This window comes from Pongo abelii, chromosome 13 (assembly GCF_028885655.2).
Source record: "Pongo abelii isolate AG06213 chromosome 13, NHGRI_mPonAbe1-v2.0_pri, whole genome shotgun sequence".
Lineage (NCBI taxonomy): Eukaryota > Metazoa > Chordata > Mammalia > Primates > Hominidae > Pongo > Pongo abelii.
Window position 1 is genome coordinate 3,125,604 of NC_071998.2, and position 72,089 is coordinate 3,197,692.

The 72,089-nt window shown below is 36.9% G+C and overlaps 1 protein-coding gene and 1 pseudogene across 1 annotated transcript; one reads left to right on the plus strand and one right to left on the minus strand.

The window, feature by feature from the left end:
* Positions 1-21,515: 21,515 nt before the first annotated feature.
* Positions 21,516-44,218, plus strand: LOC100173310 (FSHD region gene 1). Its single transcript, NM_001132857.1, is given in 6 exon segments — positions 21,516-21,662; positions 22,431-22,613; positions 23,811-23,876; positions 32,781-32,906; positions 37,866-37,970; positions 41,156-44,218. Coding segments are annotated over 3 exon segments (285 nt in total). The 5' UTR covers positions 21,516-21,662; positions 22,431-22,613; positions 23,811-23,876; positions 32,781-32,840; the 3' UTR covers positions 41,270-44,218.
* A 26,604-nt stretch (positions 44,219-70,822) lies between these two features.
* The window catches only part of LOC129055011 (uncharacterized), a 2,672-nt pseudogene continuing 1,405 nt past the window's right edge, over positions 70,823-72,089 (minus strand).

The following is a 72,089-nucleotide window of genomic DNA, read 5'->3' on the forward strand; positions in this document are numbered from 1 at the left end:
CTTTTGTAATGGAAGGTGGGGCCTGTCTTCATATTTCGCTTGGGTTTCAAAACCTAGGAAGGGTGTTTTGTTGAAATGAAACCCAAAACTATAGCTATCCATTTATAGCACCTTATTTGTACAGGAAGAAGCCATGAGACAAAATGTACAAAAGTGCATGGGAGGTCTAAACATATGAGGGGGTTTCTGAGGAGAGAAAGATCATACTTGATTGGTGCTGTGGTTTCACTGTGCCTCCTCCGAGCTTCAGCGTTGACAATGTGATAGTGTTGAGGTGGAGCCTACAGTAAGTGATTAGGCCATCAGGACTCCTATCTCAGGAATGGGTTTAGGAGCCCTCATGAAACGGCTCCATGGAGGGAGTTCATCCCTCTTGCCCTCCCGCCTTCCACCATGTGAGGACACAGTGTTCCTTGTCTCTGGAAGATGCAGCATCAAGACACCATCTTGAACAGAGAGAACAGCCTTACCAGACATCAGGCCTGCCAATGCCTGGATCTTGGACTTCCTAGTCTCCAGAACTGTGACAGATAAATGTCTGGTTTTAATAAATTGCCTAGTCAGTGTTATTTTGTTGTAAGAGCATAAATTGACTAAGACAATTGGGGATTAGAAAAAGATTTTGAAGTGGCATTTGAGAAGGGCTTGATAGATAAGATCTCTACAAATAGAAATAGAGAGATGGTTTCAAATCACCCAGGTGAAAGGAATAGCATAGCCATGTTCAGTCTGAATGCAAAATGTAGATGGTAAAAAGTACATATTATTCCACCACCAGTGGGAGGACAGAATTGCAACGGGGCAGCAATCTGTAAATATAATATTTATCACCCATTCACATTTATTTAGAGTCCAATGTGTTCTAGGCTCTGAAATTAAGCAAAGAAAATCTAGATATGCATAAGTCCAAGACTTTGCTTTCGTGACAGTCAAAATAATGACACCATAAAGATGTTCTAGTCCCTGGAATCTGTAACCATATTACTTTACATGGGGCAAAAGGGACTTTGTGATGTGATTAACCGTTGAGTTAGGGGGATTATCCTTGATTATCTTGCGGGCCAATCTAATTGCATGTGTCTATAAAATCAGAGAATCTTTCCTAAGTACAGTCAGAAGGTGATATGACTACAGAACAATGGTCACAGACATCCCACATTACTGGCTTTGAAGATGGAGGGATGGTCCCATGATCCACGGAATAGGGACAGCATCTAAAAGTTGGAAAAGGAAATGGATTCTCTATAGAGCCTCCAGAAAGCAATACAGCCCCGACAACACCTTGACTTAGGCCCAGTAAGACCACGGTCAGAGGTTTGCCCTACAGAACTATAGGGTCGTAAGTCTTTGATTTAAGCCAGAAAGTTGTGGTAATTTGTTATGGCAGCAATAGAAAATTAATTTTAAGGATTTTATTATTTGGAATATAGGCAGACCAGAAAATCCCAATTATAATATAATTTGATTAAAACCTATGGAGATTTGGGCTAGGTGTTTTAGGAAAGAATTGAGTATTAACAAGACTAACAGAAGAAACGTTCTAAAATTTACACACTAAGTACATCACAATTTTCTAATGATCACGTTGCCCTATCAACATAGGGCAACTTAGAATCCTTGGTTTTAACAAACCAACAGGCTTATATACATATATATAAATATTATATATATATATATAATATATAATATATGGAATAGCCCCATGGACATGGGCAGCCCTGGGTCAAAGGGCGGCACTGTACTAGCAGCCCACACCCCAACTCACCCGCCTACCCTGAGCTGACTTGTCTGCTAAATGCTAAATAAACCTGTCAACCTGTCTGGTTTAACTTAGAAGGGCCAGGATGCAACAAGCCTGAGGACTGTGACTGGGGGAAGAGAGAGCACAGACGGAGCTCCTCCTCCTTCTGCCACTGCCCACCAACTGAAAACCACCAACTGAAGCTTGCTTAGATTCTCAGCCTACACCTTGTTCCCAACAAAACTCATGGAATACTTTGGCCCCCACTACAATCTCTGGAATAAAATATTCTACGGATATACTTTTTGAGATGCAACTTATCTTACTAAATTCCAGGAAACTTATGTAAGAGAAAACCATCAGATAATACAAGATTTTCAATGTGATCATCATTGCTACATTTAACTAGAAATTATACAGTAAATGTATTGTGAACTGCTTTGTGACTATGGTGATTTATTTAGCCTTTCTGATCCTTGCTTTGATTATCTCAAATATATGAGTATCATCAATTTTATAAAGTTGCTCTAAAAATTAAATGAAAGAAAAGTAATCCTCCTTCTCCATATATTGAACACTTACAAAATTATACACATTGTGTCCAGGTTTTTACGTACTTACCTGATAGAAGTCTCCTAACAACGCTCTCTTTTAAATTACAAGCACTTTGCCATGATTTTTACACATGTACGTTATAGAAGCCCGGTAACAATCACGTATTTTATAGAACAGCACACTGAGGCTCAGAGCAGTTAAAAACACATTCACCACCAAATCATAATGAGGGATGGAACTGGGATTCAAATCCGGTTCTCTCTGATGCCAAAAATGGTGCAATTTAAAGAGGACCAAGTTACACCCAGAACATGGAGGGATCAAAACATGTGGATTCCCTTTCCTGCCCCCTCATGTGGGAATTTCAATAGCTTTCGCTGCCTCAGAGCAATCCTAAACTCCCTCCCAGGTTGCCTTGCAACGGCCCCCTTATTCGTGGGGATGATTAGGAATCTGAATTTTTGGACCACAAGCATCTATAAAGAGTTGTGTTGATCAAGAAAGAAAATTTTCTAGGCCGTAGGTTAATATGAATTGTCTAGCTTCTCTGAAATAAATAAAGGGGCTATTCCATGTAAAAAAAATCACAGGATCCACTGAATCCGTGCAGAAAGACTTAGAACTATACTGCAGGAGCATCTTACTGACAGCTGTGCCTGAAGACCAGCCGAAACACACAAACGAAGAGCACCTCCAATGACAAGGTGTGGTGGCTCTTGCCTGTCATCCCAGCAGTGTGGGAGGCCAAGGTAGGTGAATCACTTGAGGCCAGGGGTTTGAGACCAGCTTGGGCAACACAGTGAGACCTTGTCCCTACAAAAAAATCATTTTTTATTATTAGAATCAAGAAAAGTATATCTAACCCCTTGCCGTTGCTTTAGGGTAGAGAGCTCTGGTCTAGAACTCAAGATATGAAATTGTGAGTCCCAGTGTAGCTACTTAAGTTTAAATACAAGAGCTGTCAGACATTTCCTCTACAGTAACGAAATCTGTAGCATCCATTTTGTACTTTGAAAACTTAGTTTTTGGCCAGCCTCTAGGAAGAAGAGGGTCCAGAACTGGGCATATGGGTAGGGAGGGGAAAAGAAACCGGCTGGATGCAACAGGGAAAGACGAAGGGATGGAGAAGCCAGGCAGAGCCAGTCCTCATGACTGGGGCCTGGGCCTAGGAAAGGAACTAGGTGAAGAAGGGAGGAGCCCCAGGCTGTGGATGTCTCTGGGGGAACCTTGGTTCAGCAACGGCCAGAGGAGCTCCTGAGGCCAAGCGGTATCTGTCGCCTCCCTACCTTTGGGCGTCTTCTGGTCGCCAATGTGCTGCAGGTCCTGGCTCCGGAATCAAATTGGGCTCAAATTGTGCGAGCTCCAACGCAGTGGAGCCTGGCGCTACTCCCACCTCCACCTCGTGGATCTGAGAGCTGCAGGATGGCTCTGCCCACCGCACCCTAAGCTGGCCCCGCTTGGGGCTGGCATTGGAGGACAGCATGTTCTGGTCGTCTCTGCTCCTCTCTGCTGGTGCCTGTGACTTTGCTGGCCACCCACTCATAGATATCAGAGCCACAGGACGGCCCTGCAGAACCCCTGCGCTGGCCCTGCCGGGGGCTGGCTTTGGTGCACATGCGACCGGTCATAGTTGTCTCCATTGGGCACCTCTCCTCTTCTCGAGGCAGCCTGGGCCTTCACTTGCCCCCACGTCCGCAGAGCTGAGCACCTGCCGCCTCTCCCCAGGAAAGGCAACCAAATGCCACCAACTTAAGGCACACACTGAAGGCTACCAACTGAAGGCGGGTTGCCCTGCCAACCAGATCGTGTCCTGCATAGAAAGAACCAATCAGGCCTTGAGTTCTCTCCACGCGCTGGCCTTCCATTTGTGACGTGGGAGTCCAGGCACTGGCTCACAAAGCCGCGCCCCCCAGTGACCCCGCCCCACCTTTCATTTATTGGTAGCTAGTAGCAACTTTCAGGTTTCCTCACTGTGAATTATGAATATGAATTATGATGAAATTACTGTATCCTAATGTACCTCATGCACTATCTGACAGCCAAAGTCCCCTCTTCCCCCATGGCCTCTGAGTTTTTTGGAAACTAGAAAGAAGATACATTTCTGCAGGTGCTTTCAGAAGAAAACATTGACACGACGTAAGGTTACTCTGTGATGTCAAGTCATATTTCATATGTCATACATATTCATATTTATATTCATAATTCAAAATGCACATATTCAATCAAATTAACAGGACCAAAAAGGAAATTTTCTAAAATTTATACACTAAGTACATTATATTTTTCTAATGATCACTTTGATAGAGCAAACTTAGAATCTATGGTTTCAACAAATGAAGAGGCTTATGCAAGAGAAAACCACCACCTAACACAAGATTTTCAATGTGATCATCATTGCTACTTTTCATTAGCAATTATCCAGTCAATAGATTGTGAACTGCTTTGTGACTATAGTGATTTGTTTGAAGTTACTGATCCTTTGATTATCTCAAAAATATGAATAACACCAATTTTATAAACTTGTTCTAAAAATTAAATGAGAGAAAAATAATCCTCCTTCTCTATATATTGAAAACCTACAAAATTAGTAACATTGTGTCCAGATTTTTACACACTTACCTTATTGAAGCCTCATCACAACCCCGTCTTTTAAATTACAGGGATTATTCCCAGATTTTTACACACTTACCTTATGCAAGTCTCATAACAATCCCACCTATTATAGATGAGCAAACTGAGGCTCAGACAAATTGAAAACACATTCACCATCAAATCATAATGACTGGTGGAACTGGGATCCAAATCCAGTTCTCTCTGACACCAAAGGTGGTGCAATGTAATGAATACCAAGTTATATCCAGCGCATGGAGGGATCAATACATGTGGATTCCCTTTCTCTACCCTTTCACATGTGAATCTCAATGGCTCTCACTGCCTCAGAACAATCCTAAACTCCCTCCCAGGTTGCCTTGCAGAGGTTCCCTTCTTTTTGGGGGTGATTAGGAATATGCAGTTTTGGACCACAGGCATGTATAAAGAGACGTGTTGATCAAGAAATAAAATTGTCTAGGCCATAAGTTACTGTGAATTGTCTAGCTTCTCTGCAAAAAGTAAATGGGCTATTCTCTTTATTTTTTATTATTCCACTATTCACAATAGCCTAGAATCAACCTAAGTGTTCAAGAAGACTTGGTTTAACCCTGAGGATTACTAACGTTTTCACTGTGGTCATTGTGGTAGATTATATTACCATTCTCCCATTATCTGGTCTTCCTACCACAGTGGCCCTTTCCTAGAAGATTATACACTTCTGTTCTATTGAAGGAAGGGTCAGATTTAGACATGTGACCTGCTTGGCCAGTGAAATGCAGCTAGAAGTGGCATGTGTAACTTGTAAGCAGAAAATTTCCTTTTTCAAGGATCTGGGAGCCATCCTTTCAAATGTAATCCTCCAGAAAGATAATACCTTATTTCCCAGTCTCCATGACAGAGTAAGAGCATAATCTTGCTCCAAGTTGTAAAAACTACCTTATATCATAAAGATAAAAGAAGTTTATTTTTCCTTTGAGAAAAGTCAGTTAGCAAAGACAGGTGGCCTATGATCGCCCCCTTACCCTCACTTTCAAAAACTCCACTGCCCTTTGTATCAGGGGAGCTGAGTTCAGACTAGGTCGGACCTCTCTCCCCTATTGCAATAGCTTGAATAATATCTTCCTTACTTATTTAACTTTTTCCAGTGCAATTTTTTCTTTGACTCTTTCCTCCTTCTCTAAAACTTACATTGAAATTTTAGTAGGATTCAAGGTAGCCAATCTCGACCCTTGAATATAAAAAAGAACCCTTCAGGATTAAAAAACCCATGTTCTCTTCCATAAGTTATTTCTTTGGACTATTGCCTTATTAAAAGTTTCTAGTTCTTTTTTTTGCATTGAAAAGGGGAATGATGATTTTTAAAAAAGTTCCTACTCACTTTTAATTTCTACTACCAAAGTTTTATTGCTTTTCATGGCAATAGATTCCTCTCATTCAACAAAAAGACCAGAGCAAGGAAGTACAGAAACAATATATCTCAAAAAGTTATTTAACATGGACAGTGTCATTTAATATCTTTAACATCCCTATCAAATGGATGCTATTATTATCCCCGTTTTATGGGATATTAAAACTTACATACTGTAAATAACCAGCTGAAAGTCATATAGCATGGAAAATACAATAAGCATATAAAGAAGCAATGGTATTAGAAGTGGAGGAGGGTGAAGGATTAAAAGGCTAAACTTAGTTTGGTTAAGAAAAAAGAAAACTAGGAGGTGGTAAACTCCTGTTGGAAAGGGGAAGGATTTGGGCAGAGCAAGGTAGTGGAGTAGATCTCTCCAGTAATCATACCCCTATGGACACATCTATATGAACAACTATCCACATATGAAATTAACTTTACAAGAGCTAATGAACCCTGAATACATGAGTGAGTCTATGAAGACCCTTTGGACTGCAAAGAGGAGTAAAACCATGCTTGGACAGTAAGGGAACCAGTACTCTGTGACTGTGATACTCCTCCCCCAGGCCATTATGGTATAATATGCAGAAAGTCCTCCTGAACTCACAGTTCTTACACTGAATAAAGTGAGCAGAAGTTGAATATTTTTTTCCTCCATACTGAGTGCCTTCACAGTAGACTTACTCCTGCATCAGCTCACAAGCAGCATCATGAGTGTCAACAGAGCTGAACCACCAGAGGCATGCTAGGGACATAGAGAAAGGATTGGGTTAGCAATACTTACTATATGAAACTTAGCAGTGGCTAGCCATTCCTACCAGAGGAAACATTATACCAGACAGGTTGTTTATGGGCACCACGCTGTGGGAAACATGATACACAGACTGTACATATTTGATGGCCTGACTTGTTCTCCCCCTACAGACAGCAGCCTTTCTGTGGATCACCCATGGGCCCATCCAGTTACATTGCATCAGTGGTGAAGCCCCATTGCAAGACTTATGTCTAACCTTTGCCTTGGGCACCTCCTAATGCTAAAATGGAATATAATGGAAATCCACACAGAATTTCTAAACAAGCCCACTGAGAAACAGTCAAAAACAAACCCAGACTGAGAAGATTGAAATATTTAATTCATCAATGTGTAGACAGAGATGTATATCTACAAAAAATAAGAATAGCCTAGGAAAAACTGCCTCCCCAAATGGAGAAAACAAGGTGTCAGCAACTGAACCTAAAGACATGCAAATGAATGATGTGGCAGACAAAAAAATTCAAATAGCTGCTTTTTAAAGAAAAAATCTGTGAGCTTCAACAGGGTACAGAGAAAAAATATGGAAATTTATGAGAAATTCAACAAAGAATTTAAAATAATGGAAAAAAATCAAATGGAAATCCTGGAGGTGAAAAGTTCAGTAAACACACTGAAAAATGCACTAGAGGGCATCAAGAGAATAACTGATCAAGTAGAAGAGAAAAAAACAGTGAGCTCAAAGACAGGCTCTTTGAAAATTCACTGTCAGAGTAGAAAAGAAACAAATGAGAAGAAACAAAGAAAACTTATGAGATCCTTGGGGCACCATCAAAAAAAAACAAATCTACATTGTTAAAGTGCAACTAAGAATGAAAAAGCGTTAGGAGCTTATTCAGAGAAATAACAGAAAACTTTTTAAACTTGGAGAAGGATTAAGATGTTTAGGATGGCCAAAGCTCACTAATCTGATTTAATGTGAATAAGACAACCACAAGACGTATTATAATTAAATTTCAAATGTCAAAAACAAAGAGTACGTCCTGAAAGCACTAAGAAAAGGGAAGCATATAACACATAGGAGAATTCCAATGTGCCTGGCAGCAGACTTCTCAGCAGAAACAATATGGGCCAGGAGAGAGTAGGATAATAGAATCAAGTGCTGAAGAACAAAACTGTCAACCATGAATACAGTATCCAGCACAGCTCTCATTTAGAAATGAAGGAGAGGTTAAAACATTCTAAGACAAACAAAAGATGAAGGAATTCATTGTAACCATACCTGCCTTAAAAGAAAGGTTAAAGAACAGTCTTCAAACTGAAAGAAAAGGGCACTAATATGTAATACAAAAAATTGGAAGGTATAAATCCGCAGGTAAAAATGAATATTCAGACAAATTCAGGATGCTCTAATACAGGAATAATTGAATGTAAACCACTTACATGTTTTTAGTAAGAAGGTAAAAATACAAAACAAAAATAATAACAACTACAATAATTTGTTAAGGGATAAGTGATATAAAAGATGTAAATTAAGACATCAAAAATGCAAAATGTGGGGGAGTGATTGAGTTAAATAGCAGAGTGATTGCTTTTCCCCATTTCTTATTATCAAAATTAAGTTGTTATCCATTCAAAATTACCTATTGAAACTATAAAATATTCTTCGCATGCCTCATAATAACCAAAAGGCAAACATCTTTATTAGATACACTAAAAATAAAAGAACAAGAAACAAAAACACAGAGAGAAAATCACTTAACTACAAAAGAAGACAATAAACGGACAAAAAGGTACAAAAATTATAAAAGACAACAAGTAAACAGTATATGGCAGTACAAATCCTTATCTATCAATAATTACCTTGAATGTAAATAGATTAAATCATCCAGTAAGAACACAGAGAACGGGTAAATGGATTATGGATTAAAAACAAGGCCTAACTATATTCTTTCTACAAGAGACTCCCATCACCTGTAAATACACACATAAATTGAAAGTGATCAAATGGAAAATATATTTTATGACAATGGAAATCAAAAGAATGCAGAAGTAGGTATATTTATATCAAATAAAATAGACTTCAAGTAAAAAAACTGTAAACACAGACAAACAAGACCATTATGTAATAATAAAGGGGTCAGTACAACAAGAGAATATAATAATTGTAAATATATAATGCATTCAACATTGGAGAACCTAAATATATAAAGCAAACATTAATAGATCTAAAAGGAGAGACAAAAAACTGTACAATAATAGTAAGAAACCTCGACATCCCATTTTCAGCAATGAACAGATGATTGCGAGAGAATCTCAACAAAGAAACATTTAAACTGCACTCTAGATCAAAAGAATTTAACGGTTATTTACATAACATTTCATCCAACAATTGCATAATTCACTGTGTTTTCACCTGCGTATGGAATATTGTCCATGATAGATATGTTAGACCACAAAACAAGTCTTAGCTAATCAAAAAATCAAATCATATCATGTGTTTTTTTGACCATATGGAATAAAGCTAGAAATAAACAACAGGAGGAACTTCAGAAATTGTGCAAATACATACAAATTAAATAACATATCCATAAACAACCAATGGGTCAATGAAAAAAAAATTAATATAAAACATGTCAAGACAAATAAAAATGAAATCAGAACATATGAAAACTTATGAAATACAGCAAACCAGTTCTTAGAGGGAAGCTTATAGCAATACATTTCTACATCAATAAAGAAGAAAGATAATGAATAAAACATCTAGCAATGTATTTCAAGGAACTATAAAATCAAGAACAAACTAAGACCCAAATTAGCAAAAGAATATAAAGATTAGAGCACAAATATACAAAACGAAGACAAAAAATACAAACGACTAATTAAATGAAGGAATCTTTTTTGAAAAGGTATAATTGACAAATGTTTTGTCAGACTAAGAAAAAAAGAGAAAATTCACATAAAATCAGAGATGAAAAAGGATATACTATGATAAACTCTAGAGAAATATAAGGAATCATGAGTAAGTACTACAAACAATTATACGCCAATAAATTGAAAAACTTGGAAGAAACACGTATACTCTGGACACATATAACCCATCAAAATTGAAGAAAGAAGAAATAGAAAATGTGAACACACCAATGACAAATAATGAGATTGAAGGAATGATTTAGGCTCTCAGTCAAGGAAAATCCAAAAGATTTCACACGGTAGCTCACACCTGTAATCTCACAGTTTAGGAGCCCAAGGCAGGAGAACCACTAGAGGCCAGGAGTTCAAGATTAGCCTGGGCAACACAACGAGACTCCATCTCTAAAAATAAAAATAAAAATTCCCCAGGTATAGTGATGTGTACTTGTACTCAGGAGGCTGAGGCAGGAGGATCACTTAAGACCAGGAGTTTGAGGCTGCAGTCAGCTATGACTGCACCACTGTATGCCAGCCTCAGTGATAGAGTGAGACCCTGTCTCTAAAATAATAGAGGAAGAAAGAAAAGTTCACGACTTGGTGGTTTTCGCTGACAAATTCTACAAAACATTTAAAACTTATACAAATTATTTATAAACTATTTCAAAAAATTGAAAAGGAGGGAACTCTTCCAAACTCATTCTATGAAGACAGCATTTTCTGATTCCAAAATGAGACAAGAACAGCAAATAAAAGAAAACTCTAGGCCAATATCATTGATAAACGTAGATGCAAACATTCAAAACCAGCAGTTCTAGCAATGATAATTCAAAAGCACATTAAAAATAGTATTCACCATAATCAAGTGGTATTTACCCGGGGAGGTAAGGATAGTCTAATACATGTAAATCAATAAAATGTGATACATCACATTAAAAAATGAAGGATAAAAAACCTATACTCGTTTCAATAGATGCAGAAAAAGCATTTGACAAAATTAGACATCCTTTTATGATCAAACCTTTTAACAAATTAGTTATAAAAGAACCTAATAAAATAAAGACCATATGTGATAACCCACAGGCAACATTATAGTGAATGGTGAAAACGTGAAAACTTTGCCTCTAGGATCTGGAATAAGACAAGGAGGTTCACTTTAATCACTTTTTTCAACATAGTACTGGAAGTCATAGTCAGAAAAATTAGGTAAGAGAAAGAAAAGGCATACAAATTGCAAAAAAAAAAGTCAAATTATCCCTCTTTGCAGATGACATGATCATATATGTAAAAAACCCTAAATATGCCACTGAGAATCAGAAATGGTAAATGAATACAATCAGGTTTCAGGATACAAAAGCAACATAAAAATCAGTAACATCTCTATACACCAATAGCAGAGTATCTGAAAAAGGAATCAAGAAAGTAATCCCATTTAAAATAGCAATTAAAAAAACAAAATAACTACAAGTAAATTAAGCCATGGAAAGATGAAAATTATTAAACATTGATAAAAGCAATTAAAAATTAAAATAAATAGAAAGATATCCCTTGTTCATGGACTAGAAGAATTAATATTGTTGAAATGACCATACTACCAAAATCAATCTATAAATCCAATATAATCTCTATCAAATTTCCAATTTCATTCTTCACAGATATTAAAAAAGATCTTAAAATACATGTGAAACTACAAAACACCCCAAATAGCCAAATAATTCTTACGCAAAAAGAGCAATGCTAGAGGTATTACACTATCTAATTTCAAAATATATTACAAAGCTATCCTAACTAAAACAGCATGATATTGGCATAAAAACAGGCATGTAGACCAGTGGAACAAAAATAGAGAACCCAGGCATAAATCCACACATTTACATGCAACTTATTTTTGACAAAGATGCAAACATTCAATGGGGAAAAGACAATCTTTTCAACAAATAGTGCTGGGAAAAGTGAATATCCACACACAAAAGAATGAAAGTAGACCCCTATCTCTCATCATATACAAAAGTCAACTCAAAATAAATTAAATATTTCAATGTAAGATCCCAAACTATGAAACTAGTAGAAGAAAACATAGGTGAAATGTTATATGTCATTGGTCTGGGCAAGGACTTTTTGGAAAAGACATCAAAAGACATGCACAACAAAAGCAAAAATAAACAAATGGGAATACACCAAATAAAAGCTTCTGCACTGCATAAGAAACAATCACAAGAGTGAAGAGACAACCTACAAAATGGAGGAAAATATCTGCAAACTATTCACTTGATAAGGGGTAAATATCCCAAATTTACAGAAAACTCAAACAACTCAATTGCAAAAATATAAATAATTGGATTAGAAAATAGTCAAGAGAGCCGAATAGACATTTCTCTAAATAAGACAAAAAAATCACCAACGGTTATATGAAAAAATGCTCACCATCACTAATAATCAGAGAAATGTAAGTCAAACGCACAGTGAGATATCATCTCACCCTGTTTAGAATGCTTTCAATGAAAAAGTCAAAAAATAACAAATGCTGGCAAGGATGTGAAGAAAGAGGAATGTTCAAACACTGTTGGCGGAAATGTAAATTGGAGCAATTGTTATGGAAAACAATATGACTTCCAAAAACATTAAAAATAGACTTACCACATAATCCAGCAATCCCACTACTGGGTGTATATTCAAAGAATATTAAATCAGTATGTCAAAGACATTTCTGGACTCTCATGTTTATTACAGCACTATGAACAATAGCCTAGTATCAACCGAAGTGTCCATCAATGAATGAATGAAGAAAATGTGGCATATATGCTGTATTTGGCCATTCTTGCATTGCTATAAAGAAATACCTGAGATTGGATAATTTATAAGAAAAGAGACTTAATTGGCTCCATGGGCTGTACAGGGAGCATAGTGCCAACATCTGCTTGACTAGTCAGGAAGCTTGAGAACTCATTCGCTATCATGAGGATAGCACCAAGCCATGAGGGATCCACCTCCATGACCCAAACACCCCGTACCAGGCCCCATCTTTAACAGCGGGGATTAAAATATAACATGAGATATGGGTCAGGAGAAATATCTAAACTATATCATATGCACATTTGGCCATAAAAAAAGGGTAAAATCGTGTCACTTCTGACAACATGAATGAGCATAGAGGACATTGTGGTAAGTGAAATAAGCTAACCACGGAAAGACAAATATCACATGATCTCATTCATATGTGAAATCTAAAAACACTGATCTAATAGAGAGTAGAAGAGAGGTTACCAGACTGGGAAAGATAGGGAGGAGAGGTTTTTAACGATGTGTCATGTATCAAAATACCACACTGTACCCCATCAACATGTGAAATTATCATGTATCCTCTTAATAAAAGAAAAGAAAAAAGAAAATGGAAGAGTCAAAATACTGGGGCACTGGAAGAGGCAGAAAAGAAGGTGAGTTGGCAGTAAGGAAGAGAGAGTCTGAAAGAGCAGGTCACAGAGTGGAACATTAAAGTTTATAACATTAGAAATCAATTTTTAAGTTATTGAAAAGTTGAGTTTATAGCCATGAAAGTGAGTAGCTCAATTAAAGTGAAAGTAAAAGTCAATGAATGATTAAATTAGAAAATATATTGCTTGGCATTTAGTAGTTACTTCAGAAATATTAATAAATCTTAAGAAAATTAAGAACACCAAAATATTCATAGTGGGCCATTATCATAATACGAATTTATGTGGTAATATTTTATTCTTTCCAGTAAAGGGAGTAATTCAACAGTCTTTATTATAGGTTAGAAAATGATTTCTCCAGGTGTGACCCAATGACCACATTCATTGTATTTGAATTGCTTAAGCAATTTGTTTCAGGAGAACATGGAAAGATTTTAAGATGGACCAACAAAATTACCACTGAGTGTCTTTAATGGAAATCTCAGCCTTGTCTAGAATAACTGGGTTATCTGTTTCTATGGGGTCTCTGTGCCTTTTGTTTTCCTTGTTATTTGCAATTCTGTTAGTTGTAGATTACTGAGAGTAATGCAAATATTCTTGTCTATAGACAGGCAAATGATTGATTTTGATGGAAGTATAATTAATTTTCCTTTTTCCACCTTCCATCAAGAAGTCAGTTTTGAACCTACCTAGCGAATTTATTTCAGTGTTCCTTAGTGCCTAGATATGTGTGGCTCTTTTAATTCTCCATAAAACTCAGTATAACATCTTACTGGCTCCCTCATTAAATAAATGAGTTAAACTAAAATCTTAGACAAGTATTCATTTTATATTTGTAAGTCATAATTTACCCTATTTTAAGCAATTTTCCTTTATCATTCCTAAAAATACAGATTCCTATGCCCCATGCTAGACCTATTGAACCAAAATCTCAGGCCTAAGGCACAAGCATTTACATTGTTAGTAAGCTTTTCAAGTGATTTTTAGGCATACTAAGTTGTTTTAACCATTACCATTCTATTCTTTAAACTTGAATTATTTTATTTATAATTCCATCTTCATCAAAGTAAACTTTTGGTTGCCAAAAACGGTAGAAACCCCCTTATTCAATCAGATTAGGGCCAGTAATAAACAGATTAATCACAAATTTAAGTTAGATGCAGGAATCATAAGAAGTATTAGATGTAAGTCCTTAAAACTTTAATTTAAAAGACATGTGTAAATAAATTTGCCAGAATTTTGATGACAAGGTCAAAGCCTTGCACGGATTCAGAGTGGAGTTTCTTGTGGAAACTATGCCAATGATATGTTGTCATTGATTTCTTGTTCACTTTCTGTGAAGACAACTGGGGTAAAGCAATCTGAAATCTTAGATTACACAATTTTTCCCATTTGTTTCTAGTCGTCTTGCCAACAGTTAAGCTGACAGAAACTGTTTGAGTTTCTCATTTTTACAACACATTTAGTTTATTTCTCAGAGAAACAACAATACTACTCTTGTTGTACTCATTTTCTCAGTTTAGATAATATTTATTTATTTATTTATTTATTTATTTATTTTGAGACAGAGTCTCGCTCTGTCACCCAGGCTGGAGTGCAGTGGTTCCATCTCTGCTCACTGCAAGCTCCGCCTCCTGGGTTCATGCCATTCTCCCGCCTCAGCCTCCCCAGTAGCTGGGAGTACAGGTGCCCTCCACCACGCACAGCTAATTTTTTTGTATTTTCAGTAGAGACGGGGTTTCACCGTGTTAGCCAGGATGGTCTCGATCTCCTGACCTAGTGATACGCCCGTCTCAGCCTCTCAACATAATATTTAATTAAATTGCATAACTACAAGAGCAAGAACAAATGGCGTAAACATATTTAGGAATGAACACAGCTTCTTCTTAGAAACTATACAACTTCTGTGATGGAAGGAGAAATGTACAGGCATTAAAAGTAGCTCAACGACTTTCAGTTTGCAGTGGACATCAGTCAATAAGTTGTACAGGGGTGCCAGAAAGTGCTGATTGCAAATCAGTTAAGTGGAGGTCAGTTAAGGCAGCATGCACTGTGTCTTGATTTGTAAAGTGAATGTTCTAAAACTGGGTTCACTTTTGCTATAAAGGACCAGATAATAAATATTTTAGGCTTTGCAAACCATACGGTGTCTATAGCAACCATTCAACTCTACCATTGTAGCAGGAAAGCCCCATAGATCCATGGATGTGCTCCAGTAAAATTTTATTAAAACAGGCAGCTGGTCTGAGGGCCATGTATATATCTTGCCGTTTTCATACAATTTTCTAAGTTAGTAGTTCCCTGCCTTTTTAACAATCAAGGATTACTTTTAATCCTCTCCTCTGATTTTACATTTCAAAAGCCTTAAGAGAAACCCACAAAATATGTTTACTTTGTAATTTTGGGGGGGTCTTATTTTACTAATAAGTAATCAATGATATATAAAGCCTACCCATTAGGTCAGTATGAAATAATCAACATTATTAACACTAATGACTTAGTTCTGGATAGAAATAAAAAGTATTCAACCATATATATATATAACAAAATCTGTATAGCTTTTTCTGGTGTAAATATATAACTTTTAGAGATTTTTCAAGTACTAAATACAACTTTTGGGAATCCTCACACCTGGCTCCCTATGATGACATTCAAGAATTCCTTAGGATTCCGGGAATCTTAGAATGAAAGTCACTGCTCTGTAGGAATGAATGAATGAATAAGAAAGGGAAGGAAGAAGAAAGAGCGTGTCTACTAAATGTAAATTAATCATCAAGGAACGTTTATTTTATTAATAAATTTGTCAACTTTAGGTTGCCAGATCTAACAAGATACCAACATGGCATTCACGGTGATCACACCTCTAGTCAAATTTTATTTTAGTTCATTGACTATACTATTAATATCCTGAAATACTCAAAACTTCTGTCTTAATTCTGTGAATAATTCACTTATTAATCACCCTATACACTACTGAATGAATGGAATGGTGCTTGGAATAAAGATAATTACAGGGCTAAAAGGGTTTTCTCTAGAGGCAGGTTATAGTATTTTGTTGTCTGACTGGAATAAAACGAAATTAATCAATATTTTCTGCGACCAGTGTCTTTTGACTTAGTCGTTTATTAATATCTATCAATCACTATAACCTCAGTCCTATTTCCTCCATTCTTCTTTTTGCTATGATAAAAATTTGTCCATTTTTTTCCTCTTAGATCTATATGTTTCTCCTGTTTTCTTTTCCTCCAAACAACTGGACATCAACTTAGTACAGATAGTGAAATTGATCCGAACCTTACAGAACTCACTGTTTCCATTTACATAACTTACATAACTGTCAAGCTGAAATCACTCTCAAAATTTTTATTTCAATATTTTAATTTAATTTAATCATATTTATTTATTCATTAATTATTTTGAAAATAATTTTAACTTGTATTTTCCATTCGGGGTACATGTGCCAGTTTGTTACAAGGGTATATCTCATAATGCTGAGTTTTGGGGTATGAATGATCCCATCATCCAGATGCTGATTTGGTATGGTTTGGCTCTGTGTCCCCTCCCAAATCCCATGTTGAATTGTAATTCCCAATGTAGGGGGAATGACCTGGTGGGAGGTGATTGGCTCATGAGCGCAGATTTCCCCCTTGCTTTTCTTAGATGGTAAGTGAGTTCTCATGAGATCTGATGGTTTAAACATATGGCACATTGACCCTTGCTCAGTTGCTCTCCTGCCGCCATGGTAGAACGTGCCTTGCTTCCCCCTTCACCTTCTGCCATGATTATAAGTTTCCTGAAGCCTCCCAGCCATGCTTCCTGTACAGCCTGTGGAAATGTGAGTCAGTTAAAACTCTTTTCTTTATAAATTACCCAGTCTCGCGTAGTTCTATATAGCAGCGTGAGAACAGATTAATACATGAGCATAGTACCCAATAGTTAGTTTGTCAAACCTTGCCTTCCTCCTTCTCCCCTCTAGTAGTCCCGGTGTTTATTCTTTCCATCTTTATGTCCATGAGTACCCAGTGTTTAGCTCCCACTTATAAGTGAGATCATGTGGTATTTCATTTTGTATTCCTGCATTAATTCGTTTAGGATAACGGCCTTCAGCTACATCCATGTTGCTTCAAAGGACATGATTTTATTATTTTTATGGTGGCATAGTATTCCATGGTGTGTGAAGTGGTTTGGAAGGTGGCCCCTATAAATCTCATGGTGAAATGTGATCCTTAGTGTTGGAGGTGGGGCCTGGTAGGAGGTGCTTGGGTCATGGGGGTGGATCTCTCATGGCCTGACGCCGTTGTTGTGATAGTGAATTATTTCAAGATCTGGTTGTGTAAGAGTGTGTGGTATTTACCCCCAATCCCATTCTCTCTTGCTCCTGCTCTGGCCATGTGATGTGCCTACTCCCTCTTAGCCTTCCATCATGAGTAAAACCTCCCTGGAGACTCCACAGGCACCATGCAGATGCCGTCACCATTCTTCCTATACAGCCTGCAGAGCTATGAGCCAATTAAATCTCTTTTCCTTATAAATTACCCAGCCTCAGGTATTTCTTCATAGCAATGCAAGAACGGCCTAATAATACAGTGTAGATGTACCACAATTTATTGATGCAATCCACTGTTGATGGGCACCTAGGCTGACTCCATGTCTTTGTTATTGTGAATAGTGCTGCTATGAACATGCAAGTGCATGTGTCTTTTTGGTAGAATAACTGATTTTCTTTGGGTCATATAACAGTAATGCAATTGTTGGCTTGAATGGTAATTCTATTTTAAATTCTTTGAGAAATTTCCAAACTGCTTTCAACAGTGGCTGAAGTAATTTACATTCGCACCAATTATGTGTAAATGTTCCCTTTTCTCCACAGCCTCCAAAGATCTGTTGTTTTTCTATTTTTTAATAGTAGCTATTCTGACTGTTGTAGGATGGTATCTCGTTTTGGTTTTGATTTGCATTTCTCTGATGATTAGTGATGTTAAGCCTAATCTTTGCCACCAGAAAACTGGGAAAATACAGTGTTGCTTGTCAAAACAAATTGTTTTACTTTGCTTTAAAAATAATCAATTGAGTAGTATATTTCTTCCAGCAAAATTAAGAAGCAAACATTTAGAAATGTACAATACCTTGCTGTTAAGTCTTCGCACATGTATACCAATCGAACATAAAGGCCACCTTAAACTTTCATTTGAAATGAAAGAGAATTTTTAAGAGGTTAAGGGCTAGTAATTTGTTAAAGTCCTGAAGTTAAATTAGCTCAAGTAAATGCAAAGACTTTCTTTTAATTAAAGACTTTTAAATGAACACTTTAAAGCATAGTTGGTTTCTCCCTCAAATCTTGTCCAAAGCCACTCTTTTCAACTCAGTATATCAAAGAAACTTTCAGACATGATTATGAAGCTCCCTCAACTTACAATGTGCTATTTGCAACCTTAGATGGCTATTATTCTGGCTTTTCTACCTTTTAGCGACAATAAGCACAGCCTTCCCATTTCTCCCCCACCCTGACTTACCCCTCTTTGCATTTAATATATAATTTTTCTCAGAGTGTTCTTACACATCTTTAATTGTAAATATGACAAAAGTACACAGTATAGTACATGTGCCACATGTATAAATGTTGTATCTAGTAATACAATTTTCCTTTTAAAAAAGAAATATTTTATTTTCAAAAAGCAAAACTCTAGGAATCTTTTCTAGCTGTCAGTCATAAAAACATAAATTTCTGGTTAGATTCCCAAATTTGCCTGACCATAAGAACCACTTGTGATACTTGTCAAACACATGTATTCTGAGTCCCATCCGTGATCTCCTGAATCAGAATCAGCAGGTGAGAGGCCTGGGAATACACATTTTAAACAAATGTCCACAGTGACTACGATTAGTCAAGCTTGAAAAAAATTTCACTAGGATCTTTATGACTGAATATCCTCACAAACATAGGAAAGTTACTGGAGAAAAATATGAGCAGAATTTCAGAATTCTGCCTTTGCTGAAAGTGTTTGTTCCCTCCCCCTCTACTTATCAAGACCTGACTGCTTATGTAACCCCCCAAACCACCAACACCTGGGAGGAGTTGAAATTGATTTTAATGAAGAAGAAAAGCTGATGTTTAATTTCAAAACTGACGGTGACAATAGAAGGGAGAGGCATGAATTTATCTTGATTCTAACACAAAACATTGTATTTGAGTCTACAAACGAAATTGGTTTCATTTTTATTTTTTGTAAGTTTTCGCCAAACTCTATGCATATATAGAGGCTGGGCAAGAAAGAAAGAAATCCAGAAATATGGCATATGCCATCCCTTATTTATTTCCCCATGCGACCAGCCAACAGCTTCTTCATCTAGTCCCTGTTTCAAGCTGACTTTCTGTCTACTTCTCTATTGGAAATGGAGCTTCCCTAAAGACTGCCTTGATGTCAGTTACCCAGAGGCCTTTTTTCCATCTTGTGCTCCTAAATTTCTATGATATTAAATGATATTACCATTTCTGGAAATTCTCCTTAGCTTTGATTTTATAATTTTACTCTAACTGTGTTTCATTCCTTCTTTTATAGCCCTTCTTTTCTCTATCCCTTTACTGCAGACATGTTGTGCGGCTTTGTTCTTGACCTTCTGATCTCTCCACATTCATTCCCTCAGAGCATGTATCCATTTTCTTGGTGTCGGCCTTGTTGACTATCTGATTATTACCATCATATAACGATGTTGGTGATGAGCATAGCTAACATATCCTAGTCATTTTCCATGTAGGTTATAATAAGCACCCTGTATAATCTGTACCATTTAATTCTTCAAACCTAAATGATACTATTACTAACCACATTGTATGAGATGAGGAAACAGATTTTCATCAAAACCATGGAAAGCAAACGTGAGGAGCCCCTGTGTGTCTCCTTTGTTAATGCCTCTGGGCATCACGGCATGTGGATTGCGGTGGAATGGGGATTAGGAAGTGCAGCACTGTGAAAACACCAGAAAATACGTTATGATAGCGGGTAAGGCCGTTCATCTCTGCACATTGAGATGGTTTTGTTTCTGAATCAGGTTTGAGATGAGCCAATCCTGACTCCATCATGCCACCAGGGATCACGAATTTAATAAGATCTTCGTGGATGCTTGGAACCCAACTGGTCTCTGTTTTCTAATTTAGGGAAAGAGCCACAGCTTGAGTGGGGTGGTTTTGGTGTCACATACGCGGTCAATAATACCCACCGTTTTAGTGTCACATACGCGATGAATAATACCCACCTCTGCTGAAGAATCACTGTGGACTACTCCTTGTTTCATCCCATGCTCTTGCGATGGATCCCTCTCACCTGTTTACTGATTTCATTCAAATTCTTCAGCGACCACAGGACCCCGACTTGCCTTCTCTATCCTGGTTCCCATCACTCTGCTTTACAGGCCTGGCCTGCTCGCGGCTCCTCACACCAGCGCTGCATGGCTCCCTCCACGCCTCCGCCCTGTTTCCTCCATCAGACAGAACTAGCTTCCTCCATCTCTATCGGGCAAAAGCCTGCCCAGCGTTCAAGACCCTCCTCAGATGCCGCCTCCACGATTAGGCTTCTTCCTGACCCCTGAGCCTGTAACACGCGCCACCATAACTCTCCACCTCAGCCCACATTCCCACAGCACTCGCGATGTCCGCGGCCCTCAACATGGCGCTTCATTCTATTTTAGGGTATTTCCTGCTTGTTTCCTGCACACACAGTCGCGCGAGGCACAGCCCCGAGTGACCTGCGCACCAGTGGCCCGCGCTTCCAGCCGCGCCACCGCAGGCCGGCGAGGGCAGCCTGAGCCGCTTCCCGCCCCCGCGGGGACCGTCGCCAGCCCGCAGCTCTAGCGGGAGGCGGTTCCACAGTGCGCCCGGCAGCCCCACCACAGCCCGCACTGCGCCTCAGGCGGGCTTTCCTCCCCTCGGGGAGGCGCGAATCCTCAGGGGCTCCTCGAGAGGGAGCCAGGGAGCAGCTGCGTGCGGACATCTTTCGGCCCTCTGCGGCCGCCGTAGCTCTCCGGCAGAAACGCGGAAGTGGAAATCTCAGCCATTCAGCGTTTGGGTCAAGACAAAGGCGGGTTCTGGACAGACGTACGCTGTCAAGGAGTGTTTACTTCCCCTCCACTTCTGTTCCTCTCCGCCCTGGTGCTGCTGCGGGTCACATACTCGTCCTGAGTCGGCTTCAGCCTCTCCGTGCAGGAGTCTCCTGGAGCCATGGCCGAGAACTCTTATGTGAAGTCGACCAAGCTTGTGCTCAAGGGAACCAAGGCGAAGAGGTGGGTCCTGCAGCTCCGGCGGGAGCCTCTTCAGTTCTTTTCGGACGCACTCCACCCCCGCGAATCCGGTAGAAGTCGTGGCCCGGAGAGCCGGCTTTGTGGCCTCCCAGGCTTCGCCCTGGCCCCTCTCCAGGCTGGACAGAGGCCGGACCGCAGTTCCTGGCGCCTGTGCAGAGAGGAGCAGCCTCCCGCGCGGACGACCCTGGAAACAGGATAGACGGGCGGGTGACCCGTGGACCCGTACCCACGAGTTTGGGTCCCCTGAGGCATCTCTCCAGGCCTCTGCCTGGTGGTCTGCGTTAGTCTGATCTCGTAGTTCATGATAATAACTTCCTTTGTTAGGGATGATTATTTTCTCCATTGTCTCTTCCTGGAAAAATTATTGATTAATTTTTTCTAAGCTAATATGTAGAGTGAAACCAGGATGAATCACACAGTGGTTGAAGTGTATATGGGCTTTGATAGGGATGTGGGCTCGACCCTGCACTCTGTCATTTACTAATTTTGTAATTTGTGTCAAATTGGTTAATATGTCTGAACTTCCATTTACTCATTAACAGATCAAATATCTTTGAACCTCCGTTTACACATTTATACTTTCAGACCATTTTTTATACCTTTAGAAGACGGTGAGGATTAAATGAGAGAACATATATGCAGTAAATAAATTGAGCCAAATGTGAGGAGGAGGTCGTAGTGGTAATTTATTAGCTCTTTAGGAGAAAAATACCTGTCCACTCATATCCCCGCTTCTTTTATAACTGGCAGATTTGCCCGAGGTTGACTGTACATAGAAATATTGAGCATTTCCTCCTGGTCTCCGTGATAAACAGAGGTTTTGATATTTTTAGACGAGATGGAAAGAAAGTATCAAGGAGTGAGCTGAGGCCACTGCCCTTGAGAACCCTCTCGAGGAGTCTGGGCTCATGAAGATGCCAGAATAAGTGGCAGGTATGTTCTGAATGAATCTGAGATTTTTACTCTGTGAATTTCCTGTGAGGAGAGGAGAGTTATCTTCTGAAAACTTTATGATGAAAATGCAGACAAGAGTGTCTTAAGATTATCGTAATGATCATAATTAATGCTTATATAGCACTTTCAGTGTGCCAAGAAATTGTTGTAGGCACTTTGCACATTAACTTTTTTCAAATCACTCTTGATTTTTTATTTTTTTATTGCGATGTAATTCATAATTATAAAATTCACCCTTTTGTACAGTCAGTGGTTTTTAGTATATATTCATGAGGTTCACCACTGTCTAGTTGCTGAGCATTTTCGTCATCTCAGAAGGAAATCTCTTCCTACCCATTAAAGCAGTCACATCCCATCCTCTCCCTCTCCTAGTCCTTGGCAACCACTAGTCTGCTATCTATGTGAAATTGCCTATTCTGAACATTTCCTAAGAAATCATGCAACATGTGGCCTTTTGTATATGGCTTCTTTCACTTATAATATTCTTGAGGTCCATCATTGTTGTAGCACTTGTTCCTTTTTATGGCTGCGTAGTAGTCCATTTTATGGATGTAACACTTTGTTCATCCATTCGTCAGTTGATGAAAATTTAGGTTGTTTCCCCTTTTTGACTATTTTGACTAATGCTAGTGTGAATATTCTTATGTAAGTATTTTTGTGGGCATATGTTTTCATTTCCCTTGGGTATACATATTTAGGAGTAAAATTGCTGGGTCATATGGTAACTCTAACATTTTGAGGAACCACAAACTGTTTCCTGTAGATGCTGCACCATTTTACATCTCCACCAGCAATGTGTGAAGATGCATATTACCTCTTAATCCTCACAATAGCCTTAAGGGTTAAGTTATTATCCTAATTTTTTAAGTGGAGAAACTGACTCACAGAGAGATTCAGTACCTTTTCCAAAAATCGCAGAGCTAAGAAGTGACAGAATCAGGATTTAAAATCTGGCAGTGTGGCTCTACAATCTGCTTTGAACTTTAACATAATATGTACAAAGCCTGAAGCAAATTCTCAGTATTGTATTTAAGAGGGCATAGCAATGTAAGTCTTCCTAAGTCAATAATTTATAAATGAAACAGCTTAAAAGACTTCCAAGTTTCAATCTTATGATATTTATTTATCACACAAATCAATATACCTAAACTCATCTATATAAATTACGTCCTGTAGTAAGAAAAAAAAGAGCAAAGAAGAGAAAATGAGAAGAAGATGAAGAAACCCAGCTTGATATTGTTGGTGAGTCAGTTTTCAGTGCTGTGTTCTGAAAAAAGTTAACATTTCTTGAGATCTCATTGAAAATATTTTCCTAGTTAGAAATATATGATGTATTCATATTTGTCTTAAAGTGCTTAAATATTACCTACAGTTGTGAATTCCATTTATTCTTTAGCACAGTAGATGCTATTGATGCCTTTACTTCATTGTCAGAACAGAGCACAGGAGAGAGGAAGTACAACTCTCTGACTTAGTAGGCACCATTAGACTGCTTAGTAGCCAGAGATTCTGATACATAATTTTAAAGTCTTAATGTAAATGTTATTCAACCAAATATATTTTACAAGTTGTTGTCTTTGAACATGTATACATTTTAGTTATAGAAGTCAGTTGTCTCTTAAACGAAGTATCTTCACAGGAAAAATCATTATTTTGTCAACTCTAAAATGAATGAAAATTTTAAATAAATATCAGGGTAGCCTGTAAATGATACTAGAAATAAACTGATCCAAACACATTTAACCAGCCTATTTTCCATTTAGTTGTTTCCATACTTTTTTTTTTCTCTTTTAAAACTTGGCAAGTTGCATTTTGAATCTTCATAAATTATGGTAGCTTAAAAAAAATATAAAATATGGAATGGTATAAAGCTACTGTTCTGGAAGAATCATTGCTTTTGAAATGGCAAATCAACAATTCTAAAATTAGGGTAAATATCTAGGGTAGATATGTAGATGTGGAATTGCTGTGTCAAAGGATAGGTGAATGTTTAACTATGTAAGAAACTGCCAAAAATTTTCTAAAGTGGTTGTGCCATTTTACCCTCCCACCAAGAATGAATTAGTGCTCCAGTTACATCCTTGCCAAGAGTTGATGGTGTTATCAGTCTTTTCTCCCAGTCTGAGTTTTATCTTTTCAGTTTCTTAAAGATGGTTTTCGGATGGACAGCATTTTTTTTTTTTTTTTTTTTTTTTTTTTGAGATGGAGTCTCGCTCTGTCGCCCAGGCTGGAGGGCAGTGGCGTGATCTCGGTTCACTGCAAGCTCCACCTCCCAGGTTCATGCCATTCTCCTGCCTCAGCCTCCCAAGTATCTGGAACTACAGGCACCCGCCACCACACCCAGCTAATTTTTTGTGTTTTTAGTAGCGACATGGTTTTACCATGTTAGCCAGGATGGTCAGAAGCTTTTAATTTTTAAAAAGTTTAATTTATTTTTTTCTTTTATGGTTACTGCTTTATCTCTTTGACCTAAGAGATCTTTGCTTATCCCAAAGTCAGGAAAATATTGTACATTGTCTTTTAGAGGCATCATAGTTTTAGTTTTTACATTAAATCTGTCATTAATCTCAAATTAATTTTTGGCATCGTGTGAGTTTGGTTTCAAGATTTACTTTTTTTTTTTAACATCTTGATAGACATTTGTGCCAGCACCACTGGTGTTTCCTTTTTCCATTAATCCAGTCTTGTATCTTCATAAAAAATCAATTACCTTTCTATGTATTTGTCTATTTCTGGACTGTGTTCTATCGATTGTCTGTTTTTCTGTTGGTATATTTCTCTTGATTGTTATAATTTCATGAAGTCTTGAGATCAGGTAGTGTGTGTCCTCCAACTTTGTACTTGCTATTAGTTTATTAATTTCTACAGTGAAGCCTGTTGGATTTTCTCAGATTTTGTATTGAGTCCAGAACATTTGAGGGAGAATCAACATCTTAATATTGGGCCTCAATATTTCATAATTTTCAATGTAGCAGTCTTGCATGCCTGTTTAAAAATTTATTCTTAAGTGTTTTATAATTTTGTACTACTGTCAATACAACTTTTGAATTTGATTTTCCAGTTTTTTGCTGTCAGTATATAGATATGCAGTTGATTTTTGTATAGTGACTTTGTAGTCTGATAAGTCTGTTTCACTTATTACTTCTTGTGCTTTGTTTATGTAGAAAACTAAGAAATTTGCAATTATGTTTTCTGTGACTATCGTTTTACTTCTTTCTTTCTAATCCTTATGTCTTGTCTTGCTTTTTATTGGTTATTATACTGTCCAGCACTTCCATAGTGTTGAACAGAAGTCACGAGAATGCGCATAATTGCATTTTTTCCAAGCTTAGGCAGAAAGCTTTCAGTAGTCCACCATATGGTGTGATGTCTATAGGATCTGCAGAGAAAACCTTTATCAAAATGAATACATTCCTTTTAAACTTTGTTTCTTGGGAGTTTTTATCATAACGATGTTTAATGCTGTCAAATGCCTCTTTCTGTATCTGTTGAGATGATTATACAACTTTCTTCATTCTGCCAATGAATTACATTGGTTTCATTTTCAACTTTTAAACTAACTTTACATCCCTGAGATAAACCCCACTTGGTTGTGGTGCATTGTTCTTTGGAATATTGCTAGAGTTAAATTCTAGGTGTTTTTTTTTTTTATTTAAGATTTCTATATTGGGGTTGATGGGAGATAGTGGACTTTTGTATCCTTTTCTTGTAATGTCTTTATTTGATTTTGGTGTCAAGTGATATTGGGTGTCATAAAATTAGATGGGAAGTGCTGTCTCTTCCCTGTTTTTGGAAATAGCTGTGTAACATGGGTATGATTTCTTCTTTACATGTTTGATAGGATTTACCAGTGAAGTCATCTGAACCTAGAGGGTTTGGTTTGGTTTGGTTTTAGTTTTTTTGTGGGAGAATTAAGATTTTTTAAGAGATATTTTCAGATTTTTCTGTTGTCAGTTTTGGTAATTTGTGTCTTTTAGGAAAACTTCCTTTCATCCAAGTTGTTGGATTTATTGGCATAAAATTGTTCAGAATATTCCTTTAATATCCTTTTAATGCCTGTAGAATCTAATCTGTATTGCAGTCTCTTCATATTGGTAATTTGTGTTTTTTGTATTTTTTCCTGGATCAGTCAGTCTAGCTGGAGGTTTATCAATTCTTTATAAGATCACTTATTTTAGATGATTAATGATCTTTTAGTACAGGGGTATGCAATCTTTTAGCTTCCCTGGACCACAATGGAAGAAGAAGAACTGTCTTGGGCCACACATAGAATACAATAACGATAAGCTGATGAGCCAAAAGAAAAGGAAAAGCAAAAAAATCTCATAATGTTTCAAGAAAGTTTATGAATTTGTGTTGGGCTGCATTCAAAGATGGCCTGTACCACAGGCAGCCCTCAGATTGGACAAGCCTGTTTCAGTATTACTTATTTTCTTTTTTTCATTTTCTATTTCATTTATTTTTAGTCTTTTTTTTCCTCCCTTTAACTTATTTTCAGTTTACTTTGCTCTTGTTTTATTGCTTCTTAAGAAGGGAGTTAGATCTCTTCATTCCACTTTAGTTTTAGTTACAGTCAACACATTTTGTTTTCATTTTCATTCCATTCAAAATATTATCTAGTTTTCCTTGTGATTTTTCTTTTCGTGGACACTTGAGTTATTTAAAAGTGTATTGTTTTTTATTTCTACTACATAGACATATTATAGGTATGTTATTGTTGCTGATTTCTAATTCATTTATAGTATAGTTGGAGAATATACTTTCTTAGTGAATTTCCATGTACACTTGAAAAGAATGTGTATTCTGCAGATGTTGGTTCAGGGGTTTTTTGTTTTTTTTTTTTTTTTTTTGGAGATGAAGTCTCGCCCTGTTGCCCAGCAGGCTGGAGTGCAGTGGCGCAATCTAGGCTCCACTGCAGACTCCACCTCTCTGGTTCAAGTGATTCTCCTGCCTCAGCCTCCGGAGGAGCTGGAATTACAGGCACCTGCCACCACGCCTGGCTAATTTTTTTATATTTTTAATAGAGGCGGGGATTCACCACGTTGGCCAAGCTGGTCTCAAACTCCTGACTTCAGGAGACCCACCCACCTCGGCCTTCCAAAGTGCTGGGATTACGGACGTGAGCCGTGGCGCCCGGTGGTTCAGTGTTCTTTAGATGTCAGTTGGATGAACTGGTGGAGCTTGTGACTGCACATCTTCTGGGTCCTTACTGATTTTTTACTCATCCTGCAATGTATTGCGAGTTATGTTAAAATCTCCAGCTGTAATTCTAGATCTGTCTACTTGAGCAGTTTTTGCTTAAAGTATTTTGAAGCTGTCATGTGTACACATTTAGGATTTTTAAGTCTTCCTCATGAATTCAGTCTTTCATTTCCATAACATTTTAACCTTTATTTCTGTTAAATGTCTTAATGCCTAGTTAAATTATTTGACCACCCTTTTGCTTCTGTCAAGCCTGGGGCTTTGTTAGTTTGTGCTTATTTATTAGGTTTTTGCCTGTAGACTTAGACAGTGACTCTTACTCTAGGAAAGGCTCATCCTCATGGGCCTCAGCCACATGTTCTAGGTATACTTGGTGAGTTCTCGCCACTCTGCTGTGTCCCAAATTTGTGTGATCTCTGGCATCTCCAGTCAGCCCTCAGAAGTGCCAGCCACTCTGTATAGGCCTTGTGGAGCCTGCCTACTGTATGCACTCCCCCCAGCCCTTGGCCCCAGACCTGCAGAGAACTTTTGCATACACTTTTGTGGCCTCACCTGTATGTAGTTCCCTCTTCTCCTGTACCTTATTCTATAAACTCCAAACATGTTAGCACTGCAAGACTCTCAGCTTAGTGACAGTGACATTGCCTTATTTTTGGAGGTCTCTACCTCTCTCTGTGTGGTCAAGAAACTGCCATTGGGCAGAAAACAGAAGTGTGTGTGAGATTTGCTTCCTGCGTTTTCCTGTTCTCAAATATCACAGTCCCGTTCTGCCTGTGTTCCAATCCCCGAAAACAGTTTTCTCAAATATTCTATCCAGTTTCAGTTTTCTCATTGGTCATCGTGGGAGGGCAAGTCCATCTCGGCTGGAAGAGGAAGTCCTTCTGTGTCTTTTTCTCTTTGTTCTTCCACCTTCTTTTGCATTGTGGATTTTCTAAACTTGCCGTATAAGTAAGCATGGTCTATTTGTGAAGGGAAAGAAAAAAAACTTTTAATTTTTTAAAGCTGTTCTGTTGGTTGCTCACAGGGATCTGAAGGGATTGGTAAATAGGATGAAAGAAATTCTGCCTTTCACATGGAGAATCCCATGTGTGACATTCATAAAAATGAGCATGTCTGTAAGCAAAGAGTTTCACTGAGTTCTGCTAGATTCAGAAGCAATTGAACTTACAACATCGTAGTTTGCAATACACAGATTTGATTTACCCAGGAACTAAAGCTAAGTAAGCTATGGGTTAATAGAAGGTCTGTGAAGGGTACTTAGACTACAGTAAGATTGGGGAAGAAAATTCCATTACAAAATCTAAGATATATCATTCCTTTGTGCCAAGCAAATAATGAAGGCAGAGATTTAAAGGGGCCCTTAACACAGAAGCACTGAGTTAGTCAGAAGGCGAGGTGAGCTGTCACACAGCCTTGATACTAGAATGAGGGTGCCCTGGTAGTATCTTATCAGCCATGACACTGGTGCATCAGGCCATTTTTTTTTTTTTTTTTTTTTTTTTGAGACAGGCTCTTGCTTTGTTGCTCAGGCTGGAGTGCAGTGACATGATCATGGCTCAGTGCACGCTCAACTTCATAGACTCAAGCAATCCTCTCATGTCGGACTCCCGAGTAGCTGGGACCACAGTCTTGTACCACCATACCCAGCTAATTTCTTAATTTTTTTGTAAAGATGGGGGTCTCCTGTTGTTACCTAGGCTGATTTTGAACTCCTGGGCTTAAGCGATTCTCCTGCTTCCACCTCTCAAAGTGCTAGATTACAGGCATGCCAGACATATGTAAACATTATAAACTATGTGAAAATATGTGAAAAGCTTTATTATGCATTGTGAGACAACACTGCGGGAATATTTCACAATCTGCCTAAGGTTTAAAGGGAAATAACTTTAAGCATGTGTCTAAATAGCAAGTAATGTTTTAGAGCGGATTCTCTTAAATTCAGCTTGGGCGTCTGCAGCATATACACAGCTTGAGCTGTAACCTGACATAGAGACAGGCAACTTCAGTGCCCACTGTTCTTAGGATCCACTGCTTTTTCACAGCTAAAACCCCCAAGTGGCACTGTTAAGTATTATGTTATGTTACTTTAGTCGTTAAACATATAAGCATACCTCCAAAGGTTGAATGTAGGCCACTTGCAGAAAATAGGCAGAATGCTCACATTTAATTCTTGATGATAGTGTGTTTAGCTTTCTTATTCTTTGAAATCTCATTGAGAAAAAATACTGGCATCTGCTCAAAGTAATTTCTTTTTCAGTTGACAATATTGTAAGTAATGTTATTGTATCATTTCCCTACTTGGACAGAGTGTGAAAATTTTGAGGAGTTTGTCTGCCAGAAATTTCTTCTTCATTTGCAAAACATTAATGAGATATTATATTTAAGTGATTTTATTTAATATTAAGTGTACTTGGTGAATGTGGCATAGAACATACAAAGTAAAACTAATTTAAAATTATTAACTATTACATTTATAAGAAAGACTTGCTAATCATAACACTGTTCATAATGATTCAGAATAAAGCATTATTTCTTTTCCTGAAAACAATTGTAGGTATAACTCAATCATCTAAATTGTCATTAGTTTTATTGCTTTCTAATCATCTTTAGATGAAATTTTAATTTTGATTAATGTTCTTTTTCTCCATTGGTTTTGTGTGTGTGTGGAGGTAAAATACACAGAATATAGAATTTGCCAGTTTTTCTATTTTCACGTGTACACTTCAGTGGCATTTAAATGCATGCACCATTTTACCTTCCCACCAGCATTGCAGAGGGTTTCAGTTTCTCCACATCCTGCCCAACATTTGTTTTTCTGGTTTTCTTGGTTTCTGTTTTTTGTTTTTTGTTTGTTTTGATAATAGCATTCTAATGGGTGTTAAGTGGTATTGCATTATGGTTTTGATTTATATTTCCCTAGTGACTAGTGATGTTGAGCGTCTTTTCAAGTGCTTATTGGCCATTTGTATATCATCTTTGGAGCAATGTCCGTGTATATCCTTTGCCCAGTTTTGAATTGTGGTGTTTGTCTTTTTAGAGTTCTCTATATAGTCTGGATATGAATTCCTTACAATGTATGTAATTTAGAAATATTTTCTCCATTCTCTGGGTTGCCTTTTACTCTGTTGACAGTGGTTCTTGATGCACAAAAGTTTTTAATTCTGATGAAGTCCAGTTTGTCTATGTTTTCTTTTGTTGCCTGTGCCTTTGATGCTCTATATAAGAAATCATTGCCAAATTCATTGTCGTGAAGCTTTTCCCATTTTCTTCTAAAAGTTTTCTAACTTTAGCTCTTACATTTAGGTCTTTGGTCTATTTTAAGTTACTTTTTGTATTTGGTGTTAGATAAGGGTCCAACTTCATTTTAGCTAAAATTTTATGTATTTTAAAATTGATTATGAAAAGCATGAAATGTTTAGTTGAATAGAAAATTTTGTGCAGTGGAATTAACTGAATCTTTAAAACCTTTTTATTATGGAAATATCCAAGCTAATCCATACATAGAATATAATGGATCCCCATGTGCCCAGGCCCCAGCATTAATTATCAATATTTTGCCAATCTCATTTCATTTACTTAATCACCCACACACACATTTTTTCGTAGAAAATTTTAAGTAAAATCACAGATATTATGTCATTTTACCCATAACTACATAAATGTACATTTCTTAACGTGGTATGTATTTCTCTCATCACCTGTTTTGTTCTTTATTTTTATACATTATAGTATGTCATTATCAGACCTTGTAAAATTAACAAGAATTCCTTAATATGTAATATCCAGTTGATGATTGACTCATTTCTATTCTAGTTAAAGTACAATTTAGGAGGAGGTTTGAGGATATTTTTTAACATTAAGATATAAACTTTTATAACAACTGTTAAAATAATTTTTGCTAGAGTCTAATATTTCTATTGGAAAATCGGAATTTAGTATACATAGACACAGATTCTGCTCATTTTGCTTTCAATCTAAAATCATAGTTAAGATTACTGGCCAGGCGCCGTGGCTCCCACCTGTAATCCCAGCACTTTGGGAAGCAGAGGCGGGTGGATCACGAGGTCAGGAGTTCAAGACCAGCCTGGCCAATGTGGTGAAACCCCGTCTCTACTGAAAATACAAAAACAATTATTCAGGCATGTTGGCAGGCTCTTGTAACCCCAGCTACTCGGGAAGCTGAGGCAGAGAATTGTTTGAACCCGGGAGGCAGAGGTCGCAGTAAGCCAAGATCGCACCACTGCACTCCAGCCTGGGTGAAAGAGTGAGACTCCGTCTCAAAAAAAAAAAAAAAGAAAAGATTACTATGCTAGAAAGTCTTCCTGTAGAGGCATTTTTAAGAAACATTATGATAGACATTGCCTCTGGAAAGCAGGCATGAATAGATGGCTGGGGTCTTTCATGAGAGTGACCATTCTCCATATATCAATTTGTATCTTACATGTTGTCTTTTGTTTTGTTTTGGTCTTTTTCTGAGACAGGACCTTGCTCTGTCACTCAGGCTAGAGTGCAGTGGCGTGATCATAGCTCACTATAACCTTGAACTCCTGGGCTCAAGTGATTCTCTTTTCCAGCTCCCCGAGTAGCTGGGATTACAGGCATACACCCCCATGGCTGGCTGTATGTTGCTATTTTGTATTTTAAAAACTTAATTCTGACTGTGCTGGTAGTTGCATGAATCTGTGCACATACATGCATATACATGTAAAACTGGTGAAATCTGAATAAGCTTCATGGATTATATCAATGTCAGTTTCCTGATTCTAACAGTGTATGATACTTATGCAAGATGTCATCATTGAGACAAAACGAGTAAAGGATATGTGAGATCTTTGTATTATTTCTTACGACTGAAAATAAAAAGTTTTAAAACTAAGTTATAATAACAAAGAACTCTGTGTCAAAACTAAAATATAAAGTTGAAATATCAATTTTATTTTTTAGGAACCTGGTGGACAGTAAAAAACTTTGGCGAAATTTCAGGAACCATAGCCATTGAAATGGATGAGGGAACCTATATACAAGCACTTAACAATGGTCTTTTTACCCTGGGAGCTCCACACTAAGAAGGTTTGTGTCTGGAAGGGAAGATCCTGCCGCAAGTGTAGATTTTAGGACATTCATTCACTTAGGCCAAACTCTAACTAGTCTCAAATATTTTCCAAAGGAATGGAACCATTGAATTTGACTCTTCCATTATTTTTTAATTCCTTAATATTTACCAGCCATTGGCAAGTCCCTCTTTCTAACATAAGCATTTGAAAACATTCCGTGTAGTTCCAGAAGGGTATCTTTGGAAATCAAAACAACATGAATAAATAAAATAGTAAGTGGAAAGAAAAAGGAAACATATTTGAGTCAAACATGTTTGAATTTCTTTTTTATTCAGACCTGTTACCAAAACTAACCTGGGTGCATTTAACAATTTGAAGTTTGCTCATTTTCTTTAGTCCATTAGAGGAAGCACTAACGAGTTACAAAGTAATTAGTAGATAAAAAGCAGTATCATTTGGTCAGCAAGGCCATCCATTAAATAAATGAAAGCATTTAGCTTTTTAAATAAATGCTTATTTATGACTGTATTTTAAAACATAAAGAGAAGCTATCTCGAAAGTTATTAAATAAGCATTATATCACCCTGTCTTACTCAGTGTATAAAATTAACATTGTAGTTAAAAGAAGGTAAAATATATCTTGATTCCAAAGATACAGTATTACAGTGACATCAGTATATCTGAATATTCTTACATTTAATTGCAGAAGAAAATAACCACATTTTTTAAAGCAAAATAATGTCTTTATATTTACAGCAAATGTCAAATTTATTTTCACATGTTTTTTCTCCAATAATTGATGAGGGCCCTAGTCCTCCAGAGCACTTTATGGCTGTCAAATTATCTGATTCCAGGTGATCTTATATTGTAATATAATTAGTAACTAGTTATTTTAAAAATTTAATTGTATTCATTAAAAATTTTAGTATCTGTCTTAAGCCCACGGTAATTTTGATATAAAAAACAAAATAGCTTTTTTAAAAGTAGATTTTGTGATCTAATTTTAATGGATTTCCTATCAATATATAATGCTAGGCTGGAAAAAAGATGTGTAAGTTAAAAAATGCAGATTAATGATTTCACACACCAAATGAGATAGATTAAAAAATAAATCAAATAGTATAAAACCTGGTTCATTGTTGCTATGATATTTAAACTCACTGTTTGGAAGGCTAAAGACAAACAGGAAGACTAAAAAAAGGAATATTGTTGAAACCAGCAGAGAATGTTACAGCATTGTAACTACCAAAAGAATATATTTACTCACTATTTTTACAGTCATTTTATAAAATAACCTTTTTTATTCTCTCCTTGTGCAGCAGTATAGAATGATTCTTTGGGTAAAAGATACTGAAAGTGAATTTACATATTTTAGTAATTGGTTACATCAACATGATAATGATTTCCGTTATATAATCATTAATGTATAAAGGAGTAAAATTCAATTCTGGCATCCGAGGAGATTCTTGGTAAGGTGAAAGAAATCATAATTTTAAAAAATCACATTAAGATGATTATTTCTATACTTTCTTCGAAAGTCTGATAAGTAGGGTGAAAGACAAAGAATAAAAGCAGAGGAAGAAAAATTTCAATAGTTTTAAACTGCTTTACAATTATAAACAAAAAAAGATTATAAAGAAAGTTAACTGACAAATGAGGAAAATATTTGCAACAACCTTAATAGGCAGTGAGATTTTACTCTTCATATGTATCTTGTTTAGAATTCATAGCACTGAAGACCCCAGTAGAAAAATTGTGAACAGTCAGATCTGAATAGAAAAATGAACAGGGACATTACCAGATAATCTAAAAACTAAAAAGGAAAGGAAAAAAAAAAAAACAATTGTTATTCTAGTTAACTACTAAAATACAAATTAATAGGATACTGTTCTTTTCCCATATCAGGTTTTCAAGTATTTTCTTAGAGTCATAATTTTAAAAAAAAATCCATGATACAAAACATACTCTGTTAATTTGAGGTAAGAATGTAAATGGAAGCAGCATTTTCTGGAAAACAGTGTGATGACATAAGAACTTTATAGTTTATACCCTTCGATCCAATTATTTCTAGGAATTTTTTCTAAGGATAAATCAGTTTTATGTACAGAATAGATGTAAATAGTACTATTTGTGATAAGAGAAAAAGTAAGTTTTAGTAATTTATTATTGAACTTATAACTAAAGAGGTATAATTGAAGAATGATGAATTTTGAAAATATTTGTTACGTAATATATAAGGTACAATGTTTATATTAAAACAGCAAAATATAAAACTAAATTTAAAACTGCGCACACCACCATGCCCAGCTAACTTTTTAAATATTTTGTAGAGATGGAGTCTCACTCTGTTGTCCAGGCTGATCTTGAACTCCTTACCTCAAGCAATTCTCCCATTGCCTTCCCAAAGCACAGAGATTACAGGAGTGAGTCACCACTCAGCCACATGCATCTTTTGAACACTTGGAATATGTCCAGTCTGAAATTTTAGATATGTACACACCCACACACATACACATGTCCTGTTTTGATGTTCTATAATTAATTTTCTCTCAGTTTTTAACTTTTATCTATCATATTAATGTATAGAATTGCCCTGAAATCTGGCTATGGAAAATATCTTGGTATAAATTCAGATGAACTTGTTGTTGAGCGTTCAGATGCAATTGAACCAAGAGAACAGGGGGATCCAGTCTTTCAAATGTAAGTGCTGTTATTGTTTACAAAAACTTCCTGTCAGTTTAACAGAAAGTCTGTAACAGTCAATCATAATATATTTAAAAAGAAGTAGGATGCAATAGTATAATACATTAAACTGGAATAAATCAGTAAGAACATAGAGCCTTAAAGAGATCTCATAATATAGTGCAACAAAAATAGCATTAGTACTTTTGCCCACAATTATTTCTGTATACCCTTAGTGCCTAGATATGGATCTCATTTCCATGGAAGAACCAGTCAATTTTAGGTCTCAGAGTAGGAAAACAGAATAGTTCCTAAGTATCTTCTTTGTAGCAGAAATCATGGATGCTTTCAGAAACATTACAGACTGTAAGCGAACTGTGGAGCTAGCTAAGACAAAGTTGTGGCAATTTGTGTATAAAATATAAATAATAATAGTTCATTGAAGTAAATTATCTCTAAAAGACTTTCAGTTCATAAGCTTAAAATAGTTTACGAAAAGATAGTTTTAATATAAGAAGAAAAATGATAATATACTAATTCTTAATTTTAGTAAGTAGACAGTTGTAGTATATGGATGATTTGTTAAATCTTTGTTGATACAGAATACATAATTTCCCTTTTCTGTTTGTGTGAGAAGTAAAGATTTAACAAAAATATGTGAGTGCTAAACTGTCTTTAAAAAGTAGATCACTATATCAGAAACAGTAAGGACCAGTGGGCACCACGCAGAACAAGCAAATAGAAGATAAGTTCAGCCTTTGAGTAGCAGCTTTAGTAGTATACAATAATGAACTGAAAATAGGAAGTCAGCAGTGTTTTCTAAGATGACAGATTAAACAAACATCCTACCAGAAAGAGGTAATCACTTAGACTAAGTTCCTCATCCCCTAGGATAAAATCTTAAGTCAGTGACTTGAAAACTGTTTTGACCTAATCCATTGAGAAATGCATTTTTACATTGCAGCCCAGCACACACATATGTATAACTGAAGCAAGAGTTGTACTTAACAATACTTACTTATCCATGTGTTATGCACCTTGATATTTCTTATTCTCTTTTACCCCTTCCTCTGTGTGTCTGTGTGTATTCCTTTTCCCCCCCACCCACCCAATACCGTTCAGGAAACACTACATTGATTTCATTACCTGTAATGTGTTGCAACCCCTTTGAGATGATCCTACTAGTTATGATGAGATACTTCTAATAAAAGTTACACCAGTAGAAAATGCCAATATTTCATAAGGCCAGGATGATGACTTAGATAGTACTAATAATACAACACTTTAGGAAAGTTCATTTCATTTTATTTTTAGGAATGACACTAAGTTTCAAAAATTTAAATTTAAATGAAAGAGGGTCTTTAAACTCTATTGCAAAAAGGACTCAGCTGAATAATCTGTGGCAGAGGTTTAAATCACCTGGACCACACCATGCGATGTGAACCGCCATGTTCCAGGGCTCACCAGGAGCCATCCAGATGAGAGACCACCCAGCCCTTGTGACTTGACTAAGATATTAAATCCATGTTATCAGCACGTTTTTAACTGGATGTGATATAAGGTTAACATATTTTGTAATCATTATATTTATAAATATTTTGTCTAAATATTATGGTATTCCAAGTTTTCCAAAAGAATCAATCAAATACAAGTTATAAATAAACATTTTATTTGTTATGGGAGTTAAGCTAACCATATTTATAACCCAGATTTAGATACACAATAAAATCAGTTTTTAAAATTTTGTTTAATAGAAAGCAGTGAATACATCAAACATTAAACAACTAAAATAGTATATGAATATTTATTTTCACACACAAAAGTCCCTCAGTCATTGATTCTTAAGTTCAAAACACCAAAGGCATTGTATATACCTTTTCATGTTTTCTAATTCCGAAGAAAATAAATTTTACTTAAAATGCTAATATTTTAATAGAGTATGCATTCATAATTATGTTCTTGTCTTTAAAGTTAATTTTTCAAACAGAACTAAACAGTTTTATCTTCAGTAGATCTTTTAGAAAGGAAGCAATCCTACCTCATCTAATTAGAATTTAGTCCTACTAGGAAGATACACTACAAATGTTTATTGTGGTAATCTTTGAATAGTAAAATGAAAGGTAATTTTGGTTTCCTTTTCTATATGTTCTTGTATTATATTTTTTACGTTCTTCTCTTAAGTTCTTTTCTGTGATTTTTAAATCAGGGAGGAAAAATTAATTCAGTCTAAACACTTAATGTTTCTTCTACAAGAAGTATCCTCATGGCTATTTTGTTATTTTGTTTCACTTAGGGGAAAATGGCTTTATTGGCCTCAAATAGCTGCTTTATTAGATGCAATGAAGCAGGAGACATAGAAGCAAAAAGTAAAACAGCAGGAGAAGAAGAAATGATCAAGGTAATGATGACATTTTATACGGATGACTGCATTCACACATGCGATGTGACTGTATCTCTTTAAAATGTTAAATCATCATTTACTGTCACATTAAAGGTTTAGTTAATAGCTTTTTTAATGTGCTGTTTCAAATAGACTCATTTTTAATTATAAGTCACATAGTTGATGGCTTGTTTATACAATGTTGTAGAGAAATCAGTTGATCTAGGAGCTGCCTTGCCATTATCTCCATGGATTAGTATTTTTTTCTGGTAGTTCCACATGCTCTTTTTAAGCTTTCATTTTCTTGTTTTCTTGCTTGTATTTTAAAATCTAATTTTTAAAATAGATAACATGTACACGTGATCCAACATTTTTAAATAAAAGCATATGAAGATGAAGACATATGCCTGCCATGCTTCTTACTCACCTGTGTCCTAGCTCCTGTTCCTCTTTCCCTTTGTTTTGTTTTTTTATAGCCTCCTAAAATTTCTTTATAAACATATGAATACATTTATAATTTTCAATATTTTTACACTAAAGGCAGCCTCCTCTATAGTCTTCTCAACTTCTGATTTTTTTTCCTTAAAATTGTTTCTTGGAGAGTTTTCTACTATTAGTTTGAATGTACAAAATTTTCTCTTTTTCTTGCTTTTCTTTTTCTCTCTGTTTTTTAAAAGCCACATAATATTCCATTTTAGGGATGTACCTTAATTTATGTAGTCTTTTATAGATGGAAATTTAGGCTGTTTCCAGTCTTTTGCTCTTATAAACAGTGCTGCAGTACATAACATTGAATATGCATCAATTTGTGGATGTGCAGGTGGACCTGAAGATAAATTTCCAGAAGCAGAATTACCAGGTCGGGGTATAAGCGTTTGTATTTATGTAATGCTTTAGCTTCTGTGATGATAATCACTCTATGAAACAAAAAATCATAGCAGAACTTCTGGGGCCTTACCCCTTACATTTTAAAAATATTTTTATTAATAGTACCTGTCTTCTTTGCATTAGGAGAAACATGAATCACATGAAACATGATTTTTATTTTATTTTTAAAATGTGTGTGCCTCACTAGGCTGGAAATAAAAGTTCCTTATTCCAGGCTAAATTCCCTCATCCGTAGTTAGACACGTTGTCCATTGCACCAGTGGCCTGTGCCCTCCCTAATCCTACTGTTTGTTTTACATCATTGTAAAAGTTAAACAGACATCTTCATATCAAGGTGAAATTCTAAATAGTACTGTGAATATAACCTAGATAAATCAGGTAGTTAACTGGAATTTGATGAAAACATTTAAGGCCTAATTTCTTAGACTCACAAAAGCCACTGATCTTTAATGACAAACATATACCAGGATGTGTCTAAAGAATAACTCCCCCCTTCTTAACACATGGTTTTTCTGTGTCTTGGCATTCCAACGCAATACTGAGCATCGTGAACCTTGATTTGTTTGTCTCTGTTGGGAATCATAAGTTGCATCCAGTCTGACCTAGATTTGCTGGCATTGTGCGGGCCAGAGTGGAAGGCTCTAAGAGAGGGGGCAAATGCCTTTTCTAAAATGCCCTTCATTCTTATAATTAGAGCATAAAAATTTATGTTACATTTTTCTTTACTGCCAGTGTAATTTAAAAGCATCTCTCAATTCTCTGTACGTGCTTCATGTTAGATTTCCGGTCATATGTTTGATTTTCTTTTTAGAATAGTCTTGATTTCAGATAATTTCAAATCTAAAGCTCAAACAATTTCAATCAAAAATGTAGAGATTTTCTTACAGTTAGAGAAGTGAAATGCTATATTTTTTCACTGCATGCATCCGGCACATGCGTTGTAGTCTTGAATTTCCATAATGCTCCTGTCAGGTGGATGTGAGCTCAGCCTTACAGACAGGAAGACAGCCTCTGACCCTCCTTACATCCTCGTGGTTTTTGTCAGTCAGTTCATGGAAATCACAGTGATTTCAAGGTGTGGTAAGACAGGATGTGTACCCAGGCCCAGCTGACTCCGGAGGCCACTTTCAGTATTTCATTTCACATTGCTTCTCAGGAAACAGGTCATTGAGGAAATGCAGATGGGTTTGTGACTTGCATTTAATTTAATTTATTTATATTTTATTGTATCATGTTTAAATTTTTTTCATCTGGATATCATCACAAAAGTGTTATTGAAGGCAACAATTGCAAATATATGTGCAGTGCTTTGCACTTATACAAAGACACAAAGATACACAAAGATTGCATTTTTCACTATTTAAAGCAATTTTCAGATGAAATACAAAGTTTTCTGGGTCTCTTTGGTTACTTAAGTACTTGGAAGCTCTGAACAGTGATTATTTAGGACTCTTTTCATACCATTTAATTGCAGGTTGTCCTAATTAATCTCTATCAGCCCTTCACCTTTAGGACCTTGCCTTATCTACCAGAACACAGATCCCTCTTACTAAAGGTAGCATTGTGTTACAGGCCCTAGCAGGGAATGTTTTGAGGTCTGGGAACCCTCAAATCAAAACTGTCACAAAGATGTCATTGGCACAAACATGTTATTTGTCATCACTTTCTAAGCAGCTCTGAAACTGGACTCTGGCCACAGAGATCCCTTAGGAGACATGAATCCTTACCATTCATTGCCCATTGCCTGTTCTGTGGGTGATCCTAATTGTTGGATGAAGATTAATTAATTTATGACATGTGATAGTAAACATCTATCCAACTTAGGAGGACATAAGAAGCTACTAAAAGAGGTGGGTTCCAATTAATTAAAAACAAGTTGTGTAATGTTAAAAGTTTTAATAGTTTGGTAATAGCCTGTGCAATGTGAAATAGCTATTGAGCTTTCAATCTGACCAAATGACACTTGTCTACTAGGGATAATTTGATCCTAGTGTATTCACTTGGAGGACAAAATTAAATTAATGATTGCTTGATTGCCTAGCAGGATCTGATGTATAAAATGTTTCTGAAATAATTTTGTCTGTAGTGTTTCTGACACAAGGGCTGAGGAGGAAGCATGTGATAGCACTTACTCATATAGATTATATATATGAAGTAAAAACACATAGCCAGAACCGGTCTTTTTCTGAATATTGTTGCTCAGTTAATTTTTTCTTCTGCATAAGAAATCATCTCGAATGTTTTATGTGATATGTAAAGTGGGGAAGGTGGAAGATAAACATATAACCCATTGGATTCTCTTTTTCAATATCTAGATTAGATCCTGTGCTGAAAGAGAAACCAAGAAAAAAGATGACATTCCAGAAGAAGACAAAGGAAATGTAAAACAATGTGAAATCAATTATGTGTATGTATGCTTTTCCTTTTAGACCTACACATTTGACAGTGAAGTGCTTCTCAAAGTGCTTTCAAAATAAATTACCTAATTAGCTGGGGATGGTGGTGCATGCCTCTAGGCCCAGCCACTTGGGAGGCTGAGACAGGAGGATTGTTTGAGCCCAGGAGTTCAAGGCTGCAGTAAGCTCTGATCACCACTGCATTCCAGCCTGGATGACAGAGCAAGACCCTGTCTGAAAAAATGAAAACTGATGGACAAGAAGAGGCAACACAATGTAGCCTCTAGGACAGAGCACTGAGCTAAATGCTTTTTTTTCTTGAGCGTTCAGTTTTCCTAATCATCCTACCAGCTCCCAAAGCTAGTCACTCGGGTTAGTCAATCTCTCTATTAATTCATAGAATGGGCGTGATGCCAGTCAAAGTCTGTGCTATGGCCAGGACACAGGGGACTCCAGCCAGCATGCCCTAATAGAAGTGGGGACTTGTGGTACCCAGTCAATGAGTGGCCCTGCTCTTGAGAGGTCATGAAGGTCGTCTTTGTTGTTCAGAATCTCCAGCTTATTAAAAAAAATACAGTTAGACTTTTTTTTTCTTCCTCGATAAGGAGTCTCGCTCTGTCCCCCAGACTGGAGTGCAGCACCACGATCTCAGCTCATCACAACCTCCACCTCACACGTTCACGTGATTCTCCTTTCTCAGCCTCCAGAGTAGCTGGGACTACGGGCGCACGCCACTATGCTCGGCTAATTTTTGTATTTTTAGTGGAGATGGGGTTTCACCATGTTGGCCAGGCTGTTCTCGAACTCCTGACCTCGAGTGATCTGCCTGCCTTGGCCTCCCAAAGTGCTGGGATTGCAGGTGTGACCCACTGTGCCTGGCCTATAATTAGACTTTTTAATAAGTGAAAAAGAAATTAACAGTATTTATAAATTTAATAGTAAATATGTATAATCAGAGTTTGAGGTATTTTTCAATGAAGACATTTTCTTTGGAGAAAGAAATTTCAGAGCTTCCAAGACCACAAAGTTAAAATAATTAAAGAAGACAGTAAAATTCTTAAAAAGGCTCAGAAAGATGGATTTTTGCATGAGATGCTTCTGGACAGGTAGCTATTTATTTACTTATTTCCACTATTTTCAGTAGCCAATAGAAATGGCATGTAGAAAACCTATATTCTCTTAAATTACTGTAGTTTTCACAATTTTGTCTTTATTTCTAATTTATGAGTGTGGCAATATTACCTAGAGAGGATATCATGAGTTTGGGAAAAGACTGTCAAGAAAGAATATCTAAAAATTATAACCGATTCTAAGTATATCCTTTAAGAAATTCAGGTTTGACTGTATCTACTTCATAAATTTATCATTATCTTTTTATAACTATTACAACCAGATTTAGAGAGAAGCAGTTTGACTAATATAAAAATTATGTGGATTCTGTTAGAGTAGTTCAGGTTCCTTAAAATAAGCATAGATCAATTAAAAAACTAAGTATAAAAGCTAAACAAGTGAAATTGAAGCAGTTTTTTTGTAAGATTTGGAAGAGTGCAGGATGTTTATCATAGCACATTATTAATATTTATTACTCTTCCTATGTAGACAAGTAATGTCCTAGAGTTACAACGTAGAAAAACAGAGATGTTTAGCTGTGAGTGTACAAGTATAAATCAATTAAGTGCCAGATTTTGATAATCACCAGCTGCTCATTCAAGTCATATGTTCCAAAGTTACTCTTACCCTTTTTTTACATTACTTGATAAAGGCAATGTTTAATTACATATTTCCTGTTAACTTGCTGGTAGAGTTCATACCTAAAGTCGGTAAATAATGTTAAGAATTTTTTTCCAGCTGAGCAAATGAATATGTATGTAGTTGTAAGAAATCAAGAAGAGGTTATAAAATATAATCAGGATGTGGACTCTAAAACGGAATAACCTCTATGTCCTGTAACTTTTATCACTTGTAATAATACAGCATTCTCACCCTGTTAAATGGAAATTTAGAGCACCATTAAATTCTGGAATAATTAAAATTGCTATTTGGATTGAAAAAGCCCTTAGACAACATTTATTGAATATTAGGAAATAACTTTTATAAGATTAGAATCCATTTTTTATAGAAACCAAATTTAAAAGTATACATATTTTAATATAAGTGTTGTGGTAACACAGTAACCAAAATTGAGCACACATTTTTAAAGCTTTTTATATTTATTAGCAGTTGAATATATATGGCATGTTTTACATAGATTAATTTTACTATTTTTCTTTGTTTTAACATTAGAGCCAAATTGAAACCGACAGATACTGCAAATGACTGGGACTTTTGTTTCTGCCTTATCTTTTTGTGTTTTTTTCTGAATAAAATATTCAGAGGAAATGCTTTTACAGAGTTCTTGAGTTGTTGTGAAATTGTTGTTTAGCTATTAGCTAGTTTAACCAGGATTAAGCAAGTTTAATCAGGATTCTTCATGGATGTACTTTTTAGCTAACTACAGTTTTTCATATGGAAATGAAACTTACAGTACACATTTAACGTACCACGGAATTTTTTTCTGGATTTCCTGTCCTGAAGCATGAAGTGTACTAGAAACCAATTCTTCCTGCGCTACTTGTGGAATCTTTCTTACTGGATCATAATCTTACTTTACTTTATACAATAGATGCTTAATCAGTGCCTTTAATAGGAAGTGAGAAACTCCCAATCCAATCAACAAGGCTTTGATTCTACCTCCTAAGTACTACTCAGATCACAGACAATCCAAATATCAGAACCAGGGGGATGGGCAGAGAGGAAAAATCATCTATTAGGGAGTGGGACAGAAAGTGGAAACATTATAAAGAAGCAAGTGGGCTCAGGACAGAGGCGAGAGTAGTACTGGGGAAAAACCCTACTGAGGACAGGTTTGCCACAGTGGATATGTATGTGATGCTTTTGTCCTCGTGGGCTGGAATGGAAGCTAATAAAGAAGTTCAGATGCTACGTGTTGCTTAGGTCTGCTTTGTTGAAGCCTGTGTCTTTCAGAGTTCCTAAACACAATATTCCCGTGGCATCTAATCCCAGTGAGAGCTCCAAATCCAGGCCGTGTATCAGATGCCACGGGAAATTCTGCCTCAGGACTGAGGTTGGTTCAATCATCTGGATGATGTCAAAAGTCCACGTTGTGTGCTGGCCTAACCTGAAAGACCCTATCTAGTTCTAGCCTTTAAATTCCTTCTGTCACCAAATCTAGAGTTACATGGCTTCTGTACAAGCTAGGTAGCTGAGGCATGGGATCAGCCCTATAAAGGAGCTTTTGGAGCTTTTGTTGTAGGTCTAGCTTCAACTTGGCACTCCAGTTCCAATAGCTGGACTTTCTCTCATCGTGTGTTCTGATCCTTGGATTGGGAACAAAGTAACCACTCTGATCCCACAAAGCAGAGGTTCCGGTTCCCAACTGGTGACTATTTTGCCTTCCAGGGGACATTTTTGGTTTTCACAACTGGAATACGGTGTTAGAAGGTAGAGGCTAGGGATGCTGCAAAGCATGTGGCATAATCCTGTTCCGCCAAGAATGCTAACAGTGCCAAGGTTATGGAGCCTTCCCACCCAAGGGCTTGGTCTATTCCTTGCTTCTGTCAGCTCCCTAACCCTTAAACACAACAGTTCAAATATATATGCATAAGCATCTCCTAGGGACCTGTACGTTTCCAATATCGACTACTGAGATCCATCCGTAGAGTTGCAGGCTTAGGAGGTCTAGGATTGGGCTCAAAATTTGCATTTTAACAAGTACTCCAGGTCATTCTGAAGCAAGTGATACAAACCACACAATGAGGAACACCGCCTTCAAGAGACTGAATCTTGCTTTCCAACACTAGCTTGGTATCTGAGACCATCTGCCTGCTGACTGGCTTTCCTGTCACAAACATTCTGCATGTAGGCACAGTGTGTTCCTGCACTCCATGTTAACTCGTTCACCCTCATGTTCCCTTGGTTCCTGTCCCCAGTCCAGCAAGCAGAACTAATTACAGATCTTGACAACAGAAGATACAGATTTAAAATAACTTGCCTGTTCCCGTGGACTTTATCCACTAGTGAAGGAAGACAAGTGGACCATGGGAGAGGGTAGGTGGGGGCTCCTTCCCTATTCCTCCCATTCCACTTTTTACAAAACCCAGCTAGACCACTGGGAGAGCAACGGAGATTAAGAATGACTGCATCTAAATATTGTCATCTGGTCCACTCTTCTTCCATCTTGTACACAAGGATATGAGTTTTGTTTAAAGCACTACTGAAACCAAGATAAACTCTGGCTTAGCAAGCCCCTGACGGATCAGTCTAGTAATCTTATCAAAACCAAGATTACCTAAAAGCACTAACCAAAGGAAAAGCTCCCTCACCCCAACCTATGACTGCTCACATTTTTCAGATTGAATCATTTCAATTGTATTTTAAGGTTCATTGACCCTTTACCACCTCCAAGCTGCTCCTCAACACAACTGATTATTTTTTAATTTTGAAAACTTTCTCACTTCTAGAATTTCCACTTGAGCCTTTGTTATTATTGTAGTTTCTTCTACCCTGCTGTGATTTCCTATCCATTTATTTTAAGGGTTTTTGGGGTTTTGATTTTAATAAGAGTTACAATAACTACTTTAAAAATCCACACTAATTCCAACATCTGGGTCATCTCGAGGTCAGTCGCTATTGATTGCCTTTTTCTTTGAATATGTTTCTTTATATGTTTGATATAATGGGATTGAATTCTGAAGATTGTAAAACTAGATTTTGTTTTGTTCCTCTGAAAATTTTGATAATTTTTTGTTGTATTTGTTGTATTTTGTTTGATTTTTTCTATTGTATACTTTACAATATATTTTCCTCCAATGATTTTGACATTCCTCTTTCTCAAAATATTTATGTTTATGTTAACAATTATACAAAGTAGCTTGGTGCAGTGGCTCCCATCTGTAATTCCAGAATTTTAGAGGCCAAGGCAGGAGGGTCACTGGAGCCCAGGAGTTGGAAACCAGCCTAGACAACAGGGCAAGACACTGTCTCCACAAAAAATTATTAGGGTGGTGCTAAAAGTAATTGCGGGTTTTGCCATTAATTTCAATGGCAAAACCCACAATTACTCTTGCACCAACCTGATAAAAAGTAAGCTGGGTATGGTGGTGGCGTGTGTCTGTTGTCTCCACTATTTAGGAAGTGAAGGCAGAGGTGGGAGGATTGCTTGAGCCCAGAAGTTCCAGACCAGCCTGAGACACTGTCTCTATGAGAAAAAAAAAAATTAGCTGGGCTCACGTACCTGTGGTACTAGCTACTTCGGAGGCAAAGGCAGAGGTGCCAGAATCACTGGAGAACAGAGGCTCAAGGCTACAGGGCACTGTGATTGTGCCACTGCACTCCAGCCTGGGTGATAGAGCACGACCCTGACTCCAAATAATAATAATAATTACAAAAAGAAAGACTTAGAACACCAGGTTAGGGTTAAGTATTATAAAATTTAGCTGACTTACTCTGTTCTCTATAAAACAGGTTGCCACAGAAAATATATCATGCCCAGTTAATTTTAAATTTCAGATAAACAAATACTTTTTTCAGTGTAAGTATATCCCATGCAATATTTGGGACATGCTTATACTAAAATATTATTCTCTGTTATCTGAAATTGAAATTTAACTGGGTATTACATAATTATAGCAGCCTGACTATAAAAGATATGTAGGCTGAGCAAAATTCTACTTTAAACTTCAAGCTTTATAATAAATGCATTATTAATCAAGAATTATTGTTTACTGAGACCTGTGTAGATCCCCATATTTATCTTTCTAAATGTGGAACTAGGAAAGCTACATAAAGAACATTTATAGAAATAAATGACTGTTCTATAGAGCTGAAAAGAAAACTTTAGCTTTTATTTGTCTCCCAAAACTTAAGCTTTATTCTACATTTGAATAAACAATAAAATTACAGCTCAACTTTGGAAGCACAGATCATAATATAGAAATAAAGTAAAGATCCCAGAAACATTTAACAGGCAACAAATCTTTCATATCATCTTACTATAGCAACTAAACATATAATGACTTAGAAGGATCCATTAATTATAAGTAAAGAATAAATCTCTTACAAAGCATAACTATTCATATTATTGACCATCATAAGAGTAAATATTTTAAGTAAAACGCCATGAAAACTTTACAGAAAGGAGTGAGTTGCAGACTCAGTCATTCTTGGATTTCTTTCAACACCAGGCTTTCTTCCCTTTTGATCTGAACTGGGATTTGAATATTTCCTCTCTTTGCCCTCTGACTCTCTAGTCTCTGAAGCATCTTTTGTAGTAGAGGTGTGTGCAAAGACTTCCTGGAAATTTGATTTTGTAAATTGTCCTGTTGTATCTTCTAGGCACTGCAGTGATACAGATGTAGAGCTGTTGCTCTTGTTGTATAAGTGTAACATTTTGATTCAAAAAAGGAAGTAAAAAGAAGAGAGTTGATTACATTTGGCTACTGACATTAATAATAATAAATAATAATTGTACTTGTAATATAAACATATGAATGTTTCAGTTCTAAGAATGGCTGTCCACATAAGAAAAGTATGTAAAAATAATTAATGTCTATTATAATTACTTTAACCAAAGAAAAAGTATAATTTAAAGATGGCTGTTTAAGGATCAAATTGCAGCAACTGGTGAAAGTAGATATTAGTCATATTTATTAAGTGACACACAGTGATACTGAAGGCACTTATTTCTCAAGAAACATCATTTTTTCCCAACAAGAACATACTACATCCTAGACATGAAATGAAAATAAGCTTTAATTTTCACCACAGGAGGGCGACACTCAGAGAACTGAAGTGGTACAGATCCATTAGAGGACCATATCCATGAGTCTATCAGTCTCTACTCTAGGACAGAGCAAGAATTTTTAAAGAACCTCGGTGAAGTTTCCTTTTCAAAGAAATACAAAGATTAAAGCCTTTGAAACGTAAATTATTTTTCCAGTTATTACATTGAGGACAAAGTAACAGTTGCAAATTAAGATTTTTATAACTATCCCTAAAACTGATTCTCAGTGACTCCCTTGATCTACATATGTTAAGGAAAGGGCAAGATGAAGATGTGTTAAATATTTTCCAGTTTTTAAAAATCAGTTTTAAAAAAAGGTATACCCAAATAATGGTTAATTAAATGACCATGAAAGTATGTTATAGCAGATGCCCACTAATCAACATGCCTTGAAATTAAAGGTTTATAAGGTATATAAGGGCAAAGTTTTTGATGTTGCCATTACATTCACAAAAGTATCTGAGGCACGTACAGCATGAAGTTCATTAAGTGCTTCCAACATAACCAGCACAAAATTTTGTTGAATAAATAAATGAATACTTTTGTATAGCATCTGTTCAAAATCTCTGATGTAAAAATGAAAATAATTTGAAATTATGCAAAACTGAAATTTACCTTATACGGCTGCCAATTCGTACAAACAACAAGATGAATTTCAAAATGAAAACATGACAATAAATTCAAAGTTTCAAAATGGCTGGCCTTTTATTTGCAAAACCCATGTTCAAATAAAGGAATAAGACATCAAATGTTTTGAGAACCAAATTTTACTGCTGCTTTTCTAACACCCTGTTGTTAACCTGAGCCCCCATCCTCTTACTGTCAATAACAGATTTTCATTATAAAATACAAGAAACAGTCCAGGTGCCTGTCAATAACAGATTTTCATCATCAAATACAAGAAAGAGGCAGGGCACGGTGGCTCACAACTGTAATCCCAGCATTTTGGGAGGCTGAGGCAGGTGGATCACTTGAGGTCAGGAGTTTGAGACAAGCCTGGCCAACATGGTGAAACCTCATCTCTACTAAAAATACAAAAATTAGCTGGGTGTGGTAACAGGCGCCTGTAATTCCCGCTAATCCAGAGGCTGAGGCAGGAGAATCACTTGAACCAGGGAGGTGGAGGTTGCAGTGAACTGAGATCGAGCCACTGTACTCAAGGCTGGGCGACAGAGCAAGACTCTGCCTTAAAAAAAATAAATACACAACATAACAGAATCTCTGGGACACATTCAAAGCGGTGTGTATAGGGAAATTTATAGCACTAAATGCCTACAAGAAAAAGCAAGAAATATCCAAAATTGACAACCTAACATCACAATTAAAAGAACTAGAAAAGCAAGAGCAAACACATTCAAAAGCTAGCAGAAGGCAAAAAATAACTAAGATCAGAGCAGAACTGAAGGAAATAGAGACACAAAAAACCCTTCAAAAAATTAATGAATCCAGGAGCTGGTTTTTTGAAAGGATCAACAAAATTGATAGACCGCTAGCAAGACTAAAAAAGAAGAAAACAGAGAAGAATCAAATAGACGCAATAAAAAATGATAAAGGGGATATCACCACCGAACCCACAGAAATACAAACTACCAACAGAGAATAATACAAACAGCTCTATGCAAATAAACTAGAAAATCTAGAAAAAATGGATAAATTCCTCGACACATACCCTCGGCCAAGACTAAAAAAGGAAGAAGTTGTGTCTCTGAATAGACCAATAACAGGCTTTGGAATTGTGGCAATAATCAATTCCTTACCAACGAAAAGAGTACAGGACCAGATGGATTCAGAGCCGAATTCTACCAGAGGTACAAGGAGGAACTGGTACCCTTCCTTCTGAAATTATTCCAATCAATAGAAAAAGAGTGAATCCTCTCTAATTCATTTTACGAGGCCAGCATCATCCTGATACCAAAGCCGGACAGAGACACAACCAAAAAAGAACTTTAGACTAATATCTTTGATGAACAATGATGCAAAAATCCTCAATAAAATACTGGCAAACCAAATCCAGCAGCACATCAAAAAGCTTATCCACCATGATCAAGTACGCTTCATTCCTGGGATGCAAGGATGGTTCAATATACGCAAATCAATAAATGTAATATAGCATAAAAACAGAACCAAAGACAAAAACCACATGATTATTTCAACTGATGCAGAAAAGACCTTTGATAAAATTCAACAACGCTTCATGCTAAAATTCTCAATAAGTTAGGTATTGGTGGGACGTATCTCAAATTAATAAGAGCTATCTATGACAAACCCACAGCCAATATCAAACTGAATGGGCAAAAACTGGAAGCATTCCCTTTGAAAACTGGCACAAGACAGGGATGCCCTCTCTCACCACTCCTATTCAACTTAGTGTTGGAAATTCTGGCCAGGGCAATTAGGCAGGAGAAGGAAATAAAGGGTATTCAATTAGGAAAAGAGGAAGTCAAATTGTCCCTGTTTGCAGAGGACATGATTGTTTATCTGGAAAAACCACGGTCTCAGCCCAAAATCTCCTCAATCTGATAAGCAACTTCAGCAAGGTCTCAGGATACAAAATCAATGTAAAAAATCAAAAGCATTCTCATACACCAATAACAGACAAACAGAGAGCCAAATCATGAGTGAACTCCCATTCACAATTGCTTCAAAGAGAATAAAATACCTAGGAATCCAACTTACAAGGGATGTGAAGGACCTCTTCAAAAAGAACTACAAACTACTGTTCAATGAAATAAAAGAGGATACAAAGAAATGGAAGAACATTCCATGCTCGTGGGTAGGAAGAATCAATATCGTTAAAATGGCCATACTGCCCAAGGTAATTTAGACATTCAATGCCATCCCCATCAAGCTACCAATGACTTTCTTCTCAGAATTGGAAAAAACTACTTTAAAGTTCATATGGAACCAAAAAAGAGCCTGCATCACCAAGTCAATCCTAAGCCAAAAGAGCAAAGCTGGAGGCATCACGCTACCTGACTTCAAATTATACTACAATGCTACAGTAACCAAAACAGCATGGTACTGGTACCAAAACAGAGATATAGATCAAGGGAACAGAACAGAGCCCTCAGAAATAATGCCACATATCTACAACTATATGATCTTTGACAAACCTGAGAAAAACAAGCAATGGAGAAAGGATTCCCTATTCAATAAATGGTGCTGGGAACACCTACTAGCCATATGTAGAAAGCTGAAACTGGATCCCTTCCTTACACTTTATACAAAAATTAATTCAAGATGGATTAAAGACCTAAACTTTAGACCTAAAACCATAAAAACCCTAGAAGAAAACCTAGGCATTACCATTCAGGACATAGGCATGGGCAAGGACTTCATGTCTAAAACACCAAAAGCAATGGCAACAAAAGCCAAAATTGACAAATGGGATCTCATTAAACTAAAGAGCTTCTGCACAGCAAAAGAAGCTACCATCAGAGTGAACAGGCAACCTACAAAATGAGAGAAAATTTTCACAACCTACTCATCTGACAAAGGGCCAATATCAAGAATCTACAATGAACTCCAACAAATTTACAAGAACAAAACAAACAACCCCATCAAAAAGTGAGCAAAGGACATGAACAGACACTTCTCAAAAGAAGACATTTATGCAGCCAAAAAAAACATGTAAAAATGCTCATCATCACTGGCCATCAGAGAAATGCAAATGAAAACCACAATGATATACCGTCTCACACCAGTTAGAATGGCGATCATTAAAATGTCAGGAAACAACAGGTGCTGGAGAGGATGTGGAGAAATAGGAACACTTTTACACTGTTGGTAGGACTGTAAACTAGTTCAACCATTGTGAAAGTCAGTGTGGCGATTCCTCAGGGATCTAGAACTAGAAACACCATTTGACCCAGCTGTCCCGTTACTGGGTATATACCCAAAGGACTATAAATCATGCTGCTATAAAGACACATGCACACGTATGTTTATTGTGGTACTATCCACAATAGCAAAGACTTGGAACCAACCCAAATGTCCAACAATGATAGACTGGATTAAGAAAATGTGACACATATACACCATGGAATACTATGTGATGAGTTCATGTCCTTCGTAGGGACATGGATGAAGTTGGAAATCATCATTCTCAGTAAACTATCGCAAGAACAAAAAACCAAACACCGTATATTCTCACTTATAGGTGGGAATTGAACAACGAGAACACATGGACACAGGAAGGGGAACATCACACTCTGGGGCCTGCTGTGGGGTGGGGATAGTGGGGAGGGTTAGCTTTAGGAGATATACCTAATGCTAAATGGCACATGTATACATATGTAAATATCCTGCACAATGTGCACATGTACCCTAAAACTTAAAGTATAATAATAATAAAATTTAAAAAGACCTGTGTATGTTGATTATTTATCTGTGTGTATGTTACTATGCAAAATTATATTATTTTTAGTAACTTAGATTATGTAAATATGTATTATATTTTAGGCAGTAGCAAATATTAACACATTTTTTAATGTACAGCTTAGACAATAGTTGATGATTACAATTAATTAATATTAGCTACTTACAACACTTATGCAAACAGAAATTCTAAAACTAAATTTGTATTAACTTTGAAAATTTTAAACTATTTTCTACAAAGTTTTTAAATTACAAACAATAAAATAGAAAGTTTATAAAAAAAGAAATGCTATGAGAAATAGTTATATTTTGATTCTTTAATTTTTCTGAATATTAGTTCTTGGAGCTTCACCGTGAGTAATTCCAGTAGGCTACACAAATTTTCTCTTCAGTAAAATGGCCAAACAGAAGGCATTCAATTTTTAAATATATGATGCAATTTTATTACCTTTTTTTCTATATAAATGACACAAAATTTAGACCAATAAAAACAGAATTTCTTCCTTGAAATTTCAAGAGTTGAGCTGAGCTGAGAAGAGCTAAACTGCTTGATTTCACAGTTGGAAATTAAAGCAAGTGGCCCACATCAAAGTAATAGTTAAGCCTTTTTGTCTTCCTTTCTGTGATTGTGGTAAGCAACAGGCAAAATCAGATGAAGCACCGACTCCTCATTGTTCCATTTTTTCCTCATGGAAAAGCACCAGGAAAGAGTCAGATGGATCAGCACAAAGATGGCACTGTCTCACTGCCGAGGTGGCCCCCTCATTAAAAATAGGCCTGCAATTTTGTACAAAAGGGGGCAGGAGTGCGTAGAGGAGAATGTGTGATATGGGCAAGAGTAAAAAGCATGGAGTATTAATAAGAATGTATAAAATTCGTTATCAAAGCTCCATTTCTTCTCCAGAAACAGGGATCTGAACAAAAGTTTCTGAAGAAGGCCTCGACCAAAAGCCCTTCAGCAAGGAGCCCCTGAATCTAGATGCCTGGACTGGGAATGAAAAGCTACATGCGAGCCTCAGTGGCCAAGATGGCCGGTATTGTTTATTTCAACCCCTCAGAGACTGCAAAGCACTGACATTTATATAGTTCTCCTAAATGCACATGTCAGCAGGAGTGTGACAACCAATGATTTCAAAGATATAATGTGGGTATCAGAATTTCTGGCAAAAATTTAGATAATCTTATCTTTTCAAACTCAAATAACCGTATATGCAGAGAAACTTCAAAGGCAGGTACCTCCACAATTAATTTTTCAGGAAAGAATAAAGAAGCACAGCTGTAGAATAAAAATTAGACTAGAAGTTGATGCTACCTTTCAGAATTGCTAATAATGGAAGCACAGGTTGTTAGAATTGAACATGTCTGATTGGTGAATATAATGTCACAGCAGCATAGATGCAGGAGTATTTGGATCTGACTATGCTATCTAAAGGTAGAATCCTTACATTTTCAAAAGTTTAGAAAAAACAGGTTAGAGTAGTTAGTGGAGGTGGTATCTCTCCTCTTTGGTTGATTTGGGAATTAATACCAATCCTCATATTAGTTTCTGGTTCATATGTACACCCTGTGTTTTAATCAGGACAATTTAGATAAATACATTGACTTAATCATTTCAGGTGTCTGCAAAGGGAACATTGTTCACATTACAGATATCTTTTCACTGGAATAAAATACCGCGACCAAGAATCTTCAATGACCCCATCACTTGAGGTCAGTCATTTATAATAAAATGAAATCTACTATTCTTTTTAAAATATACCAAGTAAGAGTCATCAAGACCAAAGTTATTCAGAAACAAAATACTAATCCAAACACGGCTGTACAATTAGCTCTTAATTAATCCTCAAACTGCATATATAGTGCAGAAATAACATAAGTAGTTATAATGATTAAATATAGTAGAGGAAAAGTTTAAAAGTAAGAAAAAAATAAAGTAGATTATGAAAATAATTCGGTAAAAATGTCAGATGTAAAAAAAATTTTCAATGTAAAGGATAGAATAAATAGAAAAATTGCATAAATGAAAAAAGGAATTATGAATTAGAATGTAGGATGAAGTGAATATTTAGAAGTCCGAATAGGGTTAAAACAAATAAACAATATGAAAAATTGAAATACATAAAAATCTAGAATAAGTCATGTAGTTTAGGTCCCAGTTTAAATAAATAAAATGGAGTGAATGTCAAATAGAGAATAAAAATATATAATTATTAAAATAATTAATTATAATAGCTTAAAGGCCTAACTATTAAAAGAAATACAATAGTTAAAAGCATAATACCAAAATAGAGAAAATCACATAAAGCCATCTACGATAAAATTCAAATTAATTATAAAGCAATGAAAACAAACCTATTTCTCAACATGTGAATAAGATCAAGAATCCAGTTGATTATGGTCTTCAAAGTTCTGAGGGAAAGACATGTAAATTTAAAATTACATATATTTCAAAAGTTATTTTCAGGATTGAGGAAAAATGTGCCTTAATACAAAAAAGCAATGTAAACTGAGTATATTTACCTCAGTAAAATGCATTTAAAATTTGTTGAAACTTTAGATTATGAAGAAAAATACTCTTCCTGAGAACAAATATTGAGATAAAATAAATGTACAAACATCCAAATAGATCGAAACTATATTAACACTGTGTCAAACTGTACACAATGTGTGATATATCCATATGACGCACATTTATGGAAGAATAAAAGAATATATTATCCCAAGTGTTATATTAAATAAAAGAGTAAATTTGGTAATAAATGAGTAAATAAGAAAAATAATTCTTGCCCAGGTTACATTTGGTTTAGCTTTAGTGGGATAGAGCCAGTCACTACTAGTACAGAAGTTGAGAATCCATGAGAGGAAGACAACTCATAGTGTATAACTAAAATGAGTGAGTTTGAAATTCACCAACCAGTACGTTCTGGGATTAATGGCAATGGCTTGTAGTATGCTCAAAGAGCAGGTGGTGCATGGGAAGAAGCTGCTCATTGTCATGTTAAGATAGACAGTAGGCTTCTATTTGAGGCCACTCTAGAGAACATCTTGCCAATCTATGTCTGTAGAGAACAAGTTTGTCATGGTAGGAGCATCACTATGTAGATGAAGGTCTAGTTACGGATGCTCTGGTCACAGGATCTGGGCCTGCAACCCAAAAAGCAGGCAAAAATCCAGAAGACAGGAAGGAACATGACAGAGATTCCAATTCTATGGAATAAAAAGCACTTTTATGGCACTATTATTTGAAGATGTGTCCTTTATCAGAAAAGTAAATGCATATCTGGAAAAACAAACAGGACAACAAAGTCTCTTCTTAGAAAATCTCTGTGATTATGTCAACCAAGACCACCACTCTCCTCAGTGCCGACCATCATGGTTACCTCAATCAAAAAGTCCTGAGTCATCCCTAGCAATCCCATGTGAACCATCCTCCTAGCCTGCTCTTTCCTTCACTTCCCATAAACATCAAATATGCAATGATGTCACTGAAGCCCCCTCCTTTTGTGCTTTTATTATCTTCACATTTCCTGAACAGTTATAAGTGCCATGTTTCCTGGAATTTTTTAGTTTATTTTTATATCTTCTGTTAAATTACACAAGATCATGGACAATGACATATGAACATTTGTATCTGCACACTTGGTACAGTGTTAGGTTAAGTTTTATAAAAAGGTGAATGACTGGAGATAGGTAGAAAATCCATGGGTCATTTTTTTTTTCACTCTACGAATTAATATGAGGTGGAGAGAAGTTGTAATGTGTAATTCATCAAACTTTCTTCATCAAACTTTTTAATAAGAGCAGTAATCTATTTATGAGGATAGAGCACTCCTGACCTAAATACATCCCGAAAGACCACACCTCCCAATACTGCTGCTTTGGGGATTAATTTTCAACATAAAGTTTTAAGGGAAACAAAAACATGAAAACCATGCCTCATGTCCCCAATTCATTTTTAATTCCACACAAAATACAATCATTCCATCTACTAGACTCCATAATTCTAAACTCACTCCAGAATCAACTTTAAAATCTAACTTCAAAATCTTGCCCAAACCTCATATGGGTGAAAGTCAAGGTATAATTCATTCTAATGCAAGATTTTTATTTAGCTGTGGATCTATGAAATCTAACATGTTATGTGTTTTTGAAATACAAAAGTGGGAAAGGCAAAGGACAGACATTGCTGTTTCAAAAGGGAGAAATAGGCAAGAAGAAATAAATAACAGGTCCCAAGTGTGTTATTAAAAAAAAAAAAAAAGACATGACATGCACGGTATCTCATACCTGTAATCCCAGCAGTTTGGGAGGCCAAGGCAGGTGGATCACTTGAGGTCAAGAGTTCAAATCCACCTGGCAATATAGTGAAACCCCATCTCTACTAAAAAAAATACAAAAATACAAAAATTAGCCAAGCCTGGTAGCACTCACTTTTGGTCCCAGCTACTTGCGAGGCTGAGGCAAGAGAATCACTCTAGCCCGGGTGGCAGAGGTTGCAATGAGCTGAGAACACACCACTGAACTCTAGTCTGGGCAACAGACAGAGAATCCATCTCAAAATAAATAAATAAACAAAATTAACGGACAAAAACTGCTCAAATTTGAAAAAAGAAATGGACAAACACACTCAAGAACTTTAGTGGACTTTGACCAGCATAAATTTAAAGAAAACCAAAGTGAGACACAATATAAAACTGTTAAATATCTCATAGAAAAAACTTCAAAAATTTCAAGAGAAAAAAGATTAAACACATACAATTTAGGCCTGCTAATACTATCAACAGATGTATTTAAAGATATTTTGCAGTTCAGATTGTGGGATGACATATTCAAGTTCAAAAAAAAAGAGAAAAATTACCAACCAAGAACATTATATATGGGAAAACTCTCATTGAAACTTGAAAGTGAAATTAAGATTTTTTCAGATAAACTGAAGCCGAAGCAGTTTATGACCACTAGGATTGTTCTTCAAGAAATACCAGAAAGTCCTTTGAAATTAAAAAATGAGAGTACCAAAAAGCCATACAATAATATAAAACTCTACTGTAAAGCAAATATATAGAGAAATATGGCATCCTGTATTATTGTGATGTTGGTAAGTAATTTTAATTCCCTTATAGAATTTGACACAAAATACACAAAAATAGTTTATATGTATGTTAAAGAATACATCATATAAAAAGGCCTAATTTGTGACATCAAGAACAACGTGTGTGTTGGGAAAGACAGTCATGTGAAAGACTGGAGTTTTTATATGCTACTGGAGATAACATCAGATTAAACTAGATTGTTATAACTTTGAGACGTTTCATGTAATCTGTATAGTAATCACAAAGATAATACATGTAGAATGTATACAAAAGAAAAATAAATAAAAACATATTAGTACAAAAATTAATTAGACAAAAAGGAAGACAGCAAGAAATAAAATAAACTAATAAAAGAACTACAAAAGAAACACAATACAATTAACAAAATGGCGATAGTAACTCCTTAACTGCAAATAATAACCTTATAGGTAACAATGTTAAATTCTCCAATAACAGACACAAGGTCACTGAAAAAATAAAAATATAAAATCAAATAAATTCTGTTTATAAACTGTTTATAAAACTAAAGATATAAAATCAAATAAATTCTGTTTATTTAAGCATAAACATGGATTGAAAATGCAGGGATGGAAAATTATATTCTATATGGTAACCAAATCATCCAAAATAGCAACCAAAGTATAAAAAAGTTGATCACACTTACATTAGATGATTAGACTTTAAGCAAAAACTGTCATAAAGACAAACAAGGACATTATATAATAAAAATAAATCTCCAAAAAGACATCATAATTAAAATGTGCACATGTATCAGCAACTATTCCATACACATAACACAAATAATTACAGAATTAAAAGGAGAAATAGCCTGAGTACAGTGGATCACGCATGCTTGTAATCCCTGCCTCTTGGCGGGGGCTGAGGCAGGAGGATGGCTTGAACCCAGGAGTTGAGACTAACCTGGACAAGATAGCAACACTTCGTCTGTGTAAAAAACAAAATTATAAATAAAAATAAAGGGAGGAATAGAGACCACCAGCAAAATGATAGGAGATTTTAATAACGGAGAGGACAACCTGGCAGACCAAATGAAGACAGAGGATTGAGCTGGGAGTTATTCAACCAAATCCAGCAGAATTTTAGAAAGGGTCTTCTCAACAACAGAATGAACATGCTACTGCTGCGCACATGGAACATTCTTGAGACTATATCACAAATCGGACCACAAAGAAATCAATTCAAGAAAATTAAAATCACACAAATTATCATTTACAACTAAAATGGAATGGAACTAGAAGTGAATACCAGAAGAAAAATTTAAAAATTTGCAAATATATAAAAATCAAGTAACATGCTCCTAAACAACATTATGGGTTAAAGAAGAAATCACAGAGAAAATTTCAACATAACTGGAGACAAAGCATAACAAAATTATTGAATGCATCTAAAGCTTGTATTCAATTGTAGTAGTAAATGTGTACATTAAAAAAATCTATCTAAATCAACCAGTAAATGTAACCAAACATAAGTAAAGAATAAAAATTTCAGCAGTTATAAATAAATAACAATTAAAAGCCATAGAAAAATCAATTAAAGTTTGGTTTTATTGAAAAGATTAAAAAAACTGACAAACAGTTTGATTAAAAGAAAAAAGAAGTTATCTCAATAATTAAATTCAGAAATAAAAGAGGAGCTATTACTACTGATGCCACAAAAGTAGGAAAAGAAGAGATTATAAAAGTTTAATTCCAAGTATACGCTAAAAAATGTGATAAGCTAAGAGATATAGACAAATGTCTAGAAATATAGATTATACTAAAAATAAACCATAAAAAGATCTGAATAGGCATATAAGTAGTAACAACAACCTCCCCTCAAAAAGCCCAGGCACGGATCACTTCATTAAATTATTTTTTTCAAAATGTTAAAGCAGGGTTAACACCAACCCTTCTTAAACTACTTCAGAAAAATGAAAAAGAGAAAACAATTTCCAACTTATTGTATGAGCCCAGCATTAACACAACACCGAACCCCACAAAGACACTAAGGAAAAAAAAATACAACTACAAATCAATTTTCCTTTTGACTATTGATGTAAAAGTTCTCCTCAGAACATTAGAACACCAAATTCAATAACATATTGCAAGGATTATACACCGTGACGAAGAAGCAGTTATCTCTCCAATGTAAGTATTGTTCAACACATGTAAATCAACTAATTGTTTTTTATTTTTTTATTATACTTTAAGTTCTAGGGTACATGTGGACAACGTGCGTTTTTGTTACATAGGTTTACATGTGCCATGTTGTTTTGCTGCACCCATCAACTTATCATTTACATTAGATATTTCTCCTACTGCTATCTCTCCTCTAGCCCTTCCAGCCCCTGACAGGCCCCGTTGTGTGATGTTACCTGCCTTGTGTCCAAGTGTTCTCATTGGTAAATTCCCATCTATGAGTGAGAAAATGTGGTGTTTGGTTATCTGTCCTTGTGATAGTTTGCTGAAAATGATGGTTTCCGGCTTCATCCAAGTCCCCGCAAAGGACAAAAACTCATCCGTTTTTATGGCTGTGTACTATTCCATGGTAGATACTTGCTGAATTTTCTTAATCAGTTCTATCATTGATGGACATTTGGGTTGGTTCCAAGTCTTTGCTATTGTGAATAGTTCTGCAATAAACATACGTGTGCATGTCTTTATAGTGGCATGATTTATAATCCTTTGGGTATATACCAGTGATGAGATCGCTGGGTCAAATGGTATTTCTTGTTCTAGATCCTGGAGGAATGGCCACACTGTCTTCCACAATGGTGAAACTAATTTACAATCCCACCAACAGTGTAAAAGCCTTCCTATTTTTCCACATCCTCTCCAGCATCTGTTGCTTCCTGACTTTCAAATAATCGCCATTATAACTGGCATGAGATTGTATATCATTGTGGTTTTGATTTGCATTTCTCTGATGACCAATGATGATGAGCGTTTCCTCATGTGTCTGTTGGCTGCGTAGATGTCTTCTTTTGAGAATTGTCTGTCCATATCCTTTGCCCACTTTTTGATGGTTTATTTTCTTGTAAATTTGTTTAAGTTTTTTTGAAGATTCTGGATATTAGCCTTTTGTCAGATGGATAGATTGCCAACAATTTTCTCCCATTATGTAGGTTGTCTGTTCACGCTGTTTGTAGTTTCTCTTGCTGTGCAGAAGCGCTTTAGTTTAATTAGATCTGATTTGTCTATTCTGGCTTTTGTTGCCATTGCTTTTGGTGTTTTAGTCATGAAATCTTTGCCCATGCCTCTATCCTGAATGGTGTAACTTAGAATTTCTTCTAGGGTTTTTATGGTTTTAGGCCTAACATTTAAGTCTTTAATCCCTGTTGAATTAATTTATGTATAAGGTGTAAGGAAGGAATCCAGTTTCAGCTTTCTACATATGGATAGCCAGTTTTCTCAGCACCATTTATTAAATAGGGAATCCTTTCTCCATTGCTTGTTTTTGTCAGGTTTGTCAAAGATCAGATGGTTGTAGATGTGTGGTGTTATTTCTGAGGCCTCTGTTCTGTTCCATTGGTCTATAGATCTGTTTTGATATCAGTACCATGCTATTTGGTTACTGTAGCCTTGAAGTATAGATTGAAGTCAGGTAGTATGATGCCTCCGGCTTTGTTCTTTTTGCTTAGATTGTCTTGGCGATATGGGCTCTTTTTTGGTTCCATATGAACTTTAAAGTAGTATTTTCCAATTCTGTGAAGAAAGTCATTGGTAGCTTGATGGGGATGGCATTGAATCTGTAAATTACCTAGGGCAGTATGACCATTTTCACAATATTGATTCTTTCTATCCATGAGCATGGAATGTTCTTCCGTTTGTTTGTGTCCTCTTTTATTTCGTTGAGCAGTGATTTGTAGTTCTCCTTGAAGAGGTCCTTCACATCCCTTGTAAGATACATTCCAAGGTATTTTATTCTCATTGTAGCAATTGTGAATGGGAGTTGACTCATGATTTGCCTCTCTGTTTGTCTGTTATTGGTGTATAGAAATGCTCGTGATTTTTGCATATTGATTTCTTATCTTGACACTTTGCTAAAGTCGCTTATCAGCTTAAGGAGATTTTGGGCTGAGACAATGAAGTTTTCTAAATATACAATCATGTCATCTTCAAACGAGATAATTTGACTTCCTAATTGAATACCTCTGTTTCTTTCTCTTGCCTGATTGCCCTGGCCAGAATTTGCAACACTATTTTGAATAGGAGAGATGAGAGAAATCATTCTTGTCTTGTGTCATTTTTGAAAGAGAATGGTTCCAGTTTTACTGATTTAGTATGATATTGGCTGTGGGTTTGTCATAAATAGCTCTTATTATTTTGAGATACATTTCATCAATATGTAGTTTCTTGAGAGTTTTTAGCAGGAAAGACTGTTGAATTTTGTCCAAGGCCTTTTCTATATCTGTGGAGATAGTCACGTGGTTTTTGTCATTGATTCTGTTTTTGTGATGGATTAAATTTATTAATTTGTGTATGTTGCACCAGCTTTGCATTCCAGGGATGAAGACTACTTGATCATGGTGCATAAGCTTTTTGATGTGTTGCTGGATTCCATTTGCCAGTATGTTATTGAGGATTTTCACATTGATGTTCATCAAGGATATTGGTCTAAAATTCTCTTTTTTTTGTTTTGTCTCTGCCAGGGTTTGGTATCAGGATGATACTGGTCCTATAAAATGAATTAGGGAGGATTTCCTATTTTTCTAATGATTGGAATAGTTTCAGAAGGAATGGTATGGTTCCAGCTCCTTTTTATACCTCTGGTAGGATTCAGCTGTGAATCCATCTGGTCCTGGATATTTTTTTGTTGGTATGCTATTAATTATTGCCTCAATTTCAGAGCCTGTTATTGGTCTATTCAGAGATTCAACTTCTTCCTGGTTTAATCTTGGGAGGGTGTATGTGTCCAGGAATTTATCCATTTCTTCTAGATTTTCTAGTTTATTTGTGTAGAGGAGTTTATAGTATTCTCTGATGGTATTTTGTATTTCTGTGGGATCAGTGATGATATACCATTTATCTTTTTTTATTGTGTCTATTTGATTCTTGTCTTTTTTCCTCTTTATTAGTCTTGCTAGTGGTCTATCAATTTTGTTGATAGTTTCAAAAAATCAGCTCCTAAATTCACTGAAGTTTTTAAGGGTTTTTTGTGTCTCTATCTCCTTTAGTTCTGCTCTGATCTTTCTTGACTTTTGCTTACTTTTGAATGTGTTTGCTCTTGTTTCTCTAGTTCTTTTTATTGTGATGTGGGGCTGTTTATTTTAGATCTTTCCTCCTTTCTCTTGTGGGCATTTAGTACTATAAATTTCCCTCTACACACTGCTTTAGATGTGTCCCAGAGATTCTGGTGTTTTTCTCTTTGTTCTCACTGGTTTCAAGGAACATCTTTATTTTCGCCTTCATTTCCTTATTTCCCCAGTAGCCATTCAGGAGCAGGTTGTTCTGTTTCCATGTATTTGTGCCATTTTGAGTGAGTGTCTTAATTCTAAGGTCTAATTTGATTGCACTGTTATCTGAGAGACAATTTGTTGTGACATCTTTTACATTTGATGAGGAGTGCTTACTTCCAATTATGTGATCAATTTTAGAATAAGTGCGATGTGGTGCTGAGAAGAATGTTTATTCTGTTGATATGGGGTGGAGAGTTCTGTAGATTTCTCTTAGGTCAGCTTGTTGCAGAGCTGAGTTCAAGTCCTGGATATCCTTGTTATCCTTCTGTCTTATTGATCTATCTAATATTGACAGTGGAGTGTTAAAGTCTCCCATTATTATTGTGTGGGAGTCTAAGTCTGTGTGTAGGTGTCTGAGGACTTACTTTATGAATCTGGGTGCTCCTATACTGGGTGCATATATATTTAGGGTAGTTAGCTCTTCTTGCTGAATTGATCCTTTTACCATTATGTGATGGCCTTCTTTGTGTCTTTTGATCTTTGTTGGTTTAAATTCTGTTTTATCAGAGACTAGGATTGCAATCCCTGACTTTTTTAATTTTTAATTTGTTTTGCTTTCCATTTGCTTGGTCGATCTTCCTCCATCCCTTTATTTTGAGCCTATGTGTGTCTCTGCATGTGAGATTGGTCTCCTGAATACAGCACTCTGATGGGTCTTGACTCTTTATCCAATTTGACAGTCTATGTCTTTTTATTGAGGCATTTAGACCATTTACATTTCAGGTCAATAATGTTATGTGTGAATTTGATCCTGTCATTGTTATGTTAACACACTGTTTTTCCCGTTAATTGATGCAGCTTCTTCATAGTATCGATGGTCTTTACAATTTGGCATTTTTTTGGCAGTGGCTGGTACCAGTAGTTCCTTTCCATGCTTAGTGCTTCCTTCAGGAGCTCTTTTAAGGCAGGCCAGGTGATGTCAAAATCTCTCAGAACTTGCTTGTCTGTAAAGGATTTTATTTCTCCTTCACTTATGAAGCTTAGTTTAGCTGGATATGAAATTCTGGGCTGAAAATTCTTTTCCTTAAGAATGTTGAATATTGGTCCTCACTCTCTTCTGGCTTCTAGGGTTTCTGCTGAGAGATCTGCTGTTAGTCTGATGGGTTTCCACTTGTGGGTAACCCGACATTTCTCTCTGGCTGCCATTAACATTTTTTCCTTCATTTCAACCATGGTGAATTTAACAATTAATATCTTGGGGTTGCTCTTATCCAAGTATCTTTGTGGTGTTCTCTGTATTTCCTGAATTTGAAGGTTGGCCTGCCTTGCTACGTTGGGAAAATTCTCCTGAATAATATCCTAAGTAGGGCTTTCCAACTTGGTTCCGTTCTCTCTGTCACATTTAGGTACACCAAGCAAACTTAGATTTGGTGTTTTCACATAGTCCCATTTTTCCTGGAGACTTTGTTCGTTTCTTTTCACTCTTTTTACTCTAAACTTTTCCTCTCACTTTATTTTATTAATTTGATCTTCAATCACTGATATCCTTTCTTCCACTGGATTGAATCAGCTATTGAAGATTGTGCATGTGTCACACAATTCTTTTGCCATGGTTATCAGCTCCATAAGGTCATTTAAGGTATTCTTCACACTGCTTATTCTAGTTAGCCATTGTCTGACCTTTTTTTAAGGTTTTTAGCTTCCTTGCGATGTGTTCAAACATGCTCCTTTAGCTCGGAGAAGTTTGTTATTACCAGCCTTCTGAAGCCTCCTTCTGTCAACTCGTCAAAGTCATTCTCCCTCCAGCTTTGTTCCGTTGCTGGTGAGGAGCTGCAATCCTTTGGAGGAAAAGAAGTGCTCTGGTTTTTAGGATTTTCTGCTTTTCTGCTCTGGTTTCTTCCCATCTTTGTGGTTTTATCTACCTTTGGTCTTTGATGTTGGTAACCTACAGATGAGGTTTTGATGTAGAAGTCCTTTTTGTTTATGCTGCTGCTATTCCTTTCTGTTTGTTAGTTTTCCTTCTAACAGTCAGGTCCCTCAGCTGCAGGTCTGTTGGAGTTTGCTGGAGGTCCACTTCAGACCCTGTTTGCCTGGGTATCAACAGAGGAGACTGCAGAACAGCAAATACTGCTGCTTGATCCTTCCCTGGAAGCTTCAGTGAAGTGGGTCTCTCACCTGTATGAGGTGTCTGTTGGCCCTTACTAAGAGGTGTCTCCTAGTTAGGCTACATGGGGTTCAGGGACCCACTTGAGGAGGCAGTATGTCCATTCTCAGAGCTCAAACACCATGCCAGGAGAACCACTGCTCTCTTCAGAGCTGTCAGATGGGATGTTTAAGTCTGCAGATGATTCTGCTACCTTTTATTCAGCTATGCCCTGCCCACAGAGGTGGAGTTTATAAAGGCAGTATGCTTTACTGAGCTGTGAGTGGCTCTATGCTTTCAAGCTTCCTGGCCACTTTGTTTGCCTACTGAAGCCTCAAAAATTGCGGATTCAGCTCCACATACCTGCAGCATGAAGGTTAATCTCAGACTGCTGTGCTAGCAGTGAGCAAGGCTGTATGGGTGTGGGACCCAATGAACCAGGCACAGAAGAGGATCTCCTGGTCTGCCAGGTGCTAAGACTCTGTGAAAAGTGCAGTATTTGGGTGAGAGTGTCTTGTTTTTCCAGGTACTATCTGTCATGCCTTCCCTTGGCTAGGAAAGTAAAATCCCCCAAACCCCTTGCACTTACTGGGTGAGTTGATGCCCTCCCCTGCTTCAGTTCACCCTCCATGGGATGAACTCACTGTCCAACCTGTCCCAATGAGATGAATCAGGTGCCTCAGTTGGAAATGCAGAAATCACCCATCTTCCATTGATCACACTGGGAGCTGCAGACCAGAGCTCTTCCTATTTGGCCATATTGGAATAAGAGTTTAAATCAATCAATTTAATATATCATATTAACAGAGTAAAAGATATAAACCACACAATCATCTCAAATAATGCAAAAAAGTCAATTGACAATATTAATCATCTTTTCAAGATAAAAAACACTCAATAAACTAGAAATACAAGGAAACTAACATAACAAAGGTTATGTAAATAACTCATCACCAACTGGGTTCAACAGCTCATGCCTATAGTCTCAAAAGATTGGGTGGCTGAGGGGGGTAGATGATTTTAGGTCAGGAGTTCCAGACCAGCCTGACAAACATGGTGAATCTCTCTCTCTACAAAAAATGTTAACATTAGCTGGACGTTGTTGTGTATGCCTGCTGTCCCAGCTATCAGGGAGGCTGAGGCATGAGCACAGCTTGAACTCGGGAGGTGGAGGTTGCAGTGAGCCCAGATCATGCCACTGCACTCCAGCCTGGGTGACAGAGCAAGATAATATCTCAAAAAAACAAAAACAACAACAAAACCAAAAAAACAGAAACAATCATCACTAATATTATACTGAATTCTGAAGTGTGGAAAGTTTATCCTCTAAGATTAATAATAAGGCAAGATATTCACTGTTGCCACATCTATTCAAAAATAGCAGTGAAGGTCCTGGCAAAACAACTAGGCAACGAAAGAAAGAAAAGATCCACATTCTAAAGGAAGAAGTAAAATTACCTGTTACTTATGATATGATGTTAGATACAAAAAATCCTATATGCTGAAAACAATACCTGTTAGAGCTAATAGTTGCATTTAGCAAAATTGCAGAATACAAAATTAAGTGTTTCTCTTCATTACAATGTACAATCCAAGTTTTTAAAATTCCATTGAAAACAGCATTAAGAAGAATATACTTTGGAATAAACAAGCAAAGAGATGTAAGACTAGTATGCTAGAAGTTGTAAGAAGTTGCTGAAGAAAAGTCACAAACAATGGGGAAGATATTCTATGTTTATAGATTAGATAATTGAAAAGATATCCCATGTTCATAAATTAGAAAACAATTTTCTTTAGTCTATACTAATGAAATCAACAACAGATTAAATTCAATAGCTATATAAATCATAACAATATTTACTTGCAGAAATACAAAATTCTAAAACCTATGAAATCTCAAGACTGAAAATAGCCAATTAAACTTGTAAAAGAATGTCAAGTGGGGAGCCCTCACAATTTTTAAATCAAAAACTAATTGCAGCGCTGTTGAACTGTTTTCAAATGTTTTATTTTGAGGCCAGGTTCTATGACTTACACGTGTAACCTCAGCACTTTGTGAGGCTGAGGTAGGAGGATTCCTTGAACCCAGGAGTTCAAACCACACTGGGCATCATAGTGAGAACACCCATCGCTATTAAAATAAAAATTAAAATTAACCTGGCAATGTGACATGAACCTGTAGTCTCAGCTATTCCAGAGGCTGAGGTGAGAGAATTGCTTAAGCCTGGGAGAGCAAGGCTGCAGTGAGCCATGGTCGCACCAGTGCACCCCAGCATGGATGACAGAGAACCTGTCTCAAAAAGTAAAAAGGAGAAAATCTAAAAAGAAATGTATTAAATCAAGACATGCGGACATAGTAAATAATAGAGACACCTCTCTCCACAAAAGCCTTGTATATATGGTCAAAATGATCTTCAACAAGGGTGCAAAGGCCAACCTATGGAGAGGGCATAGCCCCCTTTAACAAAAAACTTTATGAAGACTTGCTATCAACAGGTAAAGTATGGAAGTCAGAATTGTAGTTTATTCTATATTTTTTTAAAAACTCAAAATGTGTAAGTCTGAAAGCCTTACACAAAAATATAAGGGAAAAATATCCAAAATTATGCCATGGAATTTGGCATTGGGTTCTTGGCTGCCAGCAGCCCCACATCCCTGGAGCATCCATCCGCTCACCGCTGCCTGGTGCTGGTTCCTTCCACACCTGTCACACTGCTTTGTGAGGGGCTCTGAGGGGCACGAGCCAGGACAGCACGCCGAGCACAGGGCACAGGCCGGGCCTTCTCGGGCTATTCGAGGGCAGGCTGTCCCCATGACCGCCTCAGGCGCCGGAGGGAGGACAGCTTGATCCGAGTCTGCGGAAGGAGGAAGAAGCTCGTTTCCTGAGACAGCAGGGACACAGAGGTGGATGCGGGACACAGGGACACAGGGGTGGATGCCATAAAAATATACGGCATATATTTTGAAGCATGGCCGCAATTTGAATAATTAGAATATCTAAAATCTCCAAAGATTGTTATGCTGAAACTGTACCAAAATTTATCATTCCAGTGTCTACAGGGAATTTTTAATGGTTGTTATTTTTATAATAAAATTAAACTTTAATGAAATAACTGACTTTCAAACTTCCGCAAGAGGACAAATATTCAGCCAGTGGTATCAGTTCCCGGTTTTTGCTCTGGGTCCTCTCTGGTCTCCCACAGCCCCTCCTGCATCACCCAGGTCTAAGGGGCCACGTGGCCTGGCCTGCGTCCCCTCGTCCCTCCCCTTCCCCACCCAGCTCCTGCAGCGCCCTCCTGAGGCAGAGGCGGCGAACCGTCCAGAGCTGGAGGCTCCCTCGCCCCGGGCATCACCGCTCCACCCCTCTCTGCACCTGCCCAGCCCCTGGCAAAGGAATCGCCTGGGCCTGGCTAGCTTCCCGCCCCCCAATGCCTACCCTGTGCCTGCAACGGCAAGGCTGCCAACAAGAGGTGCCAGAGGCTGCGGCGCAACCCGCCCAGAGCGCAGGGTCCCACTCACCTGGGAGCGGGGGCACGTCCCTCCCGGTAGGCGATGGAAATAAGATTGTTTCCTTATTTATTTTACTTAAAACTGGTAGAATGTTACTATTATATGAAGAACCCACGACTCTGTCAGTAAATTTGAGCAAACGTTTATTAGTTTTTGTCAGTTTAACTAGTTCTTTTGTTTCTATTATTAAGGTGAAATTTAACTTCTATCTGAAATCAGTAAGATACAGAGAGATTTTAATGACAAGTGAATATTTTTTTCTCAGGGGGAACTGAATTATGAATTGAATGGATGAATTTTGAATTAAGTGAATGAATTCATTACCAATGTAGAGAGGACACTAACCAATCGATAGTTTTAATCAATCTGTATTCCCTCCCTCCTCCCTCTTTGTTTTTTGTTTGTTTCTTTGTTTCTTTGTTGGTTTTTGAGACAGAGTTTTGCTCCGTCTCCCAAGCTGGAGTGATGTGGCGCGATCTTGGCTCACTACAACCTCCGCCCCCCGGATTCAAGCGACTCTCCGCCTCAGACACCCGAGTAGCTGGGATTACAGGCTCCAGCCACCATGCCCAGTTAATTTTTTTGTTTCCATTAGAGGCGGGGTTTCACCACATTGGCCAAGCTGGTCTCAAACTCCTGACCTCGGGTGATCCGCTCACCTTGGCCTCCCAAAGTGTTGGGATTACAGGCGTGAGCCACCAGTCCCGGCCCCTCCTGCCCCTCTGTATTATGACCATCTGTACCCAGCATTTAGCTCCCACTTATGAGAGAGAACATGCGGTATTTTGTTTTTGCTTTTGCATTAGCTTGCTGGAAACAATGCATCCATGTTGCTTCAAATGGCATAATTTTTTATGGCTCTATAGTATTTCATGAGTCTTTATCCAGATCACCACTGCTGGACGCCTGGGTTAAGTCTATGTCTTTGTGATTGTGAATAGTGCTGTGATAAAAATATGGCTACATGTGTCTTTTTGGTAGATATTTATTTTCTTTCGGATATATACCCAGTAATGGGGTTACTGGGTTGAATGGTAGTTCAACTCTCAGTTCTTTAAGAAATTCCAAACCTGCTTTCCACAGTGGCTGAACTAATTTACATTCCTTCAGAAAGGTATGAGTGTTCTCTATTCCCTAAATCGTCACTGATATGTGTTTTTCTTTTGACTTTTCAAAAAAAAGCCATTGTGACTGGTGTGAAATGGTATTTCATTTCGGTTTTGATTTGCATTTCTCTAATAAATAGTGATGATGAGCACTTTTACATATGTTTGTTGGGTGCTTGTGTGTATGTCTTCTTTTGAGAAGTGTCTGTTCATGTGCTGTTGCCCACTTTTTAATGGAGTTACTTGCTGCTTGCTTGTTGATTTGTTTAAGTTCCTTATAGGTTCTGAATAATAGACCTCTGTTAGATGTGTATTTTGTGAATATTTTCTTTCATTCTGTGGGTTATCTCTTTACTGCTTTTATAGTTTCTCTTGTTATGCAAAAGTTTTTCAGTTTAATTAAACCCCACTTGTCAATTTTTGTTTTAGTTGCAATTGCTTTTGAGGACTAAGCCATAAATTATTTGCCAAGGCCATTATCAAGAAAAGTATTTCCTAGGTATTTTTCTAGGCATTTTATAGCTTGAGATTTTCAATTTAACTCTTTAATCCATCTTAAGCTAATTTTTGTATTTGGTGAAATATGGGGGTCTAGTTTTATTCTACTGCATATGACTAGCCAGTTATCCCCGCATTATTTATTAAATAAAAAGTCTTTTTCCCATTGCTTACTTTTGTCAACTTCGTTAAAGATGTGATGGTTGCAGGCATGTGGACTTAGTTTCTAGTACTCTAGTCTGTTCCATTGTTCTATGTGTCTGTTTTACTAACAGTACCATCTTGTTTTGATTACTATAGTCTTGTATTATAGTTTGAAGTCATGTAATATGATGTCTCTAGCTTATGTCTTGCTTTAGTATTGCTTTGGCTTGGCTATTCAGACTCCTTTTAGGTTCCATAAAAATTTTAACTGTTTTCTATTTTCTGAAAAATGACATTAGTGGTTTGATAGGAAAAGCATTGAATCTGTAAATCGCTTTGAGCAGTATACTCACCTGCACATAGATGATACTCCACTGTATGTTCTGTGGTTGATGGGTGAAGTGTATTGTAATTCCAAATGGTCAAGCCGGACCCTACCCCCGCCCGGCTCCTCCTCTGTCAGAGCTCGAGACCTCTAGTCAGGGGCCCTCTGCAGCCACCAGAGATGGGACAGAGGGCCGCTTCCTGCCCTCGTGCAGCTGCTGCAGGGCAGACCGCCTGGCTTGGCCGCAGCCACAGTAACATCTGGTCCCGTTTCCGAGATGTGGGGAGTGTCAGCCGGCTCGGGAGTTACCTGGAGGCTGCTGCCTGCACACAGAAGGCGGCTGCAGCTTGGGTGCCCAGGCGGGAGGGAGGTGCATGGCCTGGTCGGCCTCGGGATCGCCAGCGTGCCCAGCCTGAGGGCCCCCAGGCCGTGCCTGCCAACCACTCCTCCACCTGAGGGAGATCGGGGCTGCTGCCATGGGCACTCGGCAGTCACCCCGTGTGGGGCTGATTGGCAGGTTCTCAGTTCTCGCTCCTGTGCAGCCGCCGCCGGGCAGAATGCCTGGCTTGACCACAGCCACTGGTACACCAGGCCCTGGTTCTGCGAGGCTGGGAGTGCGAGCGGGCTCGGGGTTTGCCAGGCAGCTGCTGCCTGCACACAGAGGGAGACTGCAGCTTGGGCGGCCAGGAGCATGGTATGGGTGGCCTCTGGAATGCGTGCGCGCCATGCCTGAGGGCCCCCCGGTGGTGTCAACTGCCCCGGTCTTCCTCTGCTGGAGCCTGGAGCAGCTGGAATGGCCACTCTGCAGTCACAAGGGATAGAGTTAAGTTTTCTTATCCCACGCATGCACACAAAAAGGTAACTATTCTGTGAGGTAATTAACATGTTCATTGACTTCATTTTAGTAATCATTTCAGAATGTGCATATACACGCATCACATGTACAATTTTTATTTCTCTATTACACCTCAGTAAAGCTGAAAGAATTAACAGTCACAGTTGGACACTTCAATATCTCATTTTAATTAATGGATAGAAAAACCAGACAGAAGCTTCATGAGAAATACAAGACTTAAACAACAGTATAAGCCACTGAGAGCTAATACACATATACAGGACAGTCCATCCAACAACAGCAGAATATACATTCTTTTCAAGTGTATATGGAACTTTCTCTAGGATAGGCCATATCTTCATCCACAAAATATGTCCTAATAATTTTTAAAAGTTTGAAATCATACAAAATATAATTTACAACCACAATGGAAGAAACAAAAGATAAATAAGTGAAAACTGGAAAATTCACAAAAATGTGGTAATTAAACAATAGAGTCTTCAACTACCAGTGAGTGAAAAAATAAATCACAAGCAACATTATAAAATATCTTGAGACAAATTAAAATAAAAACAAAACATACCGA